Consider the following 72,089-nt stretch of genomic DNA (forward strand, 5'->3'; position numbering starts at 1 on the left):
GAAGAGTACCTATAATACAATTGTAGAGAAAAAATAGTATAATACAATTTGATAGACAATTAAATTCTGCATCTGATTCTCGTAAAATATACAAGGTGTTCCATTGAAATTAAAGAAGTTATTGCCGTTTAAGGCTAGTAATTATTCAAAATAAATTTTTAGACACTCTGTATAAGGTAATAAAATTGTTATTATTGCAACACAAAATTTAGTAAATAGAAAAACATCAGTACAATATTAGGTTTTAGAAACTTCAATGCGCCTAGAGAAATGAAGCATTAAAATTGTTATTGTATGTTCACAAAAACATAAATACACACACCGGAAAAGTCTAGGGACATTACAATTTTATCCAGCCATCGGCAGTAATTTTATTATTTGCATTTCTGATATAATAAAATTAAAATAATCAAATAGTTTACAGGATGTATTGGAAATAAAAATGCGAAATTTACCGAATTTTTCAAATTTACCTTGACTTTTATAGAACTCAAAAAATACACACTTTTTTTTAATTCTAAACTGTGAATTAAAAAAAAGATAAAACCATTTTTACTTAATAAAGGGTATGGCCTCCTCTACTGTTCATTGCAGCCCTACGTCGTCTCTCCATGCTCCTGATCAGGTTGTCGATCTCTTCTTCAGGTACAGCCTGCCACGCTGCATTCACGGCCCGAACCAACCCTTACGAGTTTCAGGAGGCATACCCATTCTTAAAATTCTTCTTTGGACCGCGTCCCATACGTGCTCGATGGGGTTGAGGTCAGGAGATTGTGCCGGCCAGGGTAAGATGTTTAATTGATGAGCATTGATAAACTCACTTACCACTCTGGCTGTATGAGGGCGTGCATTGTCATGCATGAGGATGAAGAAATCATTAGCATATGGTAACACGACAGGCTCAAGAATTAAATCACGATATGCGATTCCTGTTAGAAACCTTTAAAGAAAAACGAGATCGGTTTTTCGGCCTAACTGGACTCCTCTCCAGCCCATAACTGTTCCACCTTGATAAGGGTGCACTTCCTGAACATGATACAACCGAATAAGATTTCCCGGTTCTCTCCATGGTCCATCGCATCCGGATGAATTCCAAAGCGTGACTCATCCGTCAGGAGAACATTGGCCCATTGTTCATTCGACCACTGAACATGATCTTGAGCACACAAATATCGTACCTCTCGATTTCCTCTCGTTAAGGGTTGAGCTCTCCAGAGGCGTCTGCTTCTTAAGTTGACCTCTCTTAATCTATTGCGAACAGTGTCAGGACTAACGGTTACATTATGTGTTTCCTGAAGAATTAAACTAAGCTCTGGTGCTGTAAAAGTCGGTCGGCGTCGAGCATTTAATTGTAAAAAATGATCTTGCTGAGGGGTAGTAATGCGATGTCGCCCTGTGTGCCTTTCAGCAACATCACCACTTTCACGGTAGCGTGCACTTAATCGCGATATTACACTTTGCGTTGTATTTAATGCTCTAGGTACGTCGATTTGGCGCATTCCAGCTTCGAGCATACCCATGACCCTTAGCATTTCGTCTGTGTTAAGATGTCTACGCTTCATAATGTCGTTTAATACTAAACAGAGTTATTTGAATGAATTCTGTCCAATTATGATAAAAACATAGCCAGTACAGGTTAAATTCGAACAATTGATGCTAGTGTTTTTTATACGTTTGACAAAAAATGCACAAACACTTCTGCAAATATCCCAAATTTAGAAATAACTAGTGTGACTACTTCGTTTCAATCGAAGTAGAAAGAATCGGCCTACAAATATGTGGTTGTTAATTTAAAACATTTATTTTTAACTTTAATAAGTGATATCCCTAGATTTTTCCGGTGTGTGTATTTCAAAAACGTAATAACCTTTATCAAATGTATCTTTATAAAAAATACAACTTTCATATTTTTTATTTATTTGGGACACTCTACTCAAACTGTAGCTCTAATAGTCCTTGGACGAACCTAAAACTTGAAATGAATAACCCTGTATACATTTTGATACCAGAACAGCAAATTTTACCAGATAAGGATAATGTAAATATTAGATCAGTTAACACTTGATACAATTGTTCAAGCCATAATACTCATATGACTAACATCTACATTGTACAAGACCATTATGCAAAACATCCAATATACCATAAGCAAGTGCAATGCATCCGCATAATTTTAATTATCTCTGAAGAACTTAACGCTAGTTGAGAAACCGTTTGAAGTGGAGCAAACTGTTATAAATCAATTAATTAGTATTGACGTTGTGTAATATCTTAAAGCAATGTTACCCTTTACAAAATCTTAACCCTTTAAGGCGCAGAACTTTTTTTTTTGGAATTATTACTCTAATCTCGGTTTTAACTTATTAATATGTCTTACAGACACCCAGAAAATGTTGAAAAAAATATTTTGATAATCAGGACTTTGTAATGACGTGGTTGGTATATTGACCACTGACACTTTGGGAATTAAAATTTAATGGTTTAGCAGTGGTTAATATAATAACCACATTTAATAAATGAAGACAAATTATTCAAAATTATGTTTTTTATTTTAACTTCAATGTAATAATATTATAAACAAAATGTACCAAACGAATGAAATGGAGCGAGACTCCAAGCAACGAGCAACGTCACATTGCCGGCAAATAAGGGTGAACCTCACAGATTTTTCTCATATTATTTCCATTGGCCATATCTTTCATACAATCAATAAATCTCTTTTTATCCTTTGTTGTTTTTAATCAATCAAAAATATCACAGTAGGCCAAAAATACTGTCAATAAAAAAACACTGCCACCATAATCACTTTCTAATAATTGAAGTGATATAAAAGTTTGAAAACAAAAGTTAAAAAATAGCACTAAAATACAGGATCGCTGATATGTATGGGAACGGTCGATTAATAGGTTGTGAGAATGAATTAGAGGTACCGCAAAAAGTTAAATATAAAAGTTATAGGGTTTTTAAATATCTATTAGAGGGTAATGAATTTAAGTATCTGTATACTTAAATTATCAGTCATAAAGTCGAACCCCCTGTATTTCGTTTAACATTAAATAAAAAATTCATAAAATTAAAACTTTATTATTCGGAATTTGTTGAATTTAGGTACATAATCATAATACACATAATGTACCATTGCGATAAAAAAAATAGTACAACAAAATATGATTTAATCTACTGGTCTATATTCTTGTGTCAGTGTCACGTAATTTTTTTAAAAAATGCCTTTAACTTCAGAGCAAAAATCGATTACATTTACGCGATTTAGGGATGGGGTTCCCATAAGGGGGACATTGCAGATGCATTAGGGATAAACAAAAAGACAGTGTTGTTGGCTAAATCCAAAATTCAATATAATTCAAATATCCTTATTCCTTATAGACCAGGAGTTCTATCTGGGACTACTAATTCTTGTACTACTTTTTTTATCACAATGGTACGTAAATTCAACAATTTCCGAATTATGAAATTTTGATTTTGAAAATTTTGTAATTTCCAGACCTTATACAATTATTATACAGGGTGAGTCTTAAATAAGTGCAAATATTTTCAGGGCTGGTAGATCTCGATAAAAGAAACATATTTTCCCCTTACCATTTTTCAAATAACTCCAAATAACGGAGTTATTTAAGTTTGAAAATTAAAAAAAAAATTATTTTTTTTGGAAAAATTTTGTGAGGCACCGGATTTTTTTCTGTATTTGCATCCCTTTTAATGTCCCGTAACCATAGAGTAACTATGGTAGTATCAGAGATTAAGAAATTATACCGTGGAAAAATTTGCGGTGAACAGGCAGTTCTAAAAAGTTTTCGAAAAATATAAAGGGAAATTTAAAAGAAAATTCACGATTTTCAACATCTTTTATTTACGAAAAAATCATCATAGACGTGTTCCTGGGGTCGAAATAAACCACCCCTGAAAATAGTTGCACTTATTTAAGACTCACCCTGTATAATCTCATTTTATACTAAAAAACTAATGTCAAATATTATTAAGTATCACAGTTTCCGCACAATAGCATCATTAAATGAAACAGAACACATCGAAATTAATTAAATCGAATTGTTTAAGTGATACCTATTTTCAAAAGTCAATAATTCGGAAACGGTTGATTTGAGGTACATTGTGTGTATCTCGATTTTTGCTTAGAATTGAAGGAAGAACCGAAGTATGCAATAATATACAGAGGGTTCCGTTTAAAAAAATTAAATTTTGATGTACCACGCCTTTATGACCAACCCTGTATACTTAAATTTATTACCCGCTAATAGATGTTTAAAAACCCTAGAGAACTTTTATATTTAACTTTCTGCGGTACCTCTTATATTTTACCTAATAATCGATCGTTCCCATACATATCAGCGACCCTGTATATCGTGCTTGAACTTAAAACTGACATAGTAAGAACTTTTCATAATTACACGGTCATAAACACTGAATCACATCTAAGCGCAAAAATATGTCACTATCTTTATATGATAAATTTACAGGTAATAGTTACAGAAAAATAGTGACGCAAGAAAAAATTTTATTTTTTAATATTTTGTGAAATATAATACTAAACAAAATGTCTTACTTTGCCAAAGCATCGAAAAACTTTAATATTTTGTAACAAATTCGATAGATTGTACTAACATCTATAGGGCAGAAATAATTTACGACTAGTATTTTTTACTTTTCTCTAAAAAGATATATGGGCAAACGAAAGAATCTGCGCCAATTTTTTTAGCCCAAATTCGGCTTTCGGGTCGCAGTAGTAGAAGAATATAGAATGAATGAGAGGGAGGGTTAATCACTGCGACCTTAAAGATCTATTGTACCCAAGTGTGCTTAATGGAGTCATTGAGTTATAACTCATCACACAGTCTATAACCCCTCATACCCCTATTGTAGAGGGGACAGGGTATTTCCCATCCTCGTCTGTGAGGGCCTGACCATGACCCTCCTCCCTCGAGTTGATAACTCGCCAACTCGATGTCCTTACATTGAAGTTCTGACCCTGGATAAGGTTCAACAGGTAGGTGGTGTCTTTCCCCTTGCTCCTCGGCAGAAAGACCGTGATGGCCGCCCCTTTAGGGATATTTCCTCCCTTCACTGCAACCAGTTCCGGCCCTTACCAATTTTTAAGCTTAGGTGCGATTTCCACCAACCAATTCGCCGATTCTTACGGTACACAATATATGAGGATCGTGCCCACCCGAAAGTGTATCCCCGCAAAACGCAGCTGACCCACATTTCGTAGATCGTTGTGTTGCAATCCGATCGCAACTACTTCGTCCAGAATAGCCTCTTGTAGAGACGTTTGCTGGTCGGTGGTCAGATCATCCTCTGGGAAATCCTCTGGGAAATCCTGATTTTTTTCTCTCCCTGCCGGAGAAGAGGTGAGAGATTCTCGCTCCCTCTCTTGCCCTTTGATGGAGATGAATCAGGCTTTTCTTGGTTTCTTGACGGAGGAGTTCCCTTTTCGGAGGAGTGGTTTTGCTCTTGGTTCCTCTGGAGCAAGTCCTTCGTGGAGCAGTCGGAGATGCGCAGTGGTGTAACGTTTTTAGTTCGTTACATGTCTTTTTTATATATGATATATATGATGTCTGGCGTATCGTCATCGGATTCCGTATCGTTCAGGCCTGATAATTTATTTGGCACGCTTGGCGTAATTTTTACGTTCTCTAGTCAGCAACCCTGCTACCGTTTCACTGTTCTGTGGAGGCGCGCGCTGTCAAAATCCTTTGAAGGCGCCTCTCTGCGTTTTAACCTCACTTTGTTTTTGGCCAGTTTGCGGCACGGTTGCAAATCCTGCTTTTAGAAATGGCAATTTAAATCTTGCTGCAAAATCTGAATCAGCTGCCATTTCGAAGCTACAGGTAAAGATGAGTTATTATCTTTTATAGATTCGATATTATTATTGAATATTTTTAGGGTAGAGTTTTGGATTGGCCCACCTTAACTCGTATTTGTATTTTTGTTGACACATTGGTGTACTTTTGCTGTTGTCTTCCAGAATGTTAATTGGAAGAAAGGACAGTTCTTTTGTTTATTATTGAGCCCTTGGTAGGTTTGTTGTGTTTATTATACCTGGGCAGGTTTTAAACACGAGTTTCATGTTTTTAGGGTCTTATGGACGGACTACGAGGTTATGGTCCAAGTTACGGACATTATCCAAGGTCCTAGTAGTGTTCTAAGGTACGGGTAGTGTCCCCATATTGCCACAGTATGGATACAGCGTAAGCCCCATGCTGCTTCGCTCCCATTTCTAAGCCTAGTCAGTAGCTACGGCTGTATTGATTCATGGTGTCCTCATTCTGGCCCCTTTTGTTGTTTTGGCCAACAGGATCGCCGACAGACAGTACAGAGATATGAGCCCACCTCACGCTGCTACTCTTTGGAACAGGATTGCCTCAAGAACAGCTAAGTGTAGATTTAGGTTCTGGTTTTCAGTCGATTTTCAGTCTTAACTTAACATTACATAACGTACATTTTAAATAATATCGTACAGACTATATTTAGGGGTTAGATTATTAAGAACATTTATGTCGATTTAGTTGTTACAATATGATTTAGATTTTAGGTTTCATTACATTACGCCTTGTAATAGTATTACTTTCTATAGATATTATTATTACGCTATATTAACAGATGAATAACCAGACATAGATTCTAGAATCTACAGGTTGCAACACATCAGATTTAACACCGCATAAAATTTAACAATTTAAATAAAGTAATGCTACATTTCTTATATTTTCTATAAAATTTATTTAGGGATAATAAATAATTTATTTATTAAAATAAAATTGTATTTTTTCATAGTCTTTTCATAGAACATATTTAATATTATTTACATACATAGCTTTACTCGACATATAACCACTATAATAATTATTAAAATTGTACAATGCTATTTACCATAAGGATACGTCATGAATGAATATAGTCACTGGTTTTAAGTAATAAACAACTGTATTATTGTTAATTAGTTCTTTCCAGTGAAATACCTTATCCACGACTGCTCTACCAACGAAAAGCTACCGTTCGCAGTGGTAATGTTTATAAAAAACGCTACAGTGGTTAGTTAAGTAATAACTTTCAATATTAAACGAAAATCCGTTAAAATGTAGCCATCTAATAGCTCACTGCGTATGAAGGCTTCTTATTTATGCCGATAAGAACTATATTCCGCTAATTCGGTCATTGCAGATATTATTGGTATGAACTTAATTGACGTGGTTAGCATATTGACCACAGCTAAAACACTTAAAGGACTAAAATTAAGTACAAATTAAGAGTAGGTAATTTAAAAGTGCATTATTTATAAATGTAAATATAAAAAGTTAATATTTGCTTTTATCTTCCTTGACAATAAAATATACGAAAATAATAAGAAGACAATAATAGGAAACTGTCAGAAAGCACGCTGAGCAACTTTTTCCTATAAATTTACATTTGTCAACGGTGTTATTCAAATCGAAATGACAGTCACGCCGCAACTTATGTAGTTTATGATAAATACGGGTTTAGAATCGTCGGATTCGAACAATTAACATCATTACAATCATACCGAGCGCTCATTTATCACTGGAACCAAAAGTTTGACAGTTGGTAAACAAAGTTAAGAACTAGTTCGAACGCCTTAAACCTTGCACCAGATGTGTTGGATTTTGTCTCGGTTTGAGGAAAATTACAATACTGCAATATATAGCCGGAATATAAATTATGTCTTGAAAGGATAACCGGAAGAGTTTGTAAACTTTAATAAACATTTAAACAAATCTAAAATTATACTTACATTAACGCCTACACCAAATATGCCAAGAACTTCTATCCAGCCTTGATGAAATAATATCTGAAACAAAAATGTGTATTCAATTAGTCTTTAGGATATAATGTTTCATTTTTGATAAGAATTTTCTAGGTATACAGGGTGCTACAAATTCGAGGTACGAGCATTGGTAGCTCGGAAACCGTAATAGATACAAAGATGGTTAAATTGGGGCAAAGTTGCTCCTTGGGATGTTCACGAAGATGCCATCAAAAAAGTTTTAAAAATATCAAGGATTGCTGAGTTTTTTGGAAAAAACGGATTTTTTTGAAAATCAATTTTATTTTTTCCTGTCCTTACTTTTTAGAAAATTAAAAAACTAATTGCACATTTTCATGGCCACTTTATTAGTGCTATCTGATAGTATTTTTAGATTTTCAAATTAGCTGATAATTTGTGAGATACAGAGGCCAAATTGATTTGTTTAAATACGGACCTGCATTTTTTATTTGAGGTTTTGAAATAACTCGGTCTCCTGAGTACAATGATATGCTACACTTAATATTTTTTTATGTTTTGGACATTTGAACACAATTTATTTAAACTAGTTTGAAGTCCGGCTCTGTTTTTTTTTAATATTTAATCTATTCATCGTTGCAATACTGATAAGCTTTCGAACTATGGCGTGGGGTAAAACATTAAATACGGAAAATAAAATGCAATAAAATAATAAAAATGATATAAAATCAATAATATAAATATCTATAATATAATATAAGCAATCAAATCATTTCCCCGGAAGATGGATTGGAAATGGTAGAACAGTATAATGGCCAGCGAGGTTCCTGTCGTCCATAAGAAGAAGATATGTTCAAAGAGCTTTAAATAAGATTGAACGAAAAATAAATTTGTGCATTAGGAAGGATTGTAACCCTTTCGAACATGTAGAGCATTAGAAAGTAGTTTGTAGAAGTTGCTTTATTTACAATAACTACGACTAGTATTATGCATATTATTAGATCGTACACTGAGATTTCAAATTCACTGAAAAATTGAGAAAAGTTAAAAATAATTTATTGAAATTGCTGATCTGGATATTATTTATTTGAATCTTTTAATTTTTCTCGATTTTCCTAGTTCAATTTTAATTAGTGCTGATCAATATTATTGCGATGAATTTATTCAGATTAAATAATTTAAAAAACCAGAGTTGGACTTGAATTTATTTTAAATATTAATTAAATATGTAGTTTTGTTATTGTTAAGGTACCCAAAACAAAAGCATCAAGTGTGGAATATCATTTTACTCAGGAGACCGAGTTCTTTCAAAACTTCAAATAAAAAATGCAGGTCCGTATTTAAAAAAAATAAGTTGGCCTCTGTATCTCACAAATTACCAGCTAATTTGAAAATCTAAAAATACTCTCAGATAGCCGTAATAAAGTGGCTATAAGAATGTGGAATTAGTTTTTTAATTTTCTAAAAAGCAACGACAGAAAAAAATAAAATAGATTTTCCAAAAAAAATCGGGTTTTCCAAAAATCTCAGCAACCATTTTTAAAACAGTTTTGATGGCATCTTGGTAAACATCCCAAGGAGCAACTTTGCCCCAATTTAATCATCTTCGTATCTATTACGGTTTCCGAGATACAAATGCTCGTACCTCGAATTTGTAGCACCCTGTATATCTAATTCAGTTGTTAAATAATCTTATGCTGACATTATACATTATATATCTTATTTATTTTAGCCTAGTTCACGCAACGATTATATTTTATTCTGTAAACTTTGGTATGGTATTATAATATATTGAGGTTACTCGGCAGATTCAAAAGAAATGTTAATATCACAAAAGAAAATCATACAACAAATGGCAGGAATAAGTAGTTCAACGATGTGTAAAAACGTTTTTTGTTCACTACAAATAATGACATATCCTTCATTATCAGTGTACTCTTCTGTAATACATACAGTTAGAATGTAGAATGTTTGAGAGGGGGATTAATCACTGCGTCCTTGTGTGTTCCCCTTTCTTGAGTTTTAACGAGTTATAACTCATCATACAGTGTATCAGGGCTTTGACAAAATCCAGTATCTGACACGGCTTCACAGAGGCTAGTTCTCCATCTAAGATATCAGTTGGTACGAATGGTTGTCGTTTCGGCGCACTCAGTGATGAGGTGTTCTGTTGTTTCCCCATTTTCCTCACAGAATCTGCATTTACCGTTGTATACTAGCTTCAATCTATTGAGGTGTTCGTTGAGGAGACAGTGTCTTGTTCAAAACCTCGTGACAACCCAAAGGTTGTTCTTACTTAAATCAAAGAAAATCTTTGATTTTTATCGCTCGTAAATTCTGAGAAATTTGTTCGAGTGTCTTAGACCGTTGGACGTGTAACGGATGGAGTCTACCAGGTTCTTAAGTTCCGCTTTAAGATGGTTTCCACTTAAAAAGCAGTCTGGTCCAGTTAGTGGAGTTCGCTCCTTTTCTACCTAGATCGTTTGATTTTTCATTGCCTCTATTCCTTGGTCAGCTTGCACCCAGAGTAGAAGGCCTTTATTTTCTTTGCGTAATTTATTTTTTTGACTAATTTTATAATGGTTGTTTAACGTGGCGAACTCCATACACTATGTATCGATTTGGACGATAATTTGATTTTATTTCTTATTTATTTACCCATATTATATTGCCATATAAGTATAATTTTCAAGACTCGCTGCTGGTTAGCAAAATCCTAAGTATTTTGGAGAAGGGTGCCTTAACAAAATAAACTCCTTAATGCAGAATGTCGATATAAATAAACAATTTTTAGTAAAAACAATAAATATTTTTTATAGATAGGTGTTACTACTCTGAAACAGAATCATTTAATCAAAGAAGTTCAGACTTGTAAATGTTGCTTTACTGTATCTGTACTTTTTTGTAGCTTTTATTTTATTTAATCTATCTGTTGTTTGTCGACATACTTTATAAATTTATATGTTGGTGATACCAATTTATTACATACTAAGTTGGTTTATTTTGTTTTTATAGTATTGATGGTCCCATAATATGAAAATATTGTATATGATTTTATATTAAGAGGAATTAATAAACAAATATTTATTTATATATTTATATCACATACCCCTAAAAGTACTTATAGTATTACCTAGAAAAGTTCATTTTTTGTTTTCAAAGGTCGTCGTTGATGGAAATTACTTCCTAACATTTCACCACCACGAGGGGCTGGCATCATCAGAAGTCGGATCCCTAGTAGCTACTAATGACCAGACCTCTGAAGATACCATCTAGTGGTGGTGGTGAAATGTTGGGAAATTATTCCAATCTCGTCGACGGCCTTTATTCCCAAAAAATTAACCTTCTATAAACGTCGACAGCAAAAGCCTAAACCACTTGATTATAAAGAAACCCTACCCATCTACTCCCTTTATTCATTCATATCACATTTAAAAACTACGAAAATTGACAAATAAAAATAAAAGAATTAGAATAATAACGATTTCTAAAATTTGCTAAACAAACAAAAATACATTGGCGTCTTAGCCATACGTGAAACTCTGTCGTGCTGTTGTCACATGGCAAGAGTTTCGAGCCACGGTTCAACGCCGGATGAGATCAGGGTACCTATTCTTGACCACTCGCATGTTCAAATATTACTGGCTCCGAGAAATTTATTAAAAAAAGAAAATAGATGTAAATGCGTATACGTATCTCGTATCACGTATCTCGTAAGTAAGTAAGAGTTGCCAACCGTCCTCTATTCCAGAGGATAGTCCTCTTTTTGATATCACTGTTCTCTTTTCTCTCATGTATTGAAAAGCCCCTTTTTTACATACCAAACTCAAAATCTAAAAAATATTCGTCTATCAATACAATGCTTAAAAATTGTTAATAAATGACTTTCGCTACCCCCACTCGTTTGTACAGGGTGTCCCACTAAGAACAGCTCTCGGCTGTATCTCGGAAAGTATTAGTAGGAAAGTATTAGGTCGTGTGGAAAAAAATATTTGTAACTAAAGTTGCTATGAGAAATTGCTGGAAGTTATTTTCAAGTTTGTAGAACGGCCGCTAGAGGGCGTAACTGCTATGGGAAATAACAAAATGGTATTTTTAAGAAATTTTGCCTAGATACGATGTACCTACTATAAATAATAGCTTCATAATATTCAGTAAATTTAGGATCTTTTTCGTTAGAACCATTATCCCCTATCTGCTAAAAGAAAGTGGATGAAGGAAGGTTAGATCTCTTTTTATTTAGATTTTAATAACTCCGGACTGGATGATCGGAATCCAACAAGTGAGAGCTCGTTTAAAAGAACGTGTACTACCACATAAACAATAAAAATAAGCTTTTGAACGTAGACGCTAGTGGGCGCTGTTTAACAAACATTACGCGTTTTTTCAAAAAAATTAAATACGATACTATATATGTAATTTTAGTTAATACTAAAGAGTAATAAAAACTTAAAAAGTCAGAGAAAACCGTATCTTGATATCTTTTTTCAAATCCAGGTTATTAGAAAAATTATAATACATTAGAAAAAATAAGCCCTTAATTACCTTACTTTTCTAACACGGTATCACCGTTCACTAGCCCTATTGATTATGAGCATTCTAATAAAAAATAAAATAAAAAATAGTAATATTAGGTGTATTAATATTTAATAATTAAGATATCAATGACAGTGAACAAGAAACGACGCCTCAGTGAATTCATGGTAGGCTTTGGAAAAAAGTTGCTTTTAAAGGGATACTTGAAATATCAAAATATTATTATATCAACATTTTGATCGTCTCAGCAGCGTTTCTTAACTTTTGATTGCTTTTCTAAAAGTTCCTTTCTTCAAAAGAGAAAAAACGCTGCTAAGACTATCAAAATGTTGATCTAATAACACTTTGACGTTTATACTATTACGTCAAAGGCAATTTTTTTCCAAAGCCTACCATGACTTCACTGAGGCGTCGTTTCTTATTCACTGTCATTGATGTTTTATATTAGATATTAATACATCTGGCTTTATGGTATTCTGGTATATTGTCGCTTTTAGAATAAACTAATCGTTTCTATCTTATTTTTTATTAGAATGGTTATAATCAAGAAGACTACTGTAACCGTGTTATAAAAATAAGGTAATTAAGGGCTTATTTTTTCGTATTTATTATAATTTTGCTAATATCTTCAGCTTGAGAGAGAATGTCAAGATTAGATTTTCGGTAACTTTATAAGCTTTTATTACTCTTTACTACCAAAATAATAAACTGCTAAAATTACATAAAATACTTTACTGCTAAAATTACGTAATATACTATCCCATTTAATTTTTTTGAAAAACACGCAATGTTTGTTAAATTATAAGACAGCGTCCCCTAGCGACTACATTCAAAAGCTTAATATTATTATTTATACTACATAATATAGAGTATACAAGAAACGCTCTTTTAAACAAGCCCCCGTTTGTTGGATTCCGTTCATCCAGTCCGGAGTTATTAATATTTAAATAAAAACAGATCTAACCTTCACCCACCACTTCATTTTGGCAGATACTTAAAAAAAAATCAAAATTTACTAAAGATTATGAAGCTATTATTTACAGTACCCGTTATCTAAGCAAAATTGTGTGAAAACTCCTTTATATTATTTTTTATAGCAGTTGCGCCCTCTAGCGGCCGCTCTACAAACTTGAAAATAATTTCCAGCAATTTCTCATAGCCACTTTAGGTTAGGATTTACCTTGTTTATATATTAACATAATCAAGGGTATTTATGTACAAGAAATATTTGTGGAACCGATAAACATATTAATCGATTTTATGTTTACTTTAGCTTATCTTCTAAAACAAAATTTTTGTTCTTTTATTTTAACAAATTTTGAGTACCTACAAATATTCTTAAAAAAATAAGAAAGATCATCAATCGCATACCGTTTACATAGCTTTTTAGTAAATTCTAGACATTTGGACGTGGTTTAAAAAAATGTTTCGCCTGTTCCTCTTTTTTACCCTCTCGTCCTCTATTTTTGATTTTGAAAATTGGAAACCCTACTTCAATTGTTATTCAACACAAACATCACTTATGCTATAGCATCCACCTAATCACTCAGTCAAGTAATTTTATTCGAATCGCTCTCAGTTTGTAAAAACCATTCATCGATCGCTCAATCAAGCAGTATACACCAACATATCTGAATTTTCTACGTTTTCTGCCGAAAGAAGGAGCTGCATCGTGAAAAATGCATTACGTTTTTCCACATTTTAGAGATCGTCGTTCCGAAATGTTCCGCTTTTGTAATTCAAGAACGGAGAGCGACTTTGAACGTTGTGTATTTGAATGGAAGAACAGGATGTCCGTTTTGAAAAAGGTCGTAATTTTTTATTCGATCCACATATATTTTCTTAGCGAAAGAATATTGTTCACAATTTGAAGTAGTCGCTATAGTTTTTTAGATGTCTTATTTTTAAGACACCCAATATTATTTCAAAACTGGCAGAACAATTGGAGACAAAGCAGATGTTGAGGATACAAAAAAATATAAGTACGTAGTAGTTTATTTGGTGCTCATCTATATACAGGGTGAGTCTTAAATAAGTGGAAATATTTTTAGGGCTGGTAGATGTCGGTAAAAGAAACATATTATCTCCTTACCGTTTTTCAAATAAGTCCAAAATATCCGAGTTAATTTAGTTCGAAAATTTCCAAAAAATATTTTTTGCTAAAATTTTGAGAACTACTAAGCATCTTTTTTGGGTCTTCTTTCTTGTTAATTGCATCTACTACCTATGTTGCCATATTATCAAGAAATTATTATATTTTTTTAACTAAGAACTAAAAAAATTTGGAATTTTCAGAATTTTTTTTTCGCGAAAAGACCTCATATTCGTGTTTCTGGGGTCGAAATATACTGCACCTAAAAATGTTTGCACTTATTTAAGACTAACCCTGTACTGGGTGGGTCTCAAAAGTGGCTCACCCCTATATCTTTTTTATTTCTTCAGATAAAGAAACGAGATTTTGTATGTTAGCATATGACATAAATTGGGATTGATTGACGTATTCAATTGATTTTGGTCACTTCCTGTTTCACCGGAAATGACTACAACTTTTGATTTTTAAATGGCACCCTCGGTATTTTTTTTTACTTTATTCGATAAAAAATGACATTCTGAATAGAAAGACATATCATATGTCAACTTTTGACATTCTCGGTTAATAAAAAATCGTATTTTAAAATTCAATCTAGAGTACCATGGCTATGTTAAAAACACTAATTCTTAATCAAGGAACCTTGAAAAAATAGATTTGATTCTTTAATATTTATAGTCTCTTGTCCCGGCCAGTTAGACAATGCTCAAATCGTATTTTTAATCATATCTCGTTTTTTTCAAATGGAACGAGGGTGGCTCACTAGCATATTTGGAAAAAGCATTTTTACGAATAATTCGATACCACACACTTGGTGCTTTGAATCAAATTTTCGTTACGAACCGTAAGTTATAATTTCAAATACACCATATGCCAAAATGTCAAATCTTGACACACATATGTCATTCTATTCAGAGTGTTATTTTCTTTCGAATAAAGTAAAAATATACCGAGGGTGCCATTTAAAAATCAAAAGTTGTCGTCATATCCGGTGAAACAGGAAGTGACCGAAAACAATTGAATACGTCAATCAATCCTAGTTTATGTCATAAACTAACATACCAAATCTCGTTTTTTTAACATTTTAAAAATAAAAAAGTTATAGGTGTGAGCCACTTTTGAGACGCACCCGGTATATACAGGGTGGCGCACCTCATTCGCCTCAGTTGATTATACAAAAACAGAAATATGTAGAAACAAAATATTTTATGGGCATATGTGGGAAGGCAATGTGCATAATTTGAAATTATTTTGAAATGTACAGGATGTGTCAGAACTAAGATCCATACCAAAGTTATTAATATTTTTTCTTATGGAACACCCGGTATTTTATTTCATTTTTGAATTCTTGGACATAAAATAAGGCATTTATTATAAGGGTTTAATTTGTTATTTAAACATATTTAAACATATTTAAATATTTATGCTATAATAAAAAAGTTTGTCAGCACCTTGTACATTACTTTTCAGAATTAATTATTGTGCTGACTTTTAGGACAGAGAAATAAACTTTACTAAAAAATTTTATTGCTTCCTTGAATGTATACAGGGGTATTAGAAATTGCTGGTCTATTTTAAATATTTATTTTACATAAAAACTTCGTTATTTTAAATTATGTATTTTTTTAAATAAGTATTATGTATTTTTTTAAATAAGTCGAAGCAGATTTAAATGCTCTTTTAAAGTGTATTAGAGTTTCCTTTTGAATAAAAAGCGATTTGTCAATAAAATTTTAACCAAAATGGCTTGTGTCGCCGTGGAAACTTTCTAGTGACACTGCGTAGGTATTTTCAAAATCGACATTAGTTTATGGGCTTTATTTAAATTTATATCAGGTTATTTTTATTTAATTTACCTATAATAAGGTTAATAATTAAGTATGTATTATTTTATGAAGAAAAATGAAGCAGTATCAGCTGAAGGAAGGAATGGATATGTTACTAATAATTTTATTTTGAGAGGACAATTGCTTGTTGGCCTGAAATGTTTATGCTCAAAGATATCCAAAGAGGAATTTTCTTGACAAGCGTTCCTTTGAAAAACTACTTTTCCTATTTCGAAAAGCTGATAGTGTGGTATATGAAAAACCTATTAGGCAGAAACCTGTTGTTGTAAGTGAAGAAAATGAATTTGCCTTAATTGGTTCTTTTATAGAAAATCCAATATGTCTACCAGTCATCGTAATATAAATTAAAGAACTACTGCTTTATTTTTGTTGATAAAATAATAAATACTTATTAAACTACTCCAAGTAAATTAAATAAAAGTTAACTGTTATAAATTTAAATAAAATCCATAAACTATTGTCGATTTTGAAAATAGCTACTAACCTCGCTCTTAACTGTCCCTAACAAATTGCCATGGTGACACCAGCCTATCCATCTTGATTTCCATTTTATTGAAAAATCGCTTTTTATTCAAAAACTGAGCCAGATAAATATAGGAAACCCTAATATAGTTTAAAAAAAACCATTTAAATCTGCTCCGATTTATTTAAAAAAATGCATAGTGTTGTATTTGAAATAACAAAGTTTTTATGTTAAATAACTATTTTAAAATAGACCAGCAATTTTTGATACCCCTGTATGCATTTAGCTGCAGAAGCAATATAATTTTTTAGTAAAGTTTATTTCTCTGGCTTTAAAGTCAGCACACGAATTAACTCTGAAAAGTAATGTACAGGGTGGTCAAAATTGGTCTGTTTTAACAGAGAAAACCTATTTCCTGACTAGACAGAGCAAAACCGACATAGATGTCATGGGCTCGATTTCTGAGAAACGTTTCATCACGTAAACCGCCTGTTGATATTTTAACTGCCAACTGAGATACGGGGTCTTTTTAAATTTTTTACCATTTTGAAAATTGCCCATAACTTTTTTATTTTGCAGAATAATAAAATTCTGTAAAAATGTTACTAAGGCACAATCCAGTGGTGTAGTCAGTTTTTTTCTATGCTTGCTTTTTTTGTCAGAAATAATAAAAAATATAATTTTTGAAATGGAAATTATAGTTGGCTATGAACTTAAAAAATGCTTGCGTTAGTCCTTTCCAACGATATAAAGTTATGTGTATTTATTTCTAAAAATGAGAGAAATATTACGTTCTTTATCTTTGTATCGAAGCGGGCCTTGATTTTGTGTTGACATATTTGCCTAATTATTTTTTTATTTACAATTTAATATTCTATATTATTGTTTATCTGCATAATTAAAGACTTTTGAAAAGGTAAATTAACATTCTATATTAGTATTGGTAATTACAATTGAAATCGATACGATAAACAAATAATAAAACTAAAAAAAAAGTATTTTTTGAGTGACGAATATAGTTTTCTAAAAAAAATCATCAAAGATGTTCAAACTGAGCACCCCTTTGTTGAATACACAATAAACATCTTTTGCGCACAGAGTTACAACAATTTATTAGGCGAACTGGTGTAATAAGTCCAAAAGCTTGCCTAGTAGCCTTCTGTAATTCTTCTCTCATCCCAATGGTTCTCCCCTTATATGTATATATATAAGGCATTTTAATTTCCCCCATAAAAAAAGTCAAAAGGAGTTACATCACAGGACCTAGCAGGCTAAGATATGGGATCCCTTGTTCCAATCCAATTCTCTCTAAATTCTCCATTTGTGCAGTTGTAACTCACTCCAGTGCAGTTGTAACCCTGGCTTTTTAATTATAAATGGTAATACTAATATAGAATGTTGATTTGCCTTTTCAAAAGGTTTTAATTATGCAGATAAATAATGATATATAATATAAAATTGTGATAAAAAATAATTAGGCAACTATAGGTCAACACAAAATCAAGGCCCGCTTCGATACAAAGATAAAGAACGTAATATTTCTCTAATTTTTACAAATAAATACACATAACTTTATATCGTTGGAAAGGATTAAACGCCAGCATTTTTTTAAGTACATAGCCAACTATAATTTCCATTTAAAAAATTATATTTTTTATTATTTCTGACTAAAAAAGCAAGTATACAAAAACCTGACTACGCCACTGGATTGTGCTTAAAAAAGTGCTTTAAGAACGTTTTTACAGAATTTTACTATTCCGGGAAATACAAAAGTTATGGGCAATTTTCCAAATGGTAAAAAATTCAAAAAGACTCAGTATCTCGTTGGCAGCGAAAATATGAACAGGCGGTTTAGGCCATTAAACGTTTCTCAGAAATCTAGCCCATGACATCTATGTTAGTTTTGCTCTATCTAGTCAGGAAGTAGGTTTTCTCTGTTAAAACAGACCAATTTCGACCACCCTTTACAGGGTGTTGACAAACCTTTTTATTATAGCATGCATATTTAAATATCTTTAAATATCTCAAAACTCAAAGCATTTAAACAAATTAAGCGCTTATAATAAATGCCTTATTTTATGCCCAAGAATCCAAAAATAAAATAAAATACCGGCAACAAAGTTAAAGATAAAATATAACTTTGATATGGATCTTAATTCTGACACACCCAGTACATTTCAAAATAATTTTAAATTATGCACATTGCCTTCCGACATATACCTATAAAATAGTTTGTTTCTACATCTTTCCGTTTTCGTATAATCAACCGAGGGGAATGAGGTGCGCCACCAGAGGCGCAACTAGGGGGGGGCCAGGGGGCCAGATGCCCCCCCAGATGACCAGTGCGTGTTGTATAAAATTGGTTTTAACCTCACATGAATCTTATCTTATAGTGACCTAAGCCCCCCCAAAAGACTTAAGCCCCCCTAAAAGTATATGTCTAGTTGCGCCCCTGTGCGCCACCCTGTATTTTAAATAATAAAACTTGACATTTATAGTTGATTAAAATACTGTATAATCTGTTTCTGCACTTTTTTTGCAGCCATGTTCTTCTGCAAAGCCTTATACCAGCATTTTAGTAACACAAATAGATCGTCAGTATTAAAAATATTATTTTTTTTTACTCCACAAAACAGCCTTATTAAATGCTTGCACCGCTTCAGATCAACTAACTTCCATCTGCATTTTATTTTTATTACTTTATTCATTCATATCGCCACTGTCTCAAAAATTGCAGATGTGCATGCATTTTTGGAAAAATTGTAATCAACAGGAAGAACAACTTTTTGCAGCATCTGGAGTTTTTTGCTTTGCCTAAAACTAGACTATGTACTACTTTAACATCATAAATATGGACCAAAAAGAAACTAAAAATGTATATCATTGTAAAATGTATATTTTCTCAATATTTTAGAATTAAAGGAAATGAAAAAGATAATATGTATACTATAATTTTATAAACTAAAATATAAAATAAAATAAAAAAATATTCCGATACCGGGAATCGAACCCGAGCCTCCTGGGTGAAAGCCAGGTATCCTAGCCACTAGACCATATCGGAGTGTACGAGAAATTTCATTTAAGTGACTCATATGGAGAGGCAGTCGAAAAAACTATAATATCTTAAAATGATTTTGATTTTAAAAAAACATATATTATAGAAATAAATAAATTCAGACTAGGTATATGGTATATATCGATGTACGATACGTTATATACGCAACACCCATTATTATATAGCACACATTCAATATGATTCGTACCTACCTAATTCTTAATTGATGATTAATTTTTTATTCTTACCTAATTGTTATTCAGAAAAAATAGATACCTAGGCCACTTAAAATAGATAATAGATATAAAACTATATTTAAATTGGGGAAATAGGTACCTACTTAGTTCTAGATAAAAAAAAGTATAAATTATAATACATACTTACCTACCTGCAGAAAAATCTAATTATTATTAAATCCTCATTACTTTATTAGCTATTTTAAAGATTTTTTTAATCTGTTGGAATAAATTAGGAAATACAAACATAAAAATCACAAAAATGAGAAAACGACATTAGAAAAAAAAATCAAAAATTTGTTGACAGCGGTGGGATTCGAACCCACGCCCTTTCGGACTGGTGCCTAAAACCAGCGCCTTAGACCGCTCGGCCACGCTGCCTGTGAGATAGAAGTTCGCATTAGTTGTTCTTCAGTTGGAGCATTAATAAAATTTGGAATTAATATTTTTCATATCAAATTTATGGATAATATATTAATATACCTACTGACAAAAAAAGTTAAACACATTTATCTGTTTTTAGTAACTTTTGACGTACACGTTAAGTGCCACTTACTTAATAAATGATTAGGCCTTACCGGAAAAACTACCTAAAGTAATTCAATTATTGTGATAAATTTTGATGATAACCAAATATAGGTAGATAGGTAGTATTTTTTACGAAATTTTTGCATTTTTGTTTGATTTGGAGGAAAATACATTTTTTTCAATCAAAGCAATAATCAAATATTTTGTATTTTGTTCTCAAAAATTTTACATAGGTATTTTCTCGGGTATTTTCTTATATTTACTTACCTAGGCGCCTAGGCCTACATATAATAAACTTACTTGGTCTAAATTGTGGTACCTACTCGCTATTTGTGATAGTTTCTCGATCGACTGGTAAGTAGACAATTATAAAACCAGGCTTGGGAAAAACACAGATGATTGAAATGTTTGCCATTCGAACAAATTAGTGGAGCGTGACTGCCTGATGACAGTCAAACTGACAAAAAACTATAATAGCTTACTTCGTTTTTTTTATTACCGATTGTGAATCGTCCTAGAACCATGGTACAAAGAATACAAGGTATGATCGATAGCGGCTCCAATTTCCTTCAGTTCGCGCATACCACCTGTGACGTCACTAGGAAAATAATGAATAAATAAAAAATAAAGAAAGTTCACAGGAGATCTGCATTTTTTGGGGTTATGGCTAAGAATTGTTTATTTTTAAGACTTTTTAGTTCGTTTAATTTAATAATTACTAAAACCAGCAGTTCCAAAAATATATTTAAAAATAATTATCTCTTAACATGGATTTGGACGATAATAATAGGTAAGAATACTAAATTTATTTCTATATTCGGTATAAAATTTATAGTATAATAAAAATAAATTTATTAGGTTTTTAGTTTGCGATGTTTATGGTAAATAATTTTCATGTTCATTGCCTCTGAATTCACATGAGGACAGAGATGAGGATATCTATGGAAAAGTAACCACAAGAGGAATTGTTACATCATTTAAAAAATGTTGGGAAATTGAAGTTTCCCATCGAAAAGTAGAAAATGCCAATGCAGATGAATGTATTGTAATTGTCCTAGAAGTAATTCCAAGGGTGAAGTCTATTATAATTAGTGACCTGTGCTTCTTTTTATATGTAGATGTTTCAGGTTTTGAGAATAAATCGGTTGAACGAAACCCAAAATTTAGAGGAAGTATTTGCATACCCAGAATATGACCATCAAGGATTATATAGCTCAAATTTCCTTGAATGGTAGGCAATTATTCAATGCAAATTAACTTTTTAAGTGACTGAAATATTAAATAGTTTACAATATGGTATATCACTAAAAATATATTACTTTTAGGTACAATTAGTGCCCGATACATTTCAAAAAGTATTATTATAAGAATATTATGTTATATTAAATGAGGTGTTGTACCAACAATCAATTTATATTAATACCGGAGATTAAAAAATAACAGAATAAATAGTTCTTTTTTTTATACTACAAAAATAAACTATAGAATACAACAGTATTTAAAAAATAAATAAAAAGTTATGTCCCGGCCGAGATTCGAACTCCGGTCTCTCGCTTCCTAGCCCGACTCCTTACGCACTGCTCCACAGTAACTTGCTTAGCGATAATTCAATGACGGTATATAAACAAAAAAACAGGTTTATAACAATATCTTGACGATTTGAACTGGCGCGCGAAGAGTGCTGACCAATAGCGCCAGTTATCACCTGTGACGTAGCGACCAACCTGCGCAATATCATACCTTGTATTCTTTGTACCATGTCCTAGAACTGTGATGCGCACCAGAAGGAAAAATGTGGCAATTTTTTGTGTTCAATGAATTTCTTTTGTTGTTTCGGATGAAGCATTTTATTAGGTATTATTTAAGCATTTTTTTTATTTTAATATTTAAGAATTTATTCAGATGTTGAAAAATGTATTTTTACCAACATTTCAAAGTAAAAATATTTAATCTTGATCACTTTATTTTTGACAATACCGGGTATAGTTCGAAAGTGCCTCACCGCTATATTTTTTTTTATTTTTTTCAGGTAGAAAAACGAGATTCGGTATGAGGATATAGTTAAATTGTTTAAATGTGATTTTTAAACGGTACCCTGAGTATTTCTTTATTTTATAGAAACTTATACCGGGTACGTCTTAAAAGTGGCTCACCCCTATAACTCTTTTATTTTTTCAGATGAAAAAACAAGATTTGGTATGTTAGTAGTTGCTATATATAACATAAATTAGGATTCATTGACTTATTCAATTGTTTTTGGTCACTTCCTTTTTTACCGGAATTGACTACCTACAACTTTTGATTTTTAAATGGCACCCTCGATATATTTTTACTTTATTCGATAGAAAATGACATTCTGAATAGAATGACATATCATATATCAGTTTTTGACATTTTCGCTTAAAACAAAATCGTATTTTAAATTTCAATCTAGAGTACCATGCTCATGCTAATTTTTAATCAAGGAGCCTTGGAAAAATAGATTTGATTGTCTAATGTTTTTCGTCCCAAGTAGCATTTTCACGACTTGCGACTAAATATTTACTAAACACAACGTTGGATTAGTTACAAAAAATAGTTAGCTCCCTACCTTGGGTAATAAAATAAATTTAAACGTTTTTATAACGGTTTGCCGACGTTGGACTAGTACTACAGCAAAGTAGAAGCTTTTGCGACGTCGAATAAACGTTGTCTTGTAACCTTTTTTACTTAAGTGATCTTTAGGTAATTCGGACAACGTAGTTACAACATTGGACAATATAGAGTTTTCCGACGTCAGTTTCAGGACCTATTCCAACGTTATGCAAACGTCGTCTGTTTTTCTAATTCCAACGTTGTTTAGATTTCCTTATTCTTACGTTGGTAGGACGTCGAGTCACTACCTTTTTGCAACTGTATTGAACCATAACCTTAAATCTTAAATTTTCACTTCATTGTTCTGTTCAGTCAGACAGTTCAGTGCTGTTTTTGTTTTTATAAAAAAAAACTTAATTGAAATGGGACATAAGAAAGATACATATAAAACTAAATTTAAATATACATCGACATATATTACCGATAGTTTATCCACTCCCTCGTTTATTTAGATTATAGAGGGCGGCACAAGCTAGACTCTAGGATGACTAAATTAGGCAATCTTGCGACTAGTATACTACCTGTTAAGGCCGAACTGCGACTTTATTAGTCCAGTATGCGACTACTCGAACTACTCCATCTTAATCTCCAAAACAACAAAGTGAAATCCGCCATGTTGTTAAATAAGAAAATGTTTCGTTCCTAAAATAGCAATTCCTGCATTTTGAATACATTAACTTGAAATATTTGACCCTAAAAAACAAGCGGAAACAATTTTTTCGACAGCGAATAAATTATTCTCATTTTACTAAAAAAAAATTCAAGAAAATTTTTAAAACTTCTTTAATTTTAAGGCCCATTAGTATTTTTCAAAGTAGAAACAATATATTTATCAATAAAGTTGCTTGCGTTTAGCTTTTTTGCCTTAGGTAACGAGTTACAGAGTCGGTTAAAGTGTTTCAATAATTATGATCTTCAAACATCCTCCACACTTAAATACTTTTGTGTTGGTTTCCTTCACTGCCATCTGACATATGTCTCTAACTAAATCATAAAAATAATATTTTTACTATAATTATCCCAATTTAGGATAAAACGCGACTTAGACGCCATATTAGTTTTGTATTTCTGTGAATTAGGATTTTAAACAACGTTGCAGTTTGTACTAAATTAGGCTACTAGCCAACGTCGGTATTCTACGTCGTTTCGACCCAAAAATTATTCTCCAAACTAGTGCAGACTAGGGTTGGCACGAGGTTGTGCCGACGTTGCGCCCCGACGTTTGGTCGCGTGACACAACGTTGTCCCGACGTCCAAATGCTGCTTGGGGTGTCTTGTCCTGGCCGGTTAAAAAATGCTCATTTCGTATTTTTAATCATATCTCAATTTTTTCAAATAGAACAAGGGTGGCTCATTAGCATATTTGAGAAAAGCATTTTTTTACGAATAGTTTGGTACCACATACTTGGTATTTCGGATCAAATTGTCGATATGAACTGCATGTTACAATTTCAAATAAACTATATGCGGAAATGTCAAAAGATGACATATGATATGTCGTTCTATTCAGAATGTCATTTTCTATCGAATAAAGTAAAAAATACCGAGAGTGAAATTTCAAAATCAAAAGTTGTAGTCATTTCCGGTAGAATAGGAAGTGACAATCAATCAATCCTAATTTATGTCATTTACTAACATACCAAATCTCGTTTTTACATCTGAAGAAATAAAAAAGTTATAGGGATGAGCCACTTTTGAGACCCACCCGGTGTATGGTATCTAGTATTTAATTTCAATTTCTGGACATAAAAATGGTACGCCACCGACTTGTTTTAAAATAAATATTATTATTTTCAAAATCTTCATTCTTTTCTAAGCAATTTTCACCTCTTGATTTTTTTTTGTCCACTATAATTTTTGCATAAAATGATTAAGTAATAAAATTAAAGTAATTTTACTTCAGGGCTTCAGGGTGAAATCGCTAAAAATAAAATGCGATGATTGTAATGTGGAAATCGTTCCTGCATCACCTGGAAAGAAATTAAGAGATTACTCGTACAGCAAAATACTTTTTGTACTCGTATATCAAAAAGATTAGGTAGGTAGATAAAGATGTATATCAAGAGAAGCATCTATGCATAGAAGACCTGTATCAAATTTCATAAAAATATCTATAATAAAATCATGTTACTTTTTTAAAAATATTTTAGAAAATTTTACCACCCTATATCTCAAAAGATAAGATGTTTAGGACAGACTAGGACTTAGGACAGAATATGAAGTTTTTCTCTTAGAATAGGTCCAGAAATCATTGTCTCAAATATTAGCGTGACATTAAGAAACACCGTGTGTAACGATAATTTGCCCGGAAATACAAAGTATGTTGTACCAAATTGTCAATAAAAAAATACTTTTTCCAAATATATTGAGAATTGAGTTATGATTAAAAATGCGATTTAGTCATCTTTTAACCGGCCAAAAAGGGACGAAAAATATTAGACGATCAAATTTATTTCTCCAAGGCTCTTTGACTAAAAACTAGTAATTTTAAGACAGCCATAATACCCTAGATTGAAATTTAAAATGCTATTTTTTAGAAAAATGTTAAAAAAGTTGACATATGATACGTCATTCTATTCAGAATGTCGTTTTCTATCAACTAACGGAAAAAATTTTGAAATATATAATACATCGTGGCAATTACAACAATGTTGAAGACTTGGAAAATGCTATCAGGCAAGTGTTATCGACGCCTATGATCCTTATGATAGGCAGTCATTTTCACGCCGTGCCTGCACCCCGTGTCCGCTGATGTTTGCGAGTAGCGGAGTAGAAGGCTTTGGAAACAGTTGAATGTCAGAGATTGTTGATTTCGGCCGGAGGGAAGACATTGTTTGTCAAGCTAGTTAGAATTATATTTTAAATATCAATTTCTGTTAAATATATTAATCTCCCGATTACATCAGAAGTGGCGATGAGTTTAATCCAGCGTTCTTAGGCCGTACAGGCGTATTTCTGACTTACTGACGACTATTGACTTGACTTTGACCTTTGACCATATCGTTTCGTAAATGCGTCGGTTTCGAGGATCGATTCGGTGATCGATCGTCTCAGATACGAGTACCCGTAGGCGTCGGATTTCGGATATCGTCGTCGGATCGGCGAAGCGCGAAAAGAAAACCGGAGGGATCATTCTGCTAGGTCTAATGCTCGAAGGTAATAGCGAAAAAAAAATCAGCGTCATATCACCCCTACAAATTACAGACTCCGGAAGATAACAGGAAAAGGTAGTGAGCCAACACATTATCTGAACAAATCTCTTCTAAAAGGTATTTTAAAAATGGCTAGAAAAAAAATCGATATAAATTCTAAGGTAGTATTTTTATACAGTAAAAAAAGTTGTCATGGAGACAGATTTGAGTTTAAAGTAATTGTTCGGATTTTTCGATTTCGGATTTCGGTGATATAAATCGCCTTGTGGTTCAAGAGGTCTCGAAGAGAGGGCGCTACCGTAGCCTGTTGATAAGGGTCGATTTCGCTTGCGAAAGAAGATGGATGCGAACCTCGGCATAAACAGACAGTTTTTCACGTAAAAAGTAAAATTTTATTGTTAAAATTAACAGTTAAATAAATATCTATCTATGGTCCTCCTGAGGAATAAAATTTCTAGAGTTATGTGTTATTTAGTATTTAGTTATGTTGAGTATGTGTTATTTTATTCTCATTAAACTTCTTGATCAAGCCGAAACGTGGAACGGTGGTTTTCAAACATGATTTTTATTTTTGTGCGTAGAAATATTTTGTTGCGCTTTTTAATTAAAAATATTAAACAAAAGTCGAACAGTAATTTAATAATTTCATTGTTTATTATGTAATAAAAAATATATCAAGTATATACAGGTATATTCAAGACATTTTATGTGGAAAGGTAAAAAAAGTCTTCAAAAGTTTTTCAGTTTTTCAGAAGTACCTACTATCGATTGTTTCATAAATATATAATTTATATTTTTCATATATACATTTTTTTAATTATACCCCATTTTACTTATTACTTATTTTATTACTTTAAGTTTAGTTATAGATATTATTAATATTTCAGCTATATTTTTAATTTTTCTTACATTTTACTGAAACTTTCAACTTTAGGTAGTCTAGTATTGCTATATCAGTAATATACTAGGTATTACATGAATGTACTTGGTAATTATCTTTAGTGATTAGAAATACAAGAGAGAAATAGTAGATATGTAAAATTTAAAGTTGAACATTTATGAAATCAAACGTTTATTAAGGAATATTAATTTATTATAGACACCTCATAATCCTTCTAGTATACACGCAGTTTCGATCTAATATTTGAAAATTCATTTTAAGATGCTGTTTTTAACGTAGTCTTTAAGAAAGTTATTTTGTTTTCTACCTATTTATGTAGTTGAATAAATATATGGTTGTAGAAAAGTTAAGTAGGTTCCGAACTTCAGGTTTTGCAAATTCCTTGAGAATTATATTAAAAATTCTCATAATTTATAAGTATTACATTAGTTTTTCAATTACTATAATATAATTTTAACCACCTCATTATATTTCAGAGTTTTTCAGTTTAATTTAGGTATTTCGCCAGTATTTTCAGGAACTTTATCTTTGTATACGCCATAATTAATAGCAAATAACCCTTCAAATAGTGTTGTAATAAATTAACACATTGTGAGTGTTAAAATAGTTGTGTAAAATTTTGTAGAAGATGCGAACGAAGCGTTTATTAAAGTACACATGGCTACTTTTTAATAAAAGCGTAATTTCTTTTAATTAGAAATAAATGTAAATTAAATGTCCAGATGGGTCAAATTCTAGGCGCCAGAGTACTATTATATAGTAGATTTCACAACACGCTGTAGATATCTTGAAAACAAACTACTAAAGAACGACATAAAATAAATATTCTCGGAAATAACATATTGTTTCGGTAAAAACATGCTTAAATAGTTTTTAACAAAAACGTCTAATAGTTTATATACAACTAGAAAATCCGATTATCTTAATCTTATATAAAATGCATACACTTTTCATATTATGCCTAAACAAAAATAAGTAAAGCGGTACTATATTATATTAATTCAAAATACATAAACTAAGCTACCTAGGTATGTACTTAAATCTTTATGCGACGTTAATATATGAGTTTTACAACCCTGAATAAAGTAATCATTTAGGGATACCCTTTTACCTAAAGAAAACGAATACTTTCAATATAAACTAGCCATATCTCACTACCTGAATACTGTTTGATATCCACGTGGAATGGGACAAGTAGAGAGGCATAATCTCTAATATGTGTAACAAGTTGCATTACGATATCTAGGTTGAAAATGTTTCAAACATTCAGTTTGGATTGTGTGGAATCTAAGCACTCGGAGCAAAATGAGCGTATCTGAACAAGTTGCGTTTATCCCTCCGGGCGTAAAAGTCGGCTTTAGCGATTTTCGGCGTAAATTAGTAGCGAATTATGCGAAATATCAAGCGAAATAAAAGAAAAATTGGATGCGTAGCGAACTATATTCAGCGTTAGATCTACTAAGGATCTGCTAAGGATCACTTCGACATAGCTAATAGGATCCAATCAAACTCCAAGGTAGACAGGTTCATTTAAATTTCTAAGCAGCTGAGGATTGGTTGATATGAAGTTAGAAACATCCTAGGATGGTATGCACGGTCAAAGAACAAGTACTGTGGAATAGCTAGGTTTGGCAAGCTATGGATTTGGTTATGGTAGATTCAAACGTGTATTAGGATGGGAAAAAGGAGTAGGGTTAGTTCTACCCGGTACTCTCTTTTTCAAGGTATACGTTAGTATGATAGCTGGAAAAGGCGTGTGGTGGTTGCTAAGGTATGAGTTTACCACCTGGGCGCTTCGTGAGTAGGGCGGACAAGACTTGCGAATAGGGATGAGTCCCGGTATTCGGTCTGGTTAGTTCGACCCGGATTGCTCTCTTTTCCAGTGGCTGGAATAGGCGTGGGCCCATAGTTAGATTTAGATTTTTGAATTTAGATTTAGATTTTACAATTTACATTTTAGAGTTTAGATTTATATTTTAGAATTTAGGTTTAAGATTTTAAAGTTGAGATTTAACATTATTTTGTTGCACGCAAGCTGCAGATTGCGTGTAACACCAATATATGTATAATAAGTAATTCGTTTATTTTACCTTTTGAAATTGTTTTTTGTCCCTGAATAATTTATTTGTCCATCATGAGTTTTTGGGTATTGTTTCTGAGTGAGTTACGATATTTTATTTTTATTTATATAATTAGCAAATAAGACGGAGCTCCAGTATGAGCAGTGAACAATCTAACTATATTTTTATTTCAGCTTTTAAAAATGTCCTTTAAATGATTCTGATAATGTTTCTCCTTTTAGTATTGAGATAATGGTAACAATTAGCTGATAAGGTTTAGTCAATTGGTTTTGTATCAATTGTCTAGTATCAGCAGCAAACAATCTAACATATATTTTTATTTCAGCATTTAAAAATGTCCTTTAAACGATTCTGATTATTTTTGTCCTTTTAGTGTGATGTAAGAATGGTAGCAATTAGCTGATAAGGTTTTGTCAATTGGTTTTGTATCAATTGTCCAGTATCAGCAGGAAACAAGCTAATAAATATTTTTATTTCAGCTTTTAAAAATGCAATTTAAAAGGTTCTGATTATTTTTGCCCTTTTAGTGTGATTCAGAGGAGTGAGGACACTCATAAGTCAGGAATGGCCGAATGTTATCGACGCCTATGATCCTTATGATAGGCAGTCATTTTCACGCCGTGCCTGCACCCCGTGTCCGCTGATGTTTGCGAGTAGCGGAGTAGAAGGCTTTGGAAACAGTTGAATGTCAGAGATTGTTGATTTCGGCCGGAGGGAAGACATTGTTTGTCAAGCTAGTTAGAATTATATTTTAAATATCAATTTCTGTTAAATATATTAATCTCCCGATTACACAAGCTTTTATATATTTGCACACCCATCCCTTTATACTAAATCTCGTTATAAAAAAATATGTCAAAGATTGAGTAGTAACAGTTTAAAAGCAAAATATATTTTAGTGCCAAATAAAATTTTAAAATGTGTATGAATATTTTAGTAAATACCATATTTTGTTTCTTTTATTATCGATCACGGCCTAATAAGAAAATGGTATTGCAGTAAACAGTGAAAATAAATATTGAGTGATATATATATTTCAGAAACACATAGCAAGCCAGATCAAATTATTTTTAATTATACAATATACCTATTTAGGATAAAACTATATATACTTTAGTTCGTATTTTTAAAAACATTTTTTTTTTGTAGAAAAACAGACTACTGTAAAACTTGGAAAATAAGTTCGTCATAATAATGCTTTTATTTATTCACTATTCTAATAAACAATATGCATTCCTTCGAAAACTCTCTATTTATTTATTTGGTAATGCTAAAACACTCTATTTGAAAGTCGATTAGAGAAAACAGTATGATTCATTGGCAAGCGATGTAAATATTTGTGATCAGGTAAAATTGTGATGTAAGAGGAGGCTAAGCTTGCACGGGCGCGGCAGGTCAGTCAGTCGTTGATAGGCCGGTCGGCTGTGTAGTGTTGTGTTTTGTCACAGAGCTGACAAAAGGAGGTTGCGAGTCTTTTGACTAATATAGTTGCAAGTCGTTTGACTGTAAGCCAACGGGGTCGTTTGACCACGGTAAGAAAACCTCTGTGACGTCCTGCCTTCGAGTTGGTCTTGAGAGTTTGAGGTCTCCATAATGTCTTCTCGATTGACGATGCGGCGTTGGGATGGTGAGCCACCCAAACAGCTTATTCGATTGGGATGCGAATCTGTTTAGCGGCAGAATTGCGTCCGGGGGAAGCCCCTATACTATTTCAGGTGACACTAGCTAGTTGTTGAAGATTATTAACCAATAAATCCGAATAATATTTGAATTAGATGGAAGATATGAATGTGATATATTGAATAGAATATCAGTGATGTCAGTGGCTAGGGGCGGAGTACCCCCGGGTGAGTCTTACTATTTAACTATCAATTTTATCCAGATCAGTAAATGTTTGTTTTGTTATTTTCATGTACAATGAGAGAGTGCTTGCCAATGACCAACTAAATGGATATTTGAGGTGAATTTGCATTGTGAGACCCGGTTGAGTAAGCCCCAAAAATACCGATTTTACACTACGCCACTGTATTCTACGTAAAAAGTAGAAACAGTTTTCCTCTTCTTGATGCGTTTTTCAGTAACAGAGATAACATTTTGAAAAAGACCCTGTAGCTCAGAAACGACTCTTCGTTTCTGAGCTACAGGGTCTTTTTCAAAATGTTATCTCTGTTACGGCTATGAAATCCTATACGGCTATGTTTCTTATCTCGGCTATGAAAATTTTGTTTACAGTATCTTCCGTTTGACAAATGGAGCAGCTTTGTGCAAACCGCATTCTTCTATCTTTACTAATAGCGGAGATACTGTATGATTTAAACTAAAATGGGAGGCCCTGTATATCGCAACGGTGACCGAGAAAACTCGGCAGACGGGCGGTTTTACTACGCTATTGCAATTAGATTATCAAACCTCTGGTAACATATCAGGCATCAGGCATTTCATTTTACTCCCAGCTCTTTCTTGGACTATAACTTTTTCCTATTAATTGAAAATTACTACCACTAATGCATTGAAACTAAAGGAACAAACTTGTACGCTAATTAAAACCACTACTAACCACTAATTTTGACATTCTGAATTCTTGCATTGAAATTAGATGAACAAACTTCTTCGCTAATTGAAACAACTAATTTATTCCACTAATTTCGCTGTTGAAGTTTAAGGAACAAAAATAATTTAGACACAAATATGATATAATGTAGATGATTTGTGTTCGACTCCATGTCAATTTTATAAAATAATGAATTAAAATTCCGCCAAACCAAACAAAAAAAAAGTTAAATAAAAATATATGTTTTCATCGGCTATTGAACTTTTAAACTCAGAACACGTTCTACTTACATTGATTTATATATTTTTTTTTTCAGAACCATGATATAGAAATAAAAATAAAAATCTATATTTCAAACAAAAATATTTTGGTAGCAACAAATAATGATATATAGGGGGGGCATTAAAAATACGAAAGTACATTATTAAATTAAACGATGAATTTGCTTTAGCCAGACATTTTTTGCACGAGGAAGCCTAAAAACAGAAGATTTTAAGACAAAGGAATTATGGCGAAGGTCGACATTGTTGATGGTTGTTTTCATTTTGAAATCCACAAAAAGACATAGACTATTTTAGTCTGGCATTTGATATCTTCACATTTAGAAACAGTGGCTGCTGAAAACGGGAACATCTTGGACACAAATTCAGAAAATGTTTCGAAACATTTCCTATAAAAATTTTGATTCCGAATCGAAACACATTGGAAACACATGTAATAAAGCCATATAAAATATATAGATTTCGAAAATGTTTCCTATTTGTGGCATACCGTTTCTCCATTTCGTGTCAAGAAACAGGGGCACAATGATTAGAAACGTTACCAAAAATGTATCCAAAAATGCTACTTGGGCTCTGTAAATACGAATTTTATTGTTCTATGTAAATGTTGTGATAACATTACTAAGATGAATATTATCTAGAACAGTCAAGAATATTACTATATTTGAAAAGTTACTTGGACATGTATTGAAATTCGCCAACAAGATCGATAAAACATAAATAAAGAAAAGCAAATAGTATTAAAAAAATACAGAGGACAATAAAATAAACAACGTAGCCCGTCGATAAAGAATGTTCAATAAAAGGCGCATCTCTTTCTCCTATTTTCAGGCATTCCAGAATTGATTTCTCGCAAAATTCTTATCGAACTTATCGAAGAATTCAAACGGTTTTAATATTCTTTTTATTCGATATTCACGTAATTTCTAAGAACATTTTATGTAAATAAATAGTAGACGGTCAAGATCTAGCGACATGTTCGGAACGAAAATTTTAATAACTTTTCATTTGAATCTTAAGTAAAATAATTTGAAATGGCTCGAGAAAAAAAACTATTTGAAGGAAATTATCTGAAAGTGAGTTTTTATTCTAAAGAAATTAGGTATTTACAGCTAGAAACCCAATTAAAAAAAATTAATTACGTTTTTAAACTTCAAAACGCTGTCAAGATCAATGATTATGTTTTGCATTTGAGTATACAAATAAAATTATAAAGTAGCTAAGTTCAAATACAAGAAGTAACGCGCAATATGTGCTTTGTACCTACATTGTGTAGATTGTAGTAATATTAATATATTCTTTTTGTCTAATTTTAACTTTTTAAGAAAAATTCTTTGTACAGTTAACAAATCGTCTTTAAAATTGCTCACTGTCATATTATCAAAAAAATAAAATTGTTATTAAATACAGGTTAGTGGAGTACAAGACAGAGAGCGAGACATACGTAGTAGTTGTAAGCTGATACTATACACGTATAGGTCATATCTTTGAATATCTTAAGGTGCAGAATATCTATAATAGCTCAGGATATTCGGAAAAAGCTTGAAAAAATAAAAGAAGTTTAAAGGAGTGATTTCTAAAATGTTCCACATGGACCCCCAGTCGTTAGATCTATTCATGATATTTTTTGACGAGTTTTGGGAATATGGTAGAAATGTAGCAGTGGGGTGTCCATAGGAACCAGCAAAATTTTGAAAGTGATCTACGAGAAAAAGAAATAGAACCTCTGGTTTAAAGTATAAGTGTTTAGTAAGTATAATAACCCTAAGTAATTTAAAGTACTATAACTCATCATACATGGGACTTTTCTTGCTGTAGGGGAGACAAGGTGTTTCCCATCCTCCTCGGATAACAGATAGATGTTCCTCCTCCGAGGATTGAACATCTACCTCCTCCGAAGCTAAACACCCTTCCACGGCTTCCATGCCCTTCACAGTCCAGGAGCTTATTGTACCCGTGAGATGGAGGATGGAGAATCTGTCTCCATTTCTTCCACCTCTTTAACTGGGTCTCCCTTTAAACCTGATACCAGTTTTGTCCTGAATCTATAATAAAGGATATATCCCTCTTTCTCTATTGCCTCCTTGTATTTGAGGTCAATTCCTATTATGAGGACCTGACCACGAGTTGATGACTCACCAACTCGATGTCCTTGCATTGGAGTTTTGGCAAAGCTGGTGAAACGTCCCTGCTATTTAATAATTTGTCTAATTCATTATGAAAGTAAATCGTATTTTGAATGCTAAGTTTTCATTGCATGCAGATGTATGTTTTCCACTTCCACTTTTAATGTCTAGGTTTAACTAGTTTATAGTAGTAAAAATAGCAAAAAAAATATGTGCCTTAAACACATGAAGTTGGATGACTTTTTCTGTTTTGTTGACTTCTGATATACATACCATACATACCGCCATTACTCGCTGACGAGTATTTGACACGCATCAGAAGATGGTCACGCAAGGCGTTTTCTTTCATGAGCTTTTCTGTGACTGAAAAGCCCGATACGTGATGTTATCTGTCTACCGCACTCCAGACATTCAAAAATCTCATTGCTTTGTTGCCTCTTTACTTTTTGGTTGTCGCTCTTAACTGACTTTACAATTCTTCTCCATTCCGTTCTATGTTGTTAATTCCCTTTAAGTTTTCGTTGAAAATATTCTTGAACCTTTTGAGTTGTCCACTCGGCCTCCTCTTACCGTCTACAAGCTCACCGTAAAGCAGAGATATTGGTATGCGGGTTTCTTGCATTCTGCATACGTGACCAGCCCATCTTAAGCGGGACTTTGTAATCATGACTTCAATACTCTCGCAGTTAGATTTTTCAAGGACCGATACGTTTGAGACGTGATGGAACCATTTTATTCTTAAGAGTTGTCTAAGATGTCTCTGTTGCAACTTGTTTAATGCGTTCATGTGTCGGCGGTACGGCACCCAGGTTTCGCTTCCATATAACATGGTGGGAATTATTATCGCTCGGTACACCGCAAGTTTCGTTTTTGTGCTCAAGTCATTATTGTAGAAAACCCTGTCTTTTAATTTCCAGAATGCTCTTGAGGCGCTGCTAATCCTGTGCTGAATATCAGAGTCGATATTGACCTTTTCCGAAATCAAACTGCCGAGGTAATTGAATTCCGCTACATATTCAAACAGCTCAACCTTCCGGGGGAGTGCACATGATTTTAGTTTTATCGATGTTCAGCTCAAGTCCCAAGGCCTCGTATGCCCATGTATATGTGTTCAACATTTCTTGCAATTGCTGTAACGTATTTGCAACTAGAGCACAAGTTCTGTGATGAATCTTGGATCGGGTTTTCGCCCTGAGTCTATTTATGTTGAACAGACCGCCGTCGTATCTGTATCTAATGCCCAGACCTCTCTCCTGCAGTTTGCTGTCCACTATAATGGAGAGCGCTGCCATGAATATATTGAATAGGAGAGGCGCTAAGACACATCCCTGCCTAACGCCTGTGTTTGTTAGGAAGGGATCGCTCAGTGATCCATGATATGACACTCTTGATTTGTTATTGTTATGGAGGCTTTTACACACTGTAAGAAATTTGATGGGTACATTGATAAAAAAGATAGACTTGAACTAAAGTCGTCATCGCTCTTGAAAAAAAAATTAGTGGCAAGAGAATTTATTTTAGCGTAAAAGAAAATATTTTGCCTGAAGAAAAACTCTCTTAACTCAAGAAAACTGGTTCTCTTGAAAAATTCGAAAATTACTCTTGAATCTATTTTCATTCAACCAAGTGCAAGTTACTTTGTTTTACGATAATGAGAAAAATACGCTAGGAAGTACTTCATTCAAGAAACATGGTAATTTTTCCAATAGCTAAATACTCTTTTGATAAAATATAATAACAACACGCTAAGACGATGACGAAGGACGGTATATACAATCTATCGGCAGTCCGATCAGTCGTACATCATAGTACGCACGGGTTTTGTTGCTTGGAATTTTCCACTTGAAATTTTGCATAATTTGCTTTTTAAACGCATATCGTATAACAAATTAGTGATCGTTATTTACATGCATTTGTCATTTTTTATGGACAAATTTTAGGATATATGGATTCTGTAAAGGAGTTTCTGAAAAAATGGAAATTAGAGCATTTATTTGCTATAAGGTAAGAGACATTTATGTAGTGTATGTGTATTTATATAGGTATCAATTTTTTTATGCAAATAATTACAAAAATCTTAGAATTTCAAGTCGTCGTATTAAAAAATTCAAAATGTGACCAAAGCTTATAATTTTAATAATTTATTTGCTTTAGTTTGATTAATCGTGATGTAACATTTCTTTGTAATTTGTAGAGTGATGAACCACCCCAAAAAATACCAAGGAGTGAAGAAGCAGAAATAACTACTATCAAGGAAAATAATATCACTTTACTTACTACAGACCAGGAAAACCTAAATTTATCAGAAAATAATATACCTCGTAATATGCCTGTATATCGTCCCATTGCTGCCAAAAGTCACTAACTTACTTTTTATTACTTCCGAGAACAATGCGTTTAAAGATTAATTGCATTCCATAAAGATGTTATAGTTAGTAACTATTCGGTATTAAAATAAAACATAAATAGCCAGAAATCGTAGTTAATGACATTTGCAATCGATTCTCCGATTCAAAACATAGTTAGTGATTGAATTTGGTTGTTCGGAAAACTGTTAGTTAGTGACTTTTGGCAGCAATAGGACGATATGATGTATAGACTTCTCTTAGATCAAAATAAATTTTAGTTGAGTCAATAGTATTCGCTATTTGTTTAAGAAAAGTGTCTCTTGAATCAAGAAATGGTCATAATTCAAAGAGACTATTGTTCTTGTAGCAAGAACTTCTTTGCATATTCATTTTGGGTCAACAGTGAAATACTTTGGACAGATAGATTCTTCTATTCTCTAAAGTCATTTTTTAAAGCTTATGAAAAGATAGTTAATGCTTTGGGCAAAGAAACGTCGTTCTTGGCCCTATTGAAAAGCGCCAATTTTTTGGGTCAAAGTCATATTCATTTCGACTGAGAGATCCTTTTTTTCAGTGTACTCCAAACTTTTTCATAATTGCCCAAAGTGCATCTCTGTTCACAGAGTCGAAGGCTTTTGTTAGATCGATGAATGCAACGTAAAGTTCAGACTGCTGCTCTTTTACTTTTTCCTGTAGTTTCCGGATGGAGAATATGGAATCGACGGTACCGCGGTTGGTGCGAAAACCCGTTTGCGATTCTGGGAGGATTTTTTCTATATATGGGTGCAGGCGGTTTGACATAATGTTTGCAAGAAACTTTACTTCTGATATATTATACAAGGTACAGCTAATTTTGGGACAACTAATACACAGCAGCTCGGGATCTCTACTACCAGAAATTAACAGAAGAATTAAGTTAGCATGGAGTACTTTGGAAGAAACTCAATCATATTCAAATCTAGAAGGCCACTTTATCTGAAGAAGAAAACATTCAACCAACGTGTACTACCACCAGTCATGACCTATGCATGCGAAACCTGGACACTTAAAACTGACTTTATAAGGAAACTGCAGGTTGGACAATGCTAAATGGAGCGAAATATGCTGGGAATAATCAAAAAAGACCCTAAAAGTATAGAGTGGATAAGACAAAAGACAAAAGACCCAAGTAATAGATGTCATCCACAGAATCAAATACCTCAAGTGGCAATTGGCAGAACACCTTGCTAGAAGGACGGACAAAGATGGATCCCAAAAATTACAGCATGGTACCTACGAGGAATTAAGAGACCTAGAAAAAGACCAAAACCAAACCTATAGACAACAATGGTCCCAACTACAAAGAGAGTATCTAAATGTGTGAGAGAGGCTACACCATAATTGGAGACGGTTGAATAAGCTGAAATAGATGATGATGATGATACAGGATACGCCGTTCAAAACGGAGGAGAATTTTTTTATGATTTCTATAAAGTCAGTGTTTTAATTTATAGTTGCACTAATTCTAAACAAATAATTAACTAATCCAAAGCGAAACTAATTTAAACAAAATATAAAATACAGATATCGGCTTTTCCTTAAAAATATATTAAATATAATATAAAATATGAAATTCCTTTATCAACTCCCAAGCAAATCCTTCATAGAAGCTAAAAGTCAGGAAAAATGGCAAATACGCCGGCATAAAATATAATGATTGATTTTTCCTTCCCTCACTGGTATTTGATTGAAAATTTAAACAGAGCATCACGCTAACCCTGTAAGAGGTTCTCTAAAATTTAAATTCGAATCGTTTGTTTTAACAAATGTTAAATACGGTGTTATACTAGACTAGTGACAGTTAATAAGTAGACTTTTTTAATATATAGTTTAGAAATATGTAGGCAAAAACAAATTAAATTAATGAAACGTTGATAAAATAGTACAGGTTGTCCCAATATTCCGTGGAGATACGTAAAAAAATACGTAGTAGTTTTTTGAATCAAAATAAGTTCATTGGACACAATTTACCCCTATACAAAAGTACTTCGTTTGTCCGCTAGATGGCATCAAACTTTAAAAAAATAAATACATTTTTTCAGATATTTAAAAAACCGTTGTCCTCGGTAATTATGCCAATGCGACAATGATTAGAATAGTCATTGACGGAAACAGTACTGGGAGAATTTTCAAGTCAGAGGCTTGGAACACACTCAAAAAGGAAATTCCACTTCTCCAACTCCCAGTAGATATGCCAAGAATTTCCAACTTTGACAAACACCTCACTGTAGTATTGAGTAATAAAAAGGATTGGAAGGAAGAAACGCTTACTCAGCATGTAAAAGACCATACCATAACGTGGTATACTGATGCTTCTAAAACCAAAGCAGGGACAGGGATAGGAGTATTTGGGTCGAAAACTAAATACTCCGAACCATTGGACACCTACCCCAGTATCCTTCAGGCAGAAATTTATGCTATCGAAAGATGCGTACAATTTATCTTCGATATGAACTATCGAAAACAGGAAATTGCCATCCTATCCGATAGTCAAGTAGAACTAAACGCGATCAACTCAGCAACCATCAATTCGAAGTTGGTCAAAGCATGCCTAGAGAAGCTCAACGAACTAGGCAAAGAAAATAAAGTCCTCCTACTCTGGGTGCCTGCTCATCAAGGGATAGAAGGCAATGAAAATGCAAATGATCTAGCTAGAAAAGGAGCGAACACTCCACTAACTGGACCAGAACCATTCTGTTTTCCAAACGGAAACCAACTGAAAGCGGAACTGAAGAATCTGAAAGACTCCATCCGTAACTTGGAATGGGTGTCCTCCAACGGTTTAAGACACTCGAAAAAGTTCCTCAGAACTTACGACCAAGAAAAATCAAAGGTTTTTCTTGATTTAAGTAAAAACAATCTTCGGATTGTTTCGAGGTTTCTAACAGGATACTGTCTCCTCAACGAATAGGTACCTCAGTAGGCTGAAGCTGAGAAACAACGGCGTATGCAGATTCTGTGGGGAAAATGGGGAAACACCAGAACACCTTATCACTGAGTGCGCCGAGACAACCATTCGTGCCATGAACTTTGGTACCGCTGATGTTGAGGATGGAGAGCTGGCTTCTGTGGAACCGTCTCAGATACTGGCTTTTGTTAAAGCCCTGAGACTGTATGATGAGTTATAACTCGTTATAACTCAAGAAAGGGGAACACACAATAGATCTGTAAGGTCGCGGTGATTAACTCCTCTCCTAAACATTCTTCATTCTTCATTCTTCATTCTACAACCTTCATAAAAAGCTATAATTTTTAAATTAATTAACGTTCGGGTTTATTCTTCATTGATGCCCTCCAATGGACAAACGAAGCAAAAAACGAAGGTAAATTGTGCATTAACTTATTTTGATCCAAAAAATACGTACTTGTTCTATGTCCACGGAATATTCGAACTCTCTGAATATTTTGTAGGTCTGCTTTGGAAAAATAAATTCTCCAAAAATTTTTTTTCTCAAAAGCTATACGATGTAGCGTTTTTCCACAAGAGATAAAAATGTAGTAAACACTAGAAGCATCGTTTTACGAAAAGAAAATCTGTCGTCGGTGGAGCTGAAATATATTTATACTAAAATTTTGCTTACACTATTTCGCTAACAAGAGAAAAAAAGTCAATGGCGTACACGCTTTTTTTAGTAAAGTATTCCAGTGATAACCCATATGCACGTCCCTGGTGAATATGTCGACACTTTTTAGCTTTAAAATGTGTCGCATGTATAGTAACTTTTACTCACAAAATTTCGTTCGAAACGCTAATAGTACTTCGAAGAAAGTTATAATACATCGAATAAGTATTAAGATTTTAACACCCTGTAGGTACGAAACAAAGCGGAATCGGACCTAAGTTGATATGAAAAATAAATCTTATTTTTACTTCTTTACTTTTATAATCTCCCCACGAGAGATGGCACATGTTTTTTGACACCTTGTATAAAGGACTTCACTTAAAAATAATTATTATTACTAGGTAATATATTTTATTCTATTTTATTCGTCATTCAACTTATTCACTTAAAGTGTTAAAAAGTCTAGGACGTTTTCACTTTATAGTTTTAATAGACACTCGAAAGAGTCCCCGGAGTTTACTTGGATTTAGAAAGCCCTGTCTAAAGATAAATATCAAATAAAATAGTGCGATTGTGTATTATTTATCAAGAAATATTCTTGTTTTTTGACATTTCAAAAGTTTTGATACAATTTACTTTTATCGTTATTATAAATATTTAATAAGAATTCATATTAAATTTAAAAAACTGAGGCTCAGGCCATTATTACATTGAAGTTTCCATTCCTTAATTAAAAGTGTTGATATGATATGAAATATTATAACAAAAAATGAAAAAATAATATTATCTTGGCACTACAATACCCATTACTTTAATTAGGGATTTGCAATTTGTTTTCCCAGTTACAGTCTTAAAGAAAACAGAACAAAGAAGAAGTGATAAGAAAATATTTACAGCCCTGCAGAGGGAGAATCGGATATAACCAGTAGTGTAGATATAAAAGGCAACTGGAGAAGATATAAAAGAAAAATAAAAAGTTAAAAAGATTTCTTCCCGCAAAATGGATAAAGTTAATAAATGTTCTCAAAAAAATTACATTTTGTGATTAATTTGAAAAGGAAAGTTACAATTTTTAATTATATTTTTAATAAACGTAATTTAAATGAAGTAAATATGCATATATTGACTAGAAATAATGGTTCAATGGCTCATTCGTTCATCCATTCTGCCATTACTCGCTGACGAGTATTTGACACGCATCAGAAGATGGTTGCGCAAGGCGTTTTCTTTCATGAGCTTTTCTGGGACTGAAAAGCCCGATACGCGATTTTATCTCTCTTTCGCACTCCGGACATTCAAAAATCTCATTACTTTGTTGCCTCTTTACTTTTTGGTTATCGCTGTTTCAGTGGCTCAGCAAATTAAGGTACGGATACTGCTTGCCATAGTTAAGCGACGATCGACTGATGAGAGTTTGGATGTCTGCAAACTCAGTCATGCTATAATCTGAAGGCAAGAGTGTAAAATCTATTAAAACTCATTATTCAAACCAAACTAAACCACACTTCTCTCTAAATTTCATGAATTTAATTAATACAGCGTTGTAAGTAAAGAAGCAGTAGAATTACAATTCAAAGTTTTGCTTTTTTAACTTTTATAACATATTTTAAAGATACATTCGAACAGCTACAGCTTCATTAGATATGAACTGTCTAAATGCTGTTTCTCAATCTGGAAATCTTCCAATAAAATTTACTCAGCATTTTTCAAATTCCCTAAAAGCGAAATATTCCTAGAGAACATATTTTATCTAAAGATGTATTGAGATTCTAGTGTATTTAAAAGAGTCAGGCAGTATTGTTCAAAGAAAACTGCAATAGTAATCGTATTATACAGGGGTGTTCAAGAGTACTACAATCGATTGTAGCCTTATATCTTTAGAAATTGTGAGAAAAAGCCATGGAGAAACTAAAGGTACAGCAGTTAACCATCGACTGGGTGTTAGAAATGCCAAACAGCTCAGCCAAAAAGCGCGCAACAAGAGGAACGCCACACACAAGGAGGGTTATTATCACCTCTACTGTGGCTGATTATAATGTCCCGATCCTGACCTCTCTGACAATGAAGGGAATTAGGATAAAGGCATATGCAGACGACGTGATAATACTGATCGTTGGCAAAGACTTACAGACGATCAGTGACATCATGGAATCTGCTCTGAAGAAGCTAACGAAATGGGCAAAAAGGAATGGTTTGGGCATCAACCCAGACAAAACGGAACTAATTCTGTTTACAAGAAAATACAAGATACCCAAGTTCACGCTACCAAAGCTGGAAGGGAAGACACTTGTACTTGCTAAGGAAAGAAAATATTTAGGAATCATTTTGGACTCAAAGCTTTCCTGAAAAAGGAACACGGAGGAAATGATGATAAAGGGAATAAATGCATTCTATGCATGTAAGAAACTGTTGGGTAGAAGATGGGGTCTGCAACCGTACATTATATAGTGAATGTACACTGCTATAGTTAAACCAATCATCACCTATGGAGCACTACCCAAGAAGCATTTTTTGTTTTATAAGTGTGTTAGGAAACTTCCCAACACACCTTATTATACAACCCAAACGCATCTAGAATGGTTGTCGTGAGTTATTGGTAACCATTATATAACACTTATATGCCCTTAACGGTCCATTTTATAACTGTTCCTATGGTAACCCTTAACACTCAAGGTGTGCAACCAAAGTCCTGAAAACTTTCTCAACAACTTTATATATCCTATCGAGTTACCGCTATAAAACTGAAAAAGGGTATATAATAGTTATATAGTGGTGTTGAGAAGGTTTCCAGACCTCTATAGAAATATCGCGCATCCGCGTTTTTTGAAAATAAACTTGTTTTTTTCTGACTAGCTACTTCAATATTTGCCTCTTTTTTTAACATAAAAATTGCCCTACGCAGATAATCCAAACCAGACACAAAAGAGACAAAATGATGCCATCCCTGTCATAGCCTACAAAAGCACTTGCGTTATGCAAATGACTTTATAGAAATTACTAGCTTAATAAAATCTATTGTGCCTAGCCAGAGTACTAAATACATATGCGATATTAAATTTACTGTGTGAAAATCAATTTTACCTCCAAAAAATACATGCGCCCCCAAAAGCAGAATTATTTAATAGATTTTTTTATAAACAAAAAAAATATGGTAAAATTTTTGTAATGAAAGTCAAATTTATTAACATAAATAATAGAAGATACGACTTTTTTAATACATAGAAATAACTGGCAACTGGCCAAAATATAGTTTTGTACCAGTTTTCAACGTTATCTTAGAAATACTCATTGCAGCCAAAAATGAAGACATCAATAATAATGGCTTCCATTATATTTAAAGTGCTATATATTACTTTAGGGTCTATAACATACTAAATTTGGTTACTTAAGGTTGCGTAAATGAGTTTGGGTTATTTAAAACACCAATTTTAGTGTTTTATACAACTAAAGGTGATACAAATCACCATTATAAATGCCGGGGTGTTTATGGCTACTTTTAGTCACCCAGAAAACCTTTATGTAACCCGTGTGTCGACTGTAGCGACTCCCTGCGAACGAAGTTTGACATTACAGCAACTTGACAGAAAATGTGCAGTAAACAAAACATAACCTCATAAAATTGAAATAATACTGTTTTGGTTCAATTTGATCTATATTTAAAGTGGTAGGAGTTTGCAAAAGAGTTCTAGGGTCCTTTGGCACTTTGGTAGAACAGTTATGAATGAATTTACTATAAAAAAAGCTCTTTAAGTGCAGAGCTCATTCTCTTATGTTAGAACAAAGTGTTACCTCCTTACCACCATTCATTAATAGAGGATTCTTCTTCTCTCTCCCTTAACCAGACATCTTCCTGTTCCTGATCGTTTTGGTAACTTTCTGTTGGAAATATCTCAGGTTGATCCTGATCTCTGCTTGTGGATGGTAAATTTGCATGTTGGCTTTCAATATTGGTAGATGTAGTTTGAATGAGGTTTGGATTATTCCTATTTTTTTTTAAACTCTGAAGAACCTTTCTTTTGAACGTAGATGTATTTTTGTGTTTTATCCAGTTTATTTTTTTATTATTCATTATAATTCCGAATTGCTTGCTTGCTAATATATTATTTGTTTAGATTATATCAAAAATTTGAGGCTATGCCATTAGGTTTGGTATTCGGTAACTACAGATTATATAAAGCATGCAAACATTTGAAAGGTGCAAAAAACGATTTGAGGGAACAATTATATAATTTGGAGTATTAGTGGTTACATAATGGTTCTCAATAACGCCTTTAATTATATAGTGTACATACAGTAGTGCATACCTTTATAACACCTAATACCAGAAGTTATATAAAATAGATGTGAACACAACCAAAAACCTTACTATGAAACCTTTAGTAACAAGAACCTGTAGTGTTATAAGGAAAGTGATAAACAACATTTCAAGGTTACTATCAGTGATAAGTAACCAACGCTACACTTATATAAATCAAAACACTGTATGATACCAATGAGACATTTATTAAACCTTTATATAACTAACTTTGAGAATATATAACCTAAAGGAACTTAAAATGTTACTTGGGTAGTATGGTGGGAAGGTGTACTTATATAAAGAGACTAATAGAAAAAGCGTAACAAAAGTACATCTCTAGGTACAACTGAAGCAAGGAACAACACAGCGCAAGCTGCGCTAGAAGTAATTCTAGACTTGCAATGAATCGACTGGTTCGTGAAGGGCTAAGGGTGCCCAAAGATATAGGGAATCCAATCTGTGGAACCAAACCAACTAAGGTCACTCGAGGATATTTTTTGTGATTCCTTTGGCTACAATATTTCGTGTCGAATACCCTGTATAAATATACATACATCATTAAAATCTCAATGGTTATTTGATTTATTAAGAGAATCTGTTATTTAAAACTTTATTTCTGCTTTTATTAAACTCGTATTATTTTTGGATTAAGTTGGGAAGTAATTTCCATTTTCATTTATATTAACTCTAAATTAAATCAATTATTAATATACTGTGGCGGACGTGCGCTAAATTATATAACGATAGACAGAGCCGCTATCACCTTAGATAACGCGCCCTTTGTCAGAGAGCACAACAATTCTAAGCCTTACCGGATTATTCCATAATACCTTATTGTTTGTGAAACACAACCACTTTATTCTGAGAATATATATGTATATAGAACCTGTTTAAATAGCATTTGCAAAATGAGAGCAAAACTAAAAAATGTAACTTCCAATAAATAAACCAGCCTAATAAACAGATTAGTAATAACACAGGTTTTGCTAGTTGGAACATAACTAGGGCTATCTGGACTGTAACGAAATTTTTGAAAGGTAACTACATAATTATAATTTTAGAATAAGTCATAGTATACGCCTATTTAAATTTTTGATTATGTCTTGTAATGGACACTTCTCTCTTCACTCACTTCTTTCATCGGACTACCTGAATCATTTTTACTTTTGTTCAAATCGGATAAAGCTGTGAAATTGTAAGATGTTGTACCGGGAGAGTTGCATTGAGTGTTTCTCATCCAACAACCACACAATTTATGCTCTCTTTTTAGTGTTGATATTTTTTCTGCAATTTTATTATGATTTGAAATTCTCACAACATAACGCGTCCCTCAGTTTGGTATCTTTTTCACATAATTTTTACTATCCGAAACAGCGTTACATCACACATACATTGTACCTGAGAATTTTATAGTTTCAATAACTACATTAGTAAAAACTAAAATACTCGAATATATGACAAAGCCACGATTTTAACATTACTTCAACGAGATCAACATGAACGGTAACCGGGACTGCATGAATAACAGAGTCGGAAAGTTCTGATTTCTGCCATACCGAGCACTGATATCAAAAGTTTAAAAATTGGCTGAAATGAACCAAGTCTATTAACACAAGGATCTGCCATGGTTGGTTCGAATTCGGTTGAGCATTGTGCCTAGTTTTCTGGTGAGGTCAAAACCTGCGAGTGGCACAGTTGGGTCATCAATTAAGTAAAGTGGGTCAATTAACGTCATATTAAAGTTTGGCCCGCCGCGCCGGCGCCGTAGTCTCTTAAATATTCTTCAAAATAATTTCAATTTTCGTAATTATTTTCTCTAGAAGGCAAGGTTAATTAATTTTGGATTGTTTTCTTTAAGAATTTAAATTGGTGAAAAAAATATATTCGGTTGAAATTGGAGCTATTAAGAACACATTATCCCAAGTTAGTATAAACTAACATACATATTCAAAATTAACAAGTGAAAAGTTATACCCGTTAGATAATCCTTCACATTTCTCGTGAATGTAACGATTGCATACAACACAAAGACGCATATCGAGGACACGATCTTCTTGATAAATAAAGCCAAATCAATTTTCTTGGATTTTTTTTTTCATTTAATTCCGTTTAGTTCCTAACAACGGCAGTGGAAGATTTTTTCACACTGGCGTTAAAGAGATCTGTTATTGATTGAGGATAAGTTTCCCATATTTTCATTAAAACTATTATACAGTAATGTTGCGAACTTACCAGAGGGTACCTTCATGTAACTAAACCGAATTTTAAAGGTGATTAAATAGAAACAATCTTACATTGAAAACCGCGCTTTTCACGTTATTTTTACCGGCAAAATAATTCAACCAAGGTTGTTTTCTCTGATATGAATCTACAAAATTGTAATGTACTGTTTTTTTACCTAACCAAACCAAAAATCGCGGATGGCGAAATTAAAAACCTGCCGTTAATTGGGTTACTGACCTTATTTCTATTCTTTTTATTCTACGCCATGTACTATCGGATAATAGAAAAACACACCAGAAGGCTATAAAAGTTTTGTTTTTCTCAAATTTCAGAATAAAAAAACGGATATAATACCTACTCATCTCAAAAATTCAATAACACAAGTTAGTATAAACTAACATACATATTCAAAATTAACAAGTGAAAAGTTATACCCGTTAGATAATCCTTCACATTTCTCGTGAATGTAACGATTGCATACAACACAAAGACGCATATCGAGGACACGATCTTCTTGATAAATAAAGCCAAATCAATTTTCTTGGATTTTTTTTTCATTTAATTCCGTTTAGTTCCTAACAACGGCAGTGGAAGATTTTTTCACACTGGCGTTAAAGAGATCTGTTATTGATTGAGGATAAGTTTCCCATATTTTCATTAAAACTATTATACAGTAATGTTGCGAACTTACCAGAGGGTACCTTCATGTCACTAAACCGAATTTTAAAGGTGATTAAATAGAAACAATCTTACATTGAAAACCGCGCTTTTCACGTTATTTTTACCGGCAAAATAATTCAACAAAGGTTGTTTTCTCTGATATGAATCTACAAAATTGTAATGTACTGTTTTTTTACCTAACCAAACCAAAAATCGCGGATGGCGAAATTAAAAACCTGCCGTTAATTGGGTTACTGACCTTATTTCTATTCTTTTTATTCTACATATAGTACATGGCACTATCGGATAATAAATTTTTTAAATTAATAAACAGAAAATGGGAAATAAATCGAACAAAAATAGTCGAAATCGATATTTAGTCTTTATTATGATATCGTTCTGTTATAATTAAGTCGTATATTGTTGTTTTCAGTTACATATTATGGATAATTATTGTTTTTATTGTGTGTTTAAATTAAGAACCAATAAAATTCGTAACATTATCAATATATGCTAGTTAGTTATCACATATATTTAAAGCAAACGCTTTTTTTATTTAAACTATAATAACTACATTAAAGACGACTAAATAAGTTAAGAGTAAAATTAATTATCCAAACAAAAAAATATTTTTTTAAAGTTCTTTATGTTTGATTAATTAAAAATTGCGATGTTGAAAATATAAAATTGAAAAGCTAAAATTAATGCCCTTTTGTGCATTTAAAAGTAACTAATCAACTTCTGAACTTATATTGCTATTTAAAATCACAAGTTTGTAAAATGGAATAATTTTTGATATTTTCATTTAACACATCAGAACTTCAAACAAACTTTCTTGTATATAATAACTCGTACGGAGTTTCCGCACGGAATATAAACTAGATACACCCTAAAAAAGTTGGTAACATACAAATTTCGAGAGTAGTAAACTTTTTAGATAGAGTGGTGTTTTTTTTTAATAACTCATGTTTTACACTCTTTAGTAGCACAGAATTTAATTTTGGCCTTTAATTTACTGAAGTATTTAATTACAGAATATTACTACTATATTTATGTTTGGTAACACTTTGAGAAATTTGATTAATAATAATAATACTAGCATAATACCTGTAATATGGTTCTACACAAAATATGCAATGAAAATTTCCTATATTTTCTTATTATACCGGGTGCGTCGCAAAGGTAGCTCACACCTATAACTTTTTATTTTTTCAGATAAAAAAACGAGATTTGATATGTTAGTATATGACATAAATTAGGATTGATTGACGTATTCAATTCTTTTCGGTCACTTCCTGTTTCACCGGAAATGGCTACAACTTTTGATTTTTAAATGGCACACTCAGTATTTTTTTACTTTATTCGATAGAAAATTAGACTCTGAATAGAATGACACAGCCATATGTCAACTTTTGACATTTTTGCTTAAAACAAAATTGACTTTTAAATTTCAATCTTAGGTGCCATGGCTGTCTTAAAAACACTAATTTTTAATCAAGGAGCCTTGGAAAAACATATTTGATCGTCTAATGTTATTCGTGTCTTGACCTGGCCGGTTAAAAATGCCCAAATCGTATTTTTAATCATATCTCAATTTTTTCAAATGGAACGAGGGTGGCTCATTAGCATATTTGGAAAAAGTATTTTTTTACGAATAATTTGGTACCACACACTTCGAGCCAACTTTTCGTTCTGAACCGCAAGCTGCAATTTCAAATAAACCATATTCAAAAATGTCATAAATTGACATATATGATATGTCATTCTATTCAGAGTGTTATTTTCTATCAAATAAAGTAACAAAATTCCGAGTGGCATTTAAAAATCAAAAGTTGTAGTCATTTCCGGTGAAACAGGAAGTGACCAAAAACAATTGAATATGTCAGTCAATCCTAATTTAGGTCAAATACATACACCAAAACGCGATTTTTTCTCTAAAAAAACCAAAAAAGTTTTAGGGGTGAGCCACTTTTGAGACGCACCCGATATATACTTATGGAAGAAACTCAATCAAATTCAAATCTAGAATGCCACTCTATCTAAAGAAAAAACATTCGAGCAATGTGTACTACCAGTCAAGACCTATGCATGCGAAACCTGGACACTTAAAACGGACATCATAAGGAGACTGCAGGCCGCACAACGCTCGATGGAGCAAAGTATGCCGGGCATAACCAAGAAAAGAATAAAGTGGATAGTAAAAGAAATTAAAATAATAGAGTGGATAAGACGGAAGACCCAGGTAATAGATGTCATCCACAGAGTCAAATCCCTCAAGTGGCAATGGGCAGGATACCTGGCAAGAAGGACAGACGACAGATGGACCACAAAAACTACAGCATGGTATCCACGAGGAATTGAGAGACCTAGAAGAAGATACCTATTAGGAAATTATCAGGTACTAGTTGAAGCCTGGCGCATCCGCCACGACATCAGGAAATAAATACATTTTATTTTATTTTTTTAATTAAATGAAAAACAAAAAATCCGGCGCCGAAGGTTTTTAAAACAGCCATTTATTTCTTTTAGTAAAAAAAGTAGATTAGAGAGATAGAGGAAAAAATTATGATTGATCCTGTAAACAGCCAGATTTGTTAATTTAATCTATACTCCAAAATATTATGAACTAATATAGAATCCTTTCATTAAAATGTTCTATATTGTGACAGGTATTTTCTATGATTGTGATTTGATGCAACTCAAACTGGGTTTTTGATCATAGAATAATAACAGCCTAAAAATAAAACAGGACTTTATATGGCATTTGTCAAATAATTTTAAAATTGTATAGTTCTAGGAAAATTCCTTTAATGTTTATAGACGCTCGTACTCATATGCGCTGATGCGGTTTGTCGATGTGGGTCGTCAATACCTCAATTTGATGCGCAAATGCGTCAATGCGATGGGTTGTGCGGCGATTTGATGAAACGTCGGTTTTTTGGCGAACCGTCAATAGAAACATTACATAACATAATAGACAAATTTCGAAACGAACTAACAAATCGCATGAACAAACCGCATCAACAATACTCACTATGCGCGCATGGATGAATCAAATCAACGCATCAGCGCATAGTAAATGTAGGACTGAATCCAATGTTAAGGTAGATAACTCTCATTAAAAAATATTTAATAACATTAGCGTAACTAGAAATTTATCCTGGGGTGGGCCTGGCGGGGCTGGGGTTAAGCCCAGTGGGGGCCTAGGGCTTTTGTTTTTTAAAAATGAAAAATAATTCTTAGAAACACGTTTTTTGAATAAAACGTTTACATGAATTTCTTTATCAATAAATTTCATAGACTTGGTTATCAAACCGTGTTTCTCTAGATTACTTAAATACCTACAAATTTTCTAAAAAAAATAAAAATTAACACATTTTTTGAACACAACAAAATAATGTTAACTAAACAAAACTAGGAAACGTCATTTTTACTGCATCACAAGCAAATAAAAATTAATACGTAGCCAAGAGTCATAATTCAGGATTTCTCTGGGTGGTGCCCAGCAGTACCTGGGGGGCCCGGCACCCCAGGTATAGAATGGAATAGAATGGAATAGAATGGAATAGAATGGAATAGAATGGAATAGAATGGAATAGAATGGAATAGAATGGAATAGAATGGAATAGAATGGAATAGAATGGCATAGAATGGCATAGAATGGAATAGAATGGAATAGAATGGAATAGAATAGAATGGAATAGAATGGAATAGAATCGAATAGAATAGAATAGAATAGAATAGAATAGAATAGAATAGAATGGAATGGAATGGAATGGAATGGAATGGAATGGAATGGAATGGAATGGAATGGAATGGAATGGAATGGAATGGAATGGAATGGAATGGAATGGAATGGAATGGAATGGAATGGAATCGAATCGAATCGAATCGAATCGAATCGAATCGAATCGAATCGAATCGAATCGAATCGAATCGAATCGAATCGAATCGAATCGAATCGATGGAATAGAATGGAATAGAATGGAATAGAATGGCATAGAATGGCATAGAATGGAATAGAATGGAATAGAATGGAATAGAATAGAATGGAATAGAATGGAATAGAATCGAATAGAATAGAATAGAATAGAATAGAATAGAATAGAATAGAATAGAATAGAATGGAATGGAATGGAATGGAATGGAATGGAATGGAATGGAATGGAATGGAATGGAATGGAATGGAATGGAATGGAATGGAATGGAATGGAATGGAATGGAATGGAATGGAATGGAATGGAATCGAATCGAATGGAATCGAATGGAATCGAATGGAATCGAATCGAATCGAATCGAATCGAATAGAATCGAATAGAATCGAATAGAGTAGAGTAGAGTAGAGTAGAGTAGTGGAATAGAATGGAATAGAATGGAATAGAATGGAATAGAACGGAATAGAACGGAATAGAACGGAATAGAACGGAATAGAACGGAATAGAATGGAATAGAATGGAATAGAATGGAATAGAATGGAATAGAGTGGAATAGAATGGAATAGAAAGGAATAGAATAGAACAGATTAGAACGGAACAGAACAGAACAGAACAGAACAGAACGAAACAGAACAGAACGAAACAGAACAGAACGAAACAGAACAGAACGAAATAGAACAGAACAGAACGAAACAGAACAGAACAGAACGAAACAGAACAGAACAGAACGAAACAGAACAGAACAGAACAGAACAGAACAGAACAGAACAGAACAGAACAGAACAGAACGAAACAGAACAGAACAGAACAGAACAGAACAGAACAGAACAGAACAGAACAGAACAGAACAGAACAGAACAGAACAGAACAGAACAGAACAGAACAGAACAGAACAGAACAGAACAGAACAGAACAGAACAGAACAGAACAGAACAGAACAGAACAGAACAGAACAGAACAGAACAGAACAGAACAGAACAGAACAGAACAGAACAGAACAGAACAGAACAGAACAGAACAGAACAGAACAGAACAGAACAGAACAGAACAGAACAGAACAGAACAGAACAGAACAGAACGAAACAGAACAGAACAGAACAGAACAGAACAGAACAGAACCGAACAGAACCGAACGGAACGGAACGGAACGGAACGGAACGGAACGGAACGGAACGGAACGGAACGGAACGGAACGGAACGGAACGGAACGGAACGGAACGGAACGGAACGGAACGGAACGGAACGGAACGGAACAGAACAGAACAGAACAGAACAGAACAGAACAGAACAGAACAGAACAGAACAGAATAGAACAGAATAGAACAGAATAGAATAGAATAGAATAGAATAGAATAGAATAATTTATTGATGTGACGTACATATGTCAGAATATGAAATAATGATCTTTGGTTGCAGCGTTTTAAACATTTTGTTTTAAATTTATTAATAACAACTTACCTGTCGTCCATTTTCACTAGATTATTAATTCAAAAATGTAGATTTTTTCAATATATGGTAAATGGTGTAGTTGTATCACCCAAAAGAACATGTCGCAGCTAATACAGTTCAGTCTCTATAGACAGTGGACGTGACGTGGCTTCATCGCTTGGTCTATAGTTGCGTAATCAAGCACGTGAGCTCATACATTAATATAATTGGTTGAGGAAACTTAATACATTGTAAACTTACAATTTGGACTAATTTTTACATTTTATTTTATGATTCTACATAATAGCCTGTACTTTTCATGTAAATTTGCGTATAATAATTGGAGAACTTTTTTATGCAAACTTGTAGAAAGTAGTAGTTAAAAAAATGTATTTTTACCATGCACTTTGTAAATATTCAATTACTGATAGGTTGTTTAAATTAATAGCGAGCAGTGAAATTTTCTTTCGGAATCTTGAACTTAAATGTTTATCGCGTGTAACCAATGAAAAAATAAATAGTTTTTTGACCGAGAAGTCGCTGAATTTTTTATTTGTTTATATAAAAGTTAATTAACAATAGGATAGTAAATAAATAATTTGAAGTTTTTAATATTATATCAAAATATAGATATTTGACTATAAATGCTGAAAATTTCATTAATTTATCTTTTACAGTTGCTTTGGAATCCATTTTTTAATTAAACTCAATTAAAAATATTCGAAACCGTTAGAGAAATTTAAAGAAAACATAAAAATATAGTTCTAAAAATTAAAACGCTTTCCTATGGTAATGTAATTTCGTTTTCAATTCTTTCATAAATGGTTAGAATTTTAGATAACTTTATATTCTTTTTGCTGTTTTAAAATGTCAAAGAAGCACAAACTGTATTTAGTTCAAACTTACGGCAAGGACGATAGTAGTTATTGGAAAATGTGATACTTTAACAACAGCAAAGACTATGACCAAGGGCGGGAAAGTGAAATAGCAAAAGCGGTTCCACCGTTTCCACGGAAATTTCAAATAAAATAGTTCCAGACCCTGTCGCTAGGTGGCAGTGCAATTAATTTTTAGGTTAGAAAGTTGCCACTGGTTATTACCAGATGGCGTTAAATCAGATTTTTTTGTAGTTTCCATAGTTTCCGACGGCCATTGTCATACTGTTGTCAAAATCTCAAAAAAAAATTGTTGTTAGGTTAGGTTAGATCATAACGCCAATCATTTTATCAACAATTATCAAATGATTATCAAAACTATTTTCAAAGTAATTTTTATTATATGTGTTTTAATTAGACAATTCTTTTTGTTTGTGGCTCTAACATATAATGTAAGTCTTTTACTTTTTACAGCTACAACCTAACTTAACCACATCATTTATGTATCTATTTATATTTACTCCATTTACAAAACTTTGGGCGTATTATGTTGTGGTGTCAGGGCGTGTCTTGTTTTATTATAATAAACGATGTTTATATATTTGACTTCTATTTTTTGTAGGTAAATTCTACTATTAAATTTTATTTTTTACACAACACATAGTAAAGCTTTGCATTAGATTTGTTAATATTATGTAAAAAATAACTTTCAAGATGGTTTTCATATTTAAAATGATAATTTCAAGTGAAATTATATAAATAAGCGTATTTAAATTATTCAGACCCTCACAATAGATGGCGCCACTAACATAGAACCATTGTTTAATAAGATACTTTTCTTTCTTTTTCTTGGTATATTCTTTGACTATGACATTAATTAAAATTGATAATAACCATCTATCAAAGAATGAAATCGAATTGATCTTACCATAGAAACGCATTTTGATTTTTAGGACTTCAGCTATATTATTATACAGCAAAAATTCAGCTATATTTTTATGTTTTTCTTATTTTTCTCTAAAATGGTATGAAAATTTGGAAAAGTATAAACGGTATTAAGCATATTAGAAGAAGCAAAATTTTTTATGAAGAATGCGTTTTTCTCAAAATTTCAATAATCAAAATTAAATGACGTTAATCCAAATTAATAAAAACCATCTATCAAAGAATGAAATGGAAATCATATTACCATAAAAACGCCCTTTGACCCATAACGGATTACCTATGTTACAGTGAAAGTTGAAAATTCAGTGATTGTTAACATTCACTAGGAAATGCTAGTAATTACGCATTGGACCAGTGAATGTTGTATTTTAAAGAGATGTGTCGACTTTTCCTAGTAATTTCTAACATTCAATAATAAAATTTGGCCAGTACGAAATAAAAATTAAAAATCGTAAATATTTAGTTCAAAAACAGTTAAATATATCATAAAAATACCAGCTTGATAATATTATATTTATGATAAAATGTAAGTAAGTCATATTCAAGGTATTTTATAAATTTTCAATACACCTCCAGGAAACATTTCATAACTTGGCTTAGTTTAATAGAAAACAATACTTATTCGTCTAGAAATTAATGATCCAACCCGACCGACTACTTTTTTGGCAACGCCACTGACCCAATTCTTTCGCTGGTAAGACCGTCACGATAGGGATGCAACTCACCCCTGCACAAAGAAGACTACGTCACCCTCACCCCCTTATAACATTGCGCGTAGTACAGTTCCCTCATAAATTTTACTCTGTTATACTTTATTTTGAATTTAGTTCGAGGTCCTCATCCGACGCGGGATTTAGCGCATTGACATTCAATTCTGTAGCGTTACGATAGGGCAGACTGAATATTGCACAAATTACCAAATCGTTTTTTAAATAGGAACGCAAATACGTAGGGGCATATTTTCTATTTACAACCCTCAAAGGTCTGCTAACTCTGGTGTGACAAAACACTGATGATTTTCGAAAAAAACATTACATTCTTGTAAAAAAACTTATAAAATAAATGGATAATAATTTTAGTATTGATGATGGTTTAATAGTTTTATTTTCGGAAAATAATCTGGATATATTATAAATATAGAGATGTGTAATAGCTACCAGGGCGGGGTTTTAGATAAAAAAAATTTACGGGGGCACAGTGAATCAAGGTATACGGAAATATGGACATTTGCTTTTGTTTTAGAACTATTAGTCTGTGTTTCTGGCTTATATATAATACCCTTGATTATGTATAAATAGATATACAATGAGGGCTTAGTAAAATCCTGTCTTCTAGATGGCGCCTTGCCCGTTCTGCATTTTTGTATTCCCCTACGATTTTCTTTGAGGGGAATCCGTTAAACCCGCCCATCGTTCAAAAATGGAAGGGCGCGAGGTCACATCCTATTGGGCTACTTATTAGCACGTTTCACGCATGTTTTACGAAAATAGCTTTATCCTTGTTTGTTTCAACTGTGCCAAGAAAAAAGGAAAAAAAGTCATATTCGTTTCTAAATTCGGCAGTTTTGTTTATCTTTCTCGACTTCTGCGGTGGGATTCTGTCTGCCGTGGCAAGAAATTTCCTGTCTAGCCTATGCTATTTGTATACGATTGATGAGTCACTAGACAAGAGAAGTGTTTACAGAATCGGGCCTCTGATTTCGTTTCGTTTAGATTATGTCTTAAAAAATAATTATTTATAAGCTTTTGAGTTGAAATATACCTTAATGCATATCTAAATAATTAAAAAAATCAATTTTTTTGTCCCTCACGAAGAAACGAAACAGTATTTTTGAATATTTGGATTGCAAACTATTATTTTATGAGTTTTATGTGTTGTGTTTACGTGATGTGTAATGTGTATTTTGTACCTGCTGGATAATATTTTAAAACATATTTAATTAAACAAAAAGCATCTGTATTACAGGTGAGTAAATACTGTTCATATTTATTTCTAAATTCATATAAATTTGTTTTAAATCACTCTTGGTTTTTAGAGTTTTTATCTTAGAGTTTTACCTCATAGAGAGTCTGAGATAAGTTTAATAATAAACATTAAATTTGATAGATTGATAGATAGATTAAATGATAATGGCCAGTAGACTTAAAAGTTTTAAAAATACTGATTTTATGCTATAAATTATGTTTCATTTCTTACTTTGCTTTTTTGGAACTGTCAGATATATTGTGTATTTTATAATTTTTCTTAATTAATAACGTAAAATATTGTTTATCTACAGTCAACCCTGTGTTTAGATAAAGCTTCATATCAGATTTCCTATTTTATATTTTCACTCAAATCATATTTTTGTAAAATAGGTATGCTTGCATGCAAAAGTAGCGTAAATTTGACAGGGAGGTATTTTTATAGATATACAGGATGATTCGTAGATTTAAATACATATTTACTTTAGAGTTGTATAGTTTGTCAAAAGAAAAGCTATATTTTTTATTTTTTCTTGGTGAATTTGTCAAAAAATTGTCATTCCAGAAAATACTATAATGTCGTAATCGTATAGAGTTCATTTTGACCATTTTTGGATTAAATTTTTTTGTTTATATAATAAAATATATATTTAAAGCCCTTTCTAAGTTAAAAATAAGTAATATGGAAGTTTTTTACTGGAACTAATTTAAGGTAATGTTCTCTTCATATAATTATATAAAAATATGCTAAATTCCTAAATTATTTATATGATTAAATTTTCTTTATATTATTTTTTTTGTATTATATACAGGATGAGTCAAAACTATATATTATATTTTTCTTTGCTATTTCAAATGGAACACTGTATTTTATATCATAAATCAACAAATCTTTTATCCAACTTTTGTTTTGTTAAGATCTATATCCCAGATTAATAGTTATTGGATTGTTCTCAATAATTGTCTCTTTGAGAATAAACATGATTTGTTTTTCGCAATTTTTATTAGTAGGTTTGTCGTTAAAAGTGATGTATCTACATATTTATCAGCGACAAAAATTAAGAATTAGATGTCTAAAATAATTTCCTAATTATTTTTTTACTTGGCGTATCAGTAAATATTATTTATTTTATCGCTGCAGCTGAAAATAATTATGTATTCCAAAAGAGGACATTACTGTATAAATATCGATTATTTGGATTTAAAAATTATTTTTCAAAACAAAGTTGGAAAAAAAACGTTTATGTCATAAAATGTGGAGTTCTCTTTGAAATAATCGAGAAAAACCCAACATCTAGTTTTGACGCCACCAGTATACCATATCATGCATTATAGTTGATTATACTGCAATTTATTATATATACGTAGTTTTGTTTGGTGAAAATGAAACTTTCTAAAAGTATTCCCAATTAAAACATATTAAGAATTTCCTACATTATAATTTTGAAAGACGTTTGAGTGGGCAGACAATTTGGTTTAAAATAATCATATGTCTATAAATAAGTTTGTTTATTATATTCATATTTTATTAAATTATTATAGGTGTGACTGCTAAGTGGTCGTACTCGCCACTTTAACCAACCATTGGTGGGACCATGGTGGGACCTTCAGAGATTATAATGCGAATTTTTCATACCATGTAAATCTATATACATATATTAATAAATGCGTTTGTTTTATTAAATTTGTTTTCTTATACGGTATGAGCGAAAAAAAACGGCGTCTATTTGTTTACGTACAAATATATAACATCGATATTCATTTCCAAGCCACCTCTGACGCCGTTTTTTTTATCGTATGGTATACACTTACATATATCCCTTATCCTTTAAATCCGATTTATTTCTAATAATTACAAAAATAAGATACCTGATTGATTCTTCCGAAATATTATAAAATGAGATATCAGGAAATAAATAAAGTTAATTATCTCGTTTGTTTTGGGAATTCAAAAAAAAGGGTATAGAGAATCTTAAGAGACACAGTTCAAATATTATTTTTGAGTATAATGGGTGCTTCAAAAAATGTGGCGGATATAATGTAACATGTTTTTTAATGCAAAACTCACTCAAAATTTATAACTTTTATTTTATTTTCGATTCTGCCTAAAATTCTATAACTTTTTTTTATAAATAACGTTAGTATTTGCAAAAAAAAATTATTCCTATGTTACATAATTGTCAGTTGTTTCCGAAGTTGGGCTACACAAATTTGGTAGGAGTGTTTTACAGAGGTGAAGGAAAAAGATATATGTAAAAATACTTGGAGTTAGATGCTACACTGTGTTCAAACAGTTTTTTTTGGCTGATCCTATATATTATTATTTTTTCTAGTGATTTTACAAAACCTTTCAACATTTGTTAAGAAAGTATATTAACTATCGATATTGTTCTCTTATTGTTATTGAGTATATATTATATACTCTATACAGCTTGCAATCTGTTCTGAATTTTTCAATTTTTATCCTTCTTTTACTTCATTTACACTATAACAAGTTTTGCCATGATAAAACAAAAATTATTTATTATTAAGCATTAAAGTAATTTATATAGTTATATGACATTATTAATAGATATTGAAGAATTTTGTAAAATCTATCAGAAAAAATTATAATATACCGGGTGTTTTTCAAAAGTGGCTTGATTGACGTATTGCATTAGTTTCGGTTATTTCTTGTTTCACCGGAAATGACTACAACTTGGTTTTTAAATGGTACCGTCGGTATTTTTTTACTTTATTTGACAGAATATAGCATTGTGAATAGAATAATTTAATGTCAACCTTTGACATATTTACTTAAAAAATTGTATTTTAAATTACAATCTAGAGTGCCATGATAAAAAACAACATGTAACCGATCGTAAAGATAACGACAGTTTGACTCGATATACGAAGTGTGTGGTACCAATTTACCTATTTACCGGGTACCAAAAAGAAAAAGACACAAAAAATATTAGACGATCAAAGCAATTTTTCCGAACCTCCTTGATTAAAAATTAATGGTTTTAACACAGCCATGACACTAGATTGAATTTTAAAATGCTATTTTTTTTAATTGAAAATGTCAAAAGTTGACAATGATATATGTCATTCTATTCAGAATGTCATTTTCTATCAAATAAAGTATAAAAATACCGAGGGTACCATTTAAAAATCAAATGTTGTACTCGTATACATTTCCGGTGAAACAGTAGTGACCGAAAGTGACCGAAACTAACGGAATACGAATCAATCTAGATTTATGTCATATACCTACTAACATTCCGAATTTGGTAAACCCGAATTTAATTTTTTTATCTGAAAAAATAAAAAAGTTATAGGAGGTGAACCGCTTTTGAAAAAACACTCAGTATACTCAGTCATTGAAAGAATATGCAGATATTTTTCTATTTTAAATACGTAGTCGAATTTCAAAGATATATATTGAACACCCTGTAGCATCTACCTTAAATATCTACATATAAATATCTAATATTTTTTCTTCATCAACAAATTGAAATATTATAAAACTAGTTTTAGCTTACACCATTTTACAAGAAATATACGTAAAAAAAGTAATAGAATTTTACGCAGAATCTAAAATAAAATAGGATGTTACATTTAAAAAAAACCTTATGTTAAATCCGCCACATTTTTTACAAAATTACAGACGTAGGTAGGTATAGTTTCATATTATATTCTTTAATTATCCATCTAAAAATAAAATATTTATATACCTAATATAATACTTTAGTATCCAACAAGTGGCCATGAAAATCAAAATAAATATAAATCCATGTCCAAAAATCAAAAATGTAAATAACGCTTTGAGGTATAAATTCGGTTCGAATCAGATAAGATATTTTATTTTTTACCCAGAATTAAATTCGAAGAATTCCTAGTCCCTACTTCTTTGCCAAATTCAATAGTCTCCGCCCCTTTTTACGTTTTAATTTCTGCCACCAGTTGGCAGCATCGACTTATACAGGCACATTGACTAACTATTAATATACAATAAACAAGGATAATACTAAACACAGTATTTCTATACAGTATTATTTCCTAATTGCATGGATGATTTTTACCAACTAACTGGAAGATTGATCGGTTTAGGGGGGATGTATTAATTTATTCGAAGAATTATTCAAAAAATACATTTTTGAATTTAAAAGATTTTCAAAGATTTTTTGATTTTTTTGAATATACAGGGTAGCGCATCTCATTCTCCTCGGTTGATTATACGAAAACGGAAAGATGTAGAAACAAAATATTTTATGGGTATATGTGGGAAGGCAATGTGCATAATTTAAAATTATTTTGAAATATACAGGGTGTGTCAGAACTAAGATCTACACCAAAGTTATATTTTTTCTTGTGGAACACCCGGTATTTTATTTCAATTTTGGATTCCTGGGCATAAAAAAAGGCATTTATTAAAGTGTTTAATATGTTTAAAAGCTTTTGGTTTTTTGAGATATTTAAAGATATTGAAATATGTACGCCATAACAAAAAGTTTGTCAACACCTTAAACATTACTTTTCAGAATTAATTCTTGTGCTGAGTTTCAAACCAGAAAAATAAACTTTACTAAAAAATTTGACTGCTTCTTTAAATGTATACAGGGGTATCAAAAATTGCTGGTCTATTTTAAATATATACTTTACATAAAAACTTTGTTATTTCAAATACAAAACTATGTATTTTTTTAGATAAGTCGAAGCAGATTTAAATGCTCTTTCAGACTATTTAAGGGTTTCCCTATACCTTTCTGGCTCAGATATTGAATAAAAAGCGATTTTTCAATAAAATTCTAATAAAGATGGCTGGTGTCGCCATGGCAATTTTCTAGTGAGACTTAGTAGCTATTTTCAAAATCGCCATTAGTTTATGGACTTTATTTAAATTTATATAACAGGTTATTTTTATTTAATTTACCTACAATAAGGTTAATAAGTAAGTATTTATTATTTTATAAAGAAAAATGGAGCAGTATCTGCTGGCCGAAGGAATGGATATGTTACTAGTGATTTTATTTTGTGAGAAGACACAAACATTTTATGAGGACACATATTTTATGTGGCCTGAAGGGTTTATGCGCAAAGATATCCAAATAGGGATTTTCTTGACTAGTGTTCCTTTGAAAAACTATTTTTTCTATTCCACAGAGCTGATAGTGTAGTATATGAAAAACCTATTAGGCAGAAACCTTTCGTTGGAACTGAAGAAAATTAATTTGCCTTAATTGGTTCTTTTATAGAAAATCCAATATATCTACAAGTCATCGTAATATAAATCAAAAAGAACTACTTTATTTTTCTTGATAAAATAATAAATAGGTACTTACTTATTAAACTATTGGTAGGAAAATTAAATAAAAGTAAACTGTTATAAATTTAAATAAAGTTCATACACTAATGCCGATTTTGAAAATAGCTACTAACTGTCACTGGCATATTGCCATGGCGACCATCAGCCATCTTGATTGCCATTTTATTGGAAAATCGCTTTTTATTTAAAATCTGTGCCAGAGCATTTGAAAGAGCATTTAAATCTGCTTCGACTTGTTTAAAAAAATACAAAATGTTGCATTTGAAATAACGATTTTTTATGTAAAATAAATATTTAAAATAGGCCAGCAGTTTTTGATACCCCTGTATACATTTAAGGAAGCAATAAAGTTTTTTAGTAAAGTGAAAAGTATTGTACAGGGTGTTTGGTTTCGTTTTTTGGATGTTTTTTATTATAGCAGGCATATTTAAATATCTTTAAATATCTTTAAATATCTTTAAGTATCTTTAAGTATCTTTAAGTATCTTCAAATATCTTTAAATATCTTTAAATATCTTTAAATATCTTTAAATATCTTTAAATATCTTTAAATATCTTTAAATATCTTTAAATATCTTTAAATATCTTTAAATATCTTTAAATATCTTTAAATATCTTTAAATATCTTTAAATATCTTTAAATATCTTTAAATATCTTTAAATATCTTTAAATATCTTTAAATATCTTTAAATATCTTTAAATATCTTTAAATATCTTTAAATATCTTTAAATATCTTTAAATATCTTTAAATATCTTTAAATATCTTTAAATATCTTTAAATATCTTTAAATATCTTTAAATATCTTTAAATATCTTTAAATATCTTTAAATATCTTTATATCTTTAAATATCTTTAAATATCTTTAAATATCTTTAAATATCTTTAAATATCTTTAAATATCTTTAAATATCTTTAAATATCTTTAAATATCTTTAAAAATCTTAGGGTATTTCGCCACTGCACTGCAAGAAAAATCTACAAAATAAAATAGTTATTTTTTGTAAACACTTCTGGCGTTAAACCTAAACGGACACTGCTTGTCAGAAGTTATGTTTACAGTAATAAAAATTTGCCTAACAAAGAAAAAAATGCTTAACGTTTCGAAAAGTTTATCTCTTTCCGTCTCTTCTGTAAACATAACTTCTGACAAGCAGTGTCCGTTTAGGTTTAACGCAGAAGTGTTTACAAAAAATAACTATTTTATTTTGTAGATTTTTCTTGCAGTGCAGTGTTGAAATACCCATAAATGATTTTTTTGGAGAGATGAATCCGCCACATAGATATAGACATTTTAAAATACCGGGTGTGTTCCATAAGAAAAAATATAACTTTGGTATGGATCTTAGTTCTGAGACACCCTGTACATTTCAAAATAATTTTAAATTGTGCACATTGTCTTTCCACATATACCCATAAAATATTTTGTTTCTACATCTTTCCGTTTTTGTATAATCAACCGAGGCGAATAAGGTGCGCACAGGGTGGCGTATATTTTATTCCTGAATCGTATAATGCAACATTCTGTAATGAGAAAAAAATTATTAATTAAAGATTTATTAAATTATGGCTTAATGGGACATATCGGTTTTTGTTCCAACGCTCTCAACGAGAAAAACTTAAGTACTCCTCAGTACTTCTTCTTCTTCTTCTTAAGGTGCCGACTTCTTGCTCAGTACTTAAGAAAGTGTAAAAAAACATCATAGCACAGTACTAGAAACATTAAAGAAACAGATAAAAATATAAATATCATTCTTTTTTATATGAAGGTTAATCAAGAAATACTAGAAGAGGGCTAAAGAATACTAAAGGTTTTTTTTTTCCAAAAGTATTCAACTATAGCAAAAGTAAGATATTTATAAATAAAAATAACTATAACATAGTATTAAGATAACTATTAACATATTTTCATCTTTTTGAGATATTAGTATGTAGTTACAATAAATTAGTTACAAATAGTTTTAAATTTAAGATCCTATATATAGGGTGTTTCACAAAACATGTGCCATCTCTCGTAGAGAGCTTCCTCTCGTAAAAATAAGATTTATTTTTCATATCAACATAAGTCTGATTCTGCTTTGTTTCGTACCTACACGGTCTTAAAGATTTTTTCGATTCAATATAATATTCTTCCAAGTACTTTTAGCGTTTCGAATAAAATTTTGGGGGTAAAAGCCAAGGAAAAAGCTACTATAAATGCGACATATTTTAATGCTGAAAAAGTGTCGACATATTCACCAGGGACGTGCATATGGGTATATCACCAAAGTTAAGCGACAATGGATGGACGGGTGACCGTCTAGAAACTCTGTCGTGATGTTGTTCCATGGCAAAAGTGTAAAATCTATTGACACACGCTGTTCACGCTTGTTTGAGGCCGAATAATTTCCGTAATAAAATATCATTTCCGAATTATATCCTTGATAAAGTGTCAAAGCCTGTTTCGATAAAATCCAACCATTATTTTACATATTTTTTCAGAAATCTGACTAAAAGGAATCTATTTTTTGGTACAGCACTGAATAATATTATCATTCATCAGCTTCGTCCTACAAATAATATTCTCTTTTATAAAAAATATATTAATTTAAAAAATAATTAAACTTCTGTGTCCTCAAAAAATGACAAAATATTTAAAAAAATACCATCAGAAATATTAGCGATACCAAAGTTACGTTATTTTAATAAAAATAGTCGGCTGATGCAATGCCGGGTGTGGGAATCGAACCCACTATCTTGAGATTGGTAGACGAGAGCCTGTACCTCTACACCACCGGGCACCTTTTTTTTTCTTCATATAAAGTTTTAAAAAATATTTTCAATTGTATAGTAATAAACTTTTGGTTTATCGCCTTTCTCATGGGCTAACTTAATCATTTGTTACGGTTACTTTTAGTTTTCTATCTGAAATGCTTCACAACGCTGCGGTTATAAAGCAGAAATATGTATAAATTTAAAAGATTGCTACAATAAGATACGAAATTTATTGCGACCACAAACACATGCAAGGGCATTAGTTTGCACGCAAATGCCTTTCATATCGTCGTAAAGGTATATTCAGAATGTTTTTACCTCCACGTAGAGGATCATTAAAATGCCGTTACGCTTAATGAAAGTTATTGAGCAGAAAAGACAATGGAAAACTTTATACGGCAAGTGTTCTAAAACATCTCTATTCAAAGCGCTCTCCAGACGTATCTTTTAATGAAGCGCGAAAAATTTTGGACTAAATTATCAAAAGTTTGATAAACATATTCTATTATATACAAAATTTTATATTATTTCTTTTACCGTATGATCGAAAAACCGTCCAGTTGGCTGGGAATTCACAATCTATGACATTTCCGATATAAAATGACAGCCATCTTCATTTCATAGCCATCGTTGACGCCGTTTTTTTTCGATCATATGGTATTAATAGTTCGGCCAATTGACTTCTTATTATCTTAAAATAATTACGAATAAAAACATTAACAGATTATGGTAAAATATCCATTAAAAAATAAACAAATACATCAACATTTTTTTCTTTTTTTAAGCATTTTTCTATAAAACAAATAACCCAAAAAACAAATCAAACAAATAACTTAGTAAATATACTACTATGTCAGGAAATAGTAGAAGAATACATATATTTCGGACAACTAATACAACTCTGGGGATTAAACCCCAAAAATATATACTGGCTATACCTGACAGCGATCAGACCTATTATCACGTATGGTGCAGTTGCCTAGTAACAGAAACTACAACGACAAGCATGCTTAGCGGTGACTGGTGCCTTCCATTCCACGCCGTCAAAAGCTATGGAAACCCTACTCGGCCTACTTCCTCTTCAAATTCTTTTGGAAAGAGAGGCGAGATGGGCTACATATAGGTTTCTAAATATGGCACGAGGAAGCCAAGAAACAATCATGCTCATACAAAACCGGCTAGTAGATGAACTACAGTCAGATGAGATTTTGGGAATGGTTTCGTATCTCACACCACCAGTCCAACTCTTGACACGCACCTACAACGTCCTGTTTCCGAATAGGGACGAACGGGATAAGCCGGGAAAGGGTTTATTACATGCGGAAATGTGTTGGTACACGGACGGATCCAAAAACGAAAAAGGATCTGGCGTAGGAATTTACTGCGGCAGTCCAAAGACTTAGATCTACCACAGTCTTGGAAAACACACCACAATTTTCCAAGCTATTGAAACCTGTGTGCAACTGCTGGCAGAACAGCAATACACCGGGAAAACAATATGCATATTTTCGAATAGTCAAGCCGCGCTGAAAGCACTTGAGGCAACGAAAAGCACGTCTATGACGATTTTTCATTGTAAGAAACTACTCAATATATTAGGAGATAGGAACAAAGTGTCGCTAATACGGATACCGGGACATGTCGGCCTAGAGGGAAATGAACGTGCTGATTCCCCCGCCAAAATTGGTGCAGGCTCGCCAGTCGTGGGCCCAGAACCGACACTAGCGTTCCAAAAAATCTCGCAAGAGGCAGGCTCTGTGAATGGGTTAGGGGTGCGACGTGCACAAATGGAACATGCCAAGAAAACCCTAGCAGGGCCATCCAAACATAGAACAGGAGAACTCCTAAAGGCTGGTAGGAAAGGAGCGCGTACACTCACTGCAGTGTGCACGGCGGGCCACTGCCGGCTAAGATCACACCTACAGAGGATGGGACTGGTGGAAGACGTCGAATGCCGACTCCGTATGACGAAACAATGAAGCACGTTATGTGTACCTTCCCCGCTGGGGGCAGGACCAGGGGCAGGACTTGATATATGACTGATATATATATATATATATATATATATATATATATATATATATATATATATATATATATATATATATATATATATATATATATATATATATATATATATATATATAATATCTATAAATATATAATAGAGATTATAGAAGACATATCACCCTCGGACATAACAGCCTATGTTAAAAGGCTGGGTATTGCGGGTCTTGGGGGTGAACTTTAACGCTCTTTGTATATTAGAGCTTGTAGAAACTGAGCTACAATAGGCCCTCGCGGCAGCAGTGGAGGGTCCCATGGGACCCACTCTTAGTCAATACAATACAATACACAGCTCGGGATCTCTACTACCAGAAATCAACCAAAGAATTTAAGCATGGAGAACTTATTGGTGAAACTCAATCATATTCAAATCTAGAATGCCACTTTATCTAAAGAAGAAAACATTCGACCAATGTATACTACCCGTCATGAGCTACGCATGCAAAACCTGGACTCTTAAAATGCTAGGATATTATTATTATTTAGGATATTATATACAGGGTGGCGCACCTCATTCGCCTCGGCTTGTTATACGAAAACGAAAAGATCTAGAAACAAAATATTTTATGGGTATATGTGGGGAGGCAATGTGTACAATTCAAAATTGTTTTGAAATATACAGGGTGTTTCAGAGTTAATATCCATACCAAAGTTATTTTTTTATTATTTTTTCTTATGAAACACACCCGGTATTTTATTTCATTTTTGGATTCTTGGGCCCAAAAAAAGGCATTTATTATAAGGGTTAAATATGTTTAAAATCTTTGGTTTTGAGATATTTAGGGATATTTAAATTTGCATGCTCCAATAGAATAGATTATTAACACTCTGTACATTACTTTTCAGAATTAATTCTTATGCTAAGTTTAAAGGTAGAGAAATAAACTTTACTGAAAAATGGTATTGTTTCCTTAAATTTATACAGGGCTATCAAATCTTGCTGATATATTTTAAGGATATATTTTATATAAAAACTTTGTTATTTCAAATGCAACACTATGTATTTTTTAAAATAAATCGAAGTAGATTCAACTGCTCTTTCAAACTATAATAGGGTTTCCTATACCTATCTAGCTCAGATTTTGAATAAAAAGCAATTTTTAAATTAAATTGCAATCAAGATGGCTGGTGTCGCTAGTGACAGTTAATAACTATTTTCAAAATCGGCATTAGTTTATGGACATTATTATTTATAATTTATAACAGTTTACTTAACTTTACCTACAATATAATAAAGTAGTATCTGCTGGCAGAACGAATACATATTACTAGTGATTTTATTTTGTGAGGAAAATTGCTTCTTAGCCACAAGGGTTTATGCTCAAAGATATCCAAATAGGAATCTTCCTGAAAAGCGTTCCTTTGAAAAACACTTTGTCCTATTTCGCAGAGCTGGTAGTGTGGTTTATTAAAAACCTATTAGGCAGAAACCTGTCGTTAGAAGTGAGAAAAATGAATTTGCTCTAATTGGCTCTTTTATAGAAAATCCATATATCTACAAGTCATCGTAAAATAAATAAAAGATCTACTTCTTCGTTTTTCTTGATAGAATAATAAATACATATTTAATAAATGTTATTTATTAAACTATTGTAGGTAAATTAAATAAAAGTAAACTCGTATAAATAAAAAAAGCACATAAATTAATTTCGATTTTGAAAATAGCTGGTAACTGTCACTAGAAACTTGCCATGACGACACCAGCCCTCTTGGTTGCCATTTTATTGAAAAAATGCTCTTTATTCAAAATCTGAGCTAGATAGGTATAGGAAATCCTAATATAGTTTGAAAGAGCATTTGAATCTGCTTCGATTTATTTAAAAACATACAGGGTGTTGTATTTTAAATATCGAAGTTTATATGCAAAGTAAATTCTTAAAATAGATCATCAATTTTTGATACCCCTGTATAAATTTAAGGGAGCAGTAGGTAACACTTTTCTGCAAAGTTTATTTCTCTACCTTTAAACTCAGAACAAGAATTAATTCTGAAAAGTAATGTATAGGGTTTTAATAATCTGTTCTATTGTAGTATTCAAATTTGGATATCTTTAAATATCTCAAAAACCAAAGATTTTAAACATATTTAACCCTTATAATAAATGCCTTTTTTGGGCCCAAAAATCCAAAAATTAAATAAAATACCGGTTGTGTTCCATAAGAAAAAATATAACTTTGGTATGTATCTTAGTTCTGAAACATCCTGTATATTTTAAAATAATTTTAAATTGTACACATTGCCTCCCTACATATACCCATAATAGCTATTTATGTAACTAGTACCTAAAATGATGTTTTTTAGGACGAATCATTACTGTTTGCGGACGAGGCGTTAGCCGAGTCCGAAATAGTAGATGAGTCCTAAAAAACATAATTTAGGTACGTGTTACATACACTATTTTTTGTCATACGCTTTTTACAGTTTTTTAGAACGCATATTTGCAAATTTTCCATATTTGAAATTATAATGTTTGAAAAAGTTGGCTTATAAATTCATATCTTAGTAACGAGTTTGTTTATTTCATCGCATTTTGACATGTCATTCGAAATTTGTCACAAAATCACACAAATTCATCAACAATTTTAAAATGTTCCAAAGTCCCGAACATATTGCTAATAAGGCCAAAGAAATCGTGTTGGATTTACTTCCTGTGAAGTCTCGTGCCATTTACCAGAAAGAATATGATGTTTTTAATGAATGGAAAGACAAAAATGGCGTATTCGTTGTAAATGAAGATGTATTGCTAAATTATTTCCACGAAAAGTAGTAAGTACCTAGGTACCTATTTAAAAGAGGCTTTTAAATTAAAATATTCTTAAATTACAGTCACAAACATTCAAACCATCGTCAATTTGGTCGAAATATTCCATGCTGAGAGCAGTGTTAAGTGTTAAAGAAGATATTTATATTGACAAATTTCCAAAACTTATTGCTTTTTGAAGAGGAATTCGGTTGGTTACGAGCCTAAAAAGTCTAAGGTTTTGTCCATAAAAGAGATCGGTGATTTTTGGCCACGGCTAGTGATGAAACTTATTTACTTACTAAGGTAAGTTTGCGATAATGATTTTTAAAATATATAGATGGTTTCTTATTCCATTGTATTTGATTTTTAGGTAGCTCTTGTCATTGGCCTTTGTGGAGCATGTAGAAGAGAAGAATTGTACTCTCTACGAGTGCAAGACATCATAGAAAAAGACAACAGCTGCCTTTTAGTTACCCTTGCGGATACAAAAACTAATATCAAAAGAGTGTTTCCGGTGGTGAACGAAGGGAACGTTGTCAATCCAGTTGAGTTGTATAGAAAATATGCTTGTCTTAGGCCAAAAAATGTACCACATGATTATGTCTTCATCTCTTATCGTAAAGGAAAATGCACCGTGCAACGAGTCGGCATTCATTCATTTGGGAAGATGCCATCGATTGTAGCAGCATTTTTAAAGTTGTCGAACCCAAACGAATATACAGGTCATTGTTTCCGACGTAGTTCTGCTACTCTTGCTGCAGATGCAGATGTGGATTTTACATCGCTGAAACGCCTAGGAGGTTGGAGGTAAAAATTTTAATATTTTCCGATCTTGTTCTAAACAACAATAATTATTTAGGTCGTCCACAGTGGCCGAAGGTTACATAGAAGAATCTATTGAGAAAAAGAAGAAAGTTTGCAAACTGCTAATGGGGGAAAAGAAAATCGCGACCACTTCCACGGATGTATTACCAAGTACATCATCGTTCGCATTTACTCCACCTCATCAGAAAGTAAATTTACCTGCCAATGGAGGAGTCGTTTCGATTGCAGATGCAAGTTTTCAAAATGCACAAAATTGTTCATTTCATTTTTATTTTTCCAAATAACTTAGCTTTTGATATTGTTAGTATTTAATAATTTAAAAATCAAATACAATGGAATAAGAAACCATCTATATATTTTAAAAATCATTATCGCAAACTTACCTTAGTAAGTAAATAAGTTTCATCACTAGCCGTGGCCAAAAAATCACCGATCTCTTTTATGGACAAAACCTTAGACTTTTTAGGCTCGTAACCAACCGAATTCCTCTTCAAAAAAGCAAAAGTTTTGGAAATTTGTCAATATAAATATCTTCTTTAACACTTAACACTGCTCTCAGCATGGAATATTTCGACCAAATTGACGATGGTTTGAATGTTTGTGACTGTAATTTAAGAATATTTTAATTTAAAAGCCTCTTTTAAATAGGTACCTAGGTACTTACTTTAAACAAATAACTTAGCTTTTGATATTGTTAGTATTTAATAATTTAATTATAAATATATGTATAATTTTATGTGATTTTGTGACAAATTTCGAATGACAAAATAAAACAACCAAATAACGAATTTAGACATTTTAGTCCATAAAGGTTGCCATGACGACCTTTACGGCCTAGGCCGAAAAAGAAACATTTTACGGACTGAAATGAGTCCGTAAAATAGCTGTTTTTGGGAGCGTATGACAAAAAATATATTGTTTCATTTTTTACATGTTTTCGTATAATCAACCGAGGCGAATAAGTTGCGCCACCCTGTATAAAAATACAGGGTGCATACACAAATAAATTTAAATATAAGCTTTCCAATTTTAAATAATTTTCATTATAATATGTGAAAGGTTATCTCGCTAAAATCGAAACGCCATTTTATAAATTATTTTTCATAAATAACTAACTTCTGAGTGTCCTGTCCTATAAAAATATAGAAATTAATTATAGAAATATCTACAATGATCTTAACCATTATAATATGATTTATAATGGTTCCATACAATATCGAACCATTATAGATCATTAACTCGTAGACGTATTGTATAGTATCGATTAAGAGTGGGTCACAGGTGGGACCTTGCACTGCGGCCGCTGGGGCATATTGTGGCTCAGTTTCTACAAACTCTTTATACGAAAAAGAGTGTTAAGAGCCAACCTTTTAATATAGGCTGTTATGTCCGAGAGTGATATAACTCCGAAGTCTGGTAGGTCTAGCATAGTTTTGCCAAACACCTCAAACCTGGTCTTGCTCCCAGCGGGGCAGGTATATAGAACGTGCTTCATGGTTTCGTCATCTTCCCTATAGAGTTGGCATTCGGCGTCTTCTACCAGTCCCGTCCTCTACAGGTGTGATCTCAGCCGGCAGTGGCCGGTGTAGACTGCAGTGAGCGACTGCCGGCCTTTCAGACCTCTTCCGTTCTGCGTTTGGATGGCCCTGCTAGAATTTTCATTCATTCCAGTCCGGCAACGTCGTAGGTACTCCTAACCCATTCACAGAGCCTGTCTCTTGCGAGATTCTTTGGAACGGTAACTGTCGGTTCTGGACCCACGAATGGCGAACCTGCACTTGTTTTGGCGAGGGAGCACGTTTGTTTCCCTCAAGGCCGACATGTCCCTGTATCCATATTAGCGACACTTGTATCCATA

At 32.3% G+C, this 72,089-nt stretch overlaps 1 protein-coding gene and 2 non-coding genes across 3 annotated transcripts; 1 reads left to right on the forward strand and 2 right to left on the reverse strand.

The window, feature by feature from the left end:
* Positions 1-19,701: 19,701 nt before the first annotated feature.
* Positions 19,702-19,773, reverse strand: Trnae-uuc. The gene has a single exon. It is a non-coding gene; the product is annotated as a tRNA-Glu (tRNA).
* Positions 19,774-20,304: 531 nt separating this feature from the next.
* On the reverse strand, positions 20,305-20,384 carry Trnal-uag. The gene has a single exon. It is a non-coding gene; the product is annotated as a tRNA-Leu (tRNA).
* A 30,038-nt stretch (positions 20,385-50,422) lies between these two features.
* LOC115886848 (transcription factor SPT20 homolog) lies at positions 50,423-52,633 on the forward strand. Its single transcript, XM_030906151.1, has 2 exons — positions 50,423-50,491; positions 51,914-52,633. Exons 1-2 carry the CDS (start codon positions 50,423-50,425, stop codon positions 52,631-52,633), a joined length of 789 nt encoding a protein of 262 aa, XP_030762011.1.
* Positions 52,634-72,089: the final 19,456 nt, after the last annotated feature.

Source organism: Sitophilus oryzae, unplaced genomic scaffold, assembly GCF_002938485.1.
Source record: "Sitophilus oryzae breed Bouriz unplaced genomic scaffold, Soryzae_2.0 scaffold_499_pilon_pilon, whole genome shotgun sequence".
Taxonomy (NCBI): domain Eukaryota; kingdom Metazoa; phylum Arthropoda; class Insecta; order Coleoptera; family Curculionidae; genus Sitophilus; species Sitophilus oryzae.

Excerpts from the sequence above, each read along its gene's own strand:
- LOC115886848 (XM_030906151.1), top strand. The coding sequence starts at position 50,423 with ATGCGCGCATGGATGAATCAAATCAACGCATCAGCGCATAGTAAATGT. Across the intron at positions 50,492-51,913 it reads GGACTGAATCCAATGTTAAG|AACGGAACAGAACAGAACAG; the intron begins GTAGATAACTCT and ends AGAACAGATTAG.